This window comes from Psittacula echo, assembly GCF_963264785.1.
Source record: "Psittacula echo genome assembly, chromosome: 8".
Lineage (NCBI taxonomy): Eukaryota > Metazoa > Chordata > Aves > Psittaciformes > Psittacidae > Psittacula > Psittacula echo.
The window spans coordinates 8,135,072-8,206,882 of NC_137744.1; the positions used below are offsets into that span (position 1 = coordinate 8,135,072).

At 42.8% G+C, this 71,811-nt stretch overlaps 1 protein-coding gene across 1 annotated transcript; it reads left to right on the plus strand.

The window, feature by feature from the left end:
- Positions 1 to 6,974: 6,974 nt before the first annotated feature.
- On the plus strand, positions 6,975 to 49,341 carry ABCB7 (ATP binding cassette subfamily B member 7). The gene is made up of 16 exons (XM_080625011.1): positions 6,975 to 7,156; positions 13,883 to 13,960; positions 15,394 to 15,480; positions 21,110 to 21,229; positions 30,075 to 30,207; positions 30,647 to 30,915; positions 32,390 to 32,478; positions 32,562 to 32,649; positions 33,585 to 33,759; positions 35,122 to 35,279; positions 35,817 to 35,980; positions 36,144 to 36,273; positions 36,683 to 36,854; positions 41,145 to 41,248; positions 42,772 to 42,879; positions 45,238 to 49,341. The coding sequence occupies exons 1-16, from the start codon at positions 6,989 to 6,991 to the stop codon at positions 45,454 to 45,456; spliced, it is 2,262 nt and encodes a 753-aa protein (XP_080481137.1). The 5' UTR covers positions 6,975 to 6,988; the 3' UTR covers positions 45,457 to 49,341.
- Positions 49,342 to 71,811: the final 22,470 nt, after the last annotated feature.

Genomic DNA, 71,811 nt, shown 5'->3' on the forward strand with positions numbered 1-71,811 from the left:
AATGACACCACAGAGATTTGTGAATAGAATCTCAAGAAGTATTTAATCTGGACTTTTCCCACACCACCTCCCAAAGCACTGTCAAATACTATGGTGCCAATACTAAAATATGAAATGCTAAAAGACTGTGGCAAACTAATATTGTACCAATAGAGGGGTGCACTTGGGTGTACTCCAGAGTACAGCCACCAGTCCTTTGAAAGTTGTGTCAGCAGCAAACCAGGGCTTTATTACAAGGTGAGTGCACTGAGCAGTAGCTTAAGCTGTGTCAGGGGTGTTGCAGCACACCCAACAGCAAAATGAAGGTTAAAAATGAAGACACCCCTGACATATGGGGTGTTGGCAAATAAACTATTTTGCTCATGTTTTCTCAACACTTTGAAAACATCATCTGCCTAATGAAAGATAACGGAAATGGGCACTTTGATAGTTTTTTCCTGTAAGAACTCTACATCCAGGTGTAGTGCAGAAGCACAGAAATTCCAGTGTGGAGGTATTACATACCTCATAAAATCAAGGCATTTCAGAGGCAATAAATTGGAATTAATTTATTCTATTTATTTCAAAACAGATGAATGGGGGGAAATGTAGTCAGAATAGTCATAAAAAAATTACATTAGCAGATGGATGTGAACTGTGAAATGTGGGGCAGAATGAAAGAATGAACTGCTATAAACAAGAGGCTTTATAAAAAGCTATAAAACTGGTTTGAATGATTCCTGTAGGTATTTATAGGTATATAGGTATATGTAGGTATATATATTCAGGCCTTTGAAGCTTCAGTTTTTATCACAGAATCCTCAAACCTGAGGTTGATATCATTCCTTATAAACCGATTCTCACCCAGAATATTTCTGATTATGACTGCGTTTAATCCTGATCGAGAAATAGTAGCAAGCCAAGTGCTTATTTATAATCTACCAGAGAAGCAGAGCTAGAAACTTATATGCCTACATGAAACCAGCTTCACTGTGCAAAGAATGCATCCAAGTGGAGGGAGCACTGATAATTAATAGGTATATTAATATATTATCTCATGAATATTGCTAATAGGTCTGTGAATGCTTTCTGTTGAAGCACCAGAAGGACTATTAAGAAATCCCATTTATTGTATGGGCAGAAGATGTTTCCAACTCACTCCATCCAAGGAAAAAAGCATTTCTAAAGATAGGGTTGGGGTACACTAAATCTTTCAAGGTGAATGTTAAAATGAGTTGTGAATCCAAAGATACAAATCCCAGGAAATTCATGGAAGTGAAAGGTCTGAATGAAAAGATGGAGATGGTTTGGCTATGGATGTCCTAACTCTGGATGCCCTTTAATGAAAGCTTAATCCCAGACAAGGTTTTCCCTTCTGGATCTCAGCCACAAAATGACACCACCATCTGTCAGCTGGATAGCTGGAGAAAAACCTCAGAGCTGATAATTTCTTTCTTCATTTTTCCCTTCTCTCCATCTTGAATTAGGAATGATTTCAAAGTAAACACTAAGACAAGTCCCTGGTATGGGCATGATGTGATGGTCCTCAAGACTGTCTTATTGCTCTGTTTTACAGTGCCTGGTATGACTTCCAGTCTATATACAAGCAGCTAAAAAAACATGGGCATATCTCTACTAACTTCACAAACCACTTTTAGAGCTGGTAATATGTGCTGATGTGGACAGGATGTCTTTCTGTGGTTAAATCAGGTGGAAGCTCACTAACCCTCAGCGAGCCCAAGGGATCACCATAAGTTTGTACCTATTGAAACTGCAGAGGGTGTAACTACAACCAAGCTGTTCTAGTACTTGTGTCTAAGAAAGAACTGCACTAATAGCAAGTAGACTTTGTCTACACTATGTACTTGGACCTTCTTACTGTACTAAGAAATTACTTTCAGAGACGAAGGGCAATACCGAAGAAAATGTTAATAAGCTTTTTTTATTGTTGCATTTGTAGCAGAAATGGATTTGTCTTCCCCTCCTTTCATAGCTGTCCCCATCTCTGTGTTATCTTGCTTCCCTTCTCTTCAATATATTTTCTTGTCATCAAGGGACTGAAAGTATTAATTTTAAATATGAAGGAGACAGTTAAAGTCCGATATATGGATGTTCACTACTGGCCATGCAGCTAATCAACAGTTTGAACTCGGAGATAAGAGGCACTACTGAAGAGCTACTGAAGCCCTGTTTACATTCTGCTGAATTTCCTGTGTATATACATTTAAATCCTGCAGCTTCTGCAATATGAGGCATGCCCAGAAGCCCTGGCCTCAGCTGTAGCAACCAGGCAGCATTACAACTGAGCAGCAATGGCTTGGGAAAGTTTAAAGCCAATGGGGATCCTACAAGCAGAAGAAACACTTATTTCCTTCTACAGGAGAAAAGTCATGTGCCAGAGATCCTCATAAGCACGCATATGCAAACAGGATACAAAAAAGTAATTGAAGTTTGTGACTTACTGTCCAGTACTTAATGAAATACTTGGAGACTGTGGCAGCAATATACAAGCAATACAACAAAGAGTAGGCTAAGAAGAGTAGAAAGAATTTGTAGTTAGAAAATCCAATGCAGTTATTCACCCTAGAGAACAAAAACAAAGTTGCAATCAGGATACGTACAGCACACACTTGTAACACAATGAGGACTGCAATTTAGGGCGGTTGGTTATTAAAGCCTCTTATTCACACAACACAATCACGTCAATGAAGAGCTCCCCTTAGTGGTCAGTGTGAAACAGAACTGAAGTCTCCGCTTTCCACTTGCAGACTTCCTGCTGTGCCAGGGAAAAAGCAGAGTTTGTGTTCTGGAACTGCTCTCAAGTTGGTACCACCGGTAAACCTGTCACAGAGGCAGCTTCAGTTACTCACGGCTGTTTCTTGCCTGCAAAGTTAATCAGACCTGGGGGGTTTCTCTGTTACTTCATTCATCTGCAAAACTCAGCAGTCAGACTCCCCACTGCTGGTTTGCTCACACACAGAGCAACCAACCCCACGTCTGATTTCTGCTTCTCCATGCACAGAACAACCCTCCAAAAGAACAAGGGAATGCAGGAAGTAACAGCAGGTGTTTGTCTCAAAACCCGGATTTGAAAGACCCTCTACAATTCCGGATGATCAGGGAGGTTCAGGGGGGACAGGTTTGTGTTGCTTCTGATTTCTGAAATCTTCCTTCTCAAAGAAAAGAAAAGGAGAGGTTTAAGAAATCTAGTGGCAGGGATTCTCCAAAAGTATAGAGCTTAATTCACCCATGCACCGTTCTACACACGCTGTCTCTAAGCATGCACAGGCACCATTTCAGAAAAAAAAAAAAGCCCTTTGGCTTCCACGTTTGCTCAGACTTTACTACATTCCTGTTGGATAATCACGTATGTGCTTTACTTCAGAATTCTTTGGCTTGGAGACAGAAATGAACAGGGCAGAGCCTGTAATATGAACACAGGTTTCTGTTAAGTTTTGGAAGGAGCACAGTCTGCATTTAATCACCAAACAGGGCCCAGAAATCTGCCCACAGAATTGTCCTGCAGTCCTTACCTGGACTCCATTGCAAGTAAAAACAACTGCTGATTTTGTCATTCTATTCCTGTCACTAGATGCAGACAACATAAGTATGTTCCCCCCCACACCACAACAATCTGTCTCAAACCTCACTGCCATTACAAACACACCCACTTCTACCTGCACAGTAACATCTCCCATGAAAAGTGATAACCGAAACTGAAGGTCTCTACTCAGGAGACTCCAATGAGGTGAGGTGAAGGAAGGTTCTCAGGATTTGGCAACTTGTTAAATGCTTAGAGACCAATGACTCTATAACAATGTAAGTTAATAATCCTGGCTGTGCCCACATCTCCCAGAACAGAGATGGATGCATCTTGGTGGTTTTCCTACTCTTTTTCTTCAGGACTGTAGTTCATTAACTACAAGAAACACAGTGTCATTAATGTGCATCAACCACTGACTTTCCCATTACCACTGCTGTTTCCAATCAAAGAATCGTTTACGGAAAACAAGGGCAGAAGGAACAACACGCTTTGGCAGCTTTAAGATTATCTGCCTAAAGCTTTGTAAGTCTTACATTTCTGCATTAAAGTAGCATGAGATACTATCATATTTTTCATTATTATTTGTGGCACTAAATGCTGCAGCACACAGTGCCAGATGGCTAATATTCAGAGTAAAAATAATGCAAGGCCAAGCTTAGAAAGACTTAGTGAGAACGTAACAGCATGTATTCTACAACCAATACAACACTGAGCAAGAATGCAAAGCTCCAGAACAGACCAAGATGAAATAACCAAAATACAGCACAGATCATTTAAGGAGAAAAGAAGTCAAATGAAAAGTCCATTGAAAAAACAAAATTAAAATACACCCCACAACCCCTAAAACCAACGAACCAACCAAAACCTGAATGGCTTGTGTCCAAAATGGGAGAGGTTAAACAGCCTTTTCCAGTGGCTGCCATTCTAGTCAGGATTTTAGATAGTTCTGTAGCCCTGTGGTAGCTAACTGACAGGATATGTTTTAAATAACTTGTAAACCAGCTAGCGGTATGTACAACATGTAACCTGTTTTCCATACCAAGATGTAGGACAAGTCTTGCTTTGGGTAAAGGTGGACAAAACCATGGGGGTTTTTTAAGAAGAAAAATGCCATTTCTGTAACATTTTAAAATAATTTATGCCACTTACTTAATTGGCTACAAATAGAATCCACGCAGCTCTTCAAGCGTGTGTGTGGCTGCTCTGCTCTTAAATGTAACTCTGAGGATTAATAGTTCATATTTTCCTAGCAAACATTAACAAACTCCCTGCCTCCAGATCAGAACTGTGCCTTTAGGCATTTTAGAATGCTAGGGTCTTACTGGAAGTACATGAGAGCTTCTATTGCCGACACACTGTACAGGTATGTGTAACCTCTTCTCTCCCTGTGTAACGAAGGCAGGACTGTAGTAATGCACTCGTCTCAGAACAGTATTGTGAGGCTTAACACTATAAATGGATTTTGTAAATCTCCATTAGAGAGGCATGAGAGCTGTGTTAAATCCCGCCATACCACAGTTCGGGGCTCCTTTATCCACGCAAACGATATTCCACATAGCACATGGCCAAAGAGCTCAGTACAGTGGCAATACTGGATGTGAATCATACAGCTCAGAGCCTGTGTTGCAGGTCAGCTTGATCCAGGATGTGCTGCATCTGCATACATACAGTGTATGTATGAAGGCTATCTCAGGAACACATGTAGAAACATTGCAGACACGTTTAAAATCACTCAAAAGTGCTGGCCAGCCTGTCTGTCGAGGCTGTCCTAGCCAAACTGTCAGAATCACCACATTTTCCCTGGTCAGACTTCCGTGTGGAAAAGGGCATGCAGAAGGAAGTGGATGTATGGAAGCCATAAGCCTAGGATTTCTGTTTATCTTTCTGAGCAACGCCACAGGGCGGCACTGTTCAGACCAGGCTCCAGATGCAATTATGATGGAGAATTAGATTAGTGACAGAGAAATGTCGCCTCCGTCGCTTAAAGTGAATCCTGGTCAGAAGCAAAGTTGCATATCAAAGCACTGGCTGAAGAAAGCCAGCCTCATTAAAAACCAGCTTTAAGCCAATTGTCCTCTTCCTTTCTCTCTGTCTCTCTGTATTTCTTCCCTGCAAATGAGCTTACGGCTCTCCCTCAAGGCAAGAGCACCAGTAGTCAAGCTCTAGTAGCTTTGAAGAAATCTTTATGTGATTAAAAATGCCACACAGTTACAGCTTCCTCCTGGCTCTGCATGCCAATCAGACGGGAGCATACAGGCCATGGTAAATGTTATCCATGGCATATCTTTGTCCTAAATCAGTGTTTAATCAGGAACCACACTATTGCTGCATGATTCTGGCCTCAAAGGACCCATGGCTGAGCTGCGGGCTGTGGTAGCCAAAGGAGTTCTCCCAGGTAGCTCACAGCTTAATCCCGGGAAGGGTGTGGAACGCAGAATTAGGTCTGTGTGGAGACGTGTGGTGCCGTGTGCCGTCAGGATCACAACTTGTCCTCATGGCTCTGCGGGCTGAGGCCTGCCTGTGCCTGAGCCCTGGAAAGCCGCTGGAGCGGCCACTGTGTGAGTCCCCAAAACGTGCTGAGAGGGACATGTGCCAGGTTGGGAACCCCTTCTTGTCTTACAGCAGCATTGGTGTCTGGCTGTGTGTGGAGAAAGCGGCAGAAGGGTAGAAGCACCCTACTGAAGAACAGAGACTTTATAACATACCATTGTATTCACACAATTGTTAGGGTTGGAAGATCCACCTGGAGCAGGTTACACAGGAACACGTCCAGGCAGGTTTTCAATGTCTCCAGAGAGGGAGATACTTATCTGCATTAATGAGATCCCCTCTCAGTCTTCTCTAAATAGGCCCAACTCCCACAATCTCTCCTCCTAAGAGAGATGCTCCAGACCCCTGATCATCCTTGTGGCCTCTACTGGACCCTCTCCAGTTGTACTGAGGAGCCCAGCACTAGAAACAGTGCTCCAGATACAGCCTCACCAGGGATTAATGGAGCTGCTGACCCATACGAGCGATGCTTTGCTATTACGTGGTTTGGGCTTTAGAACGGCCGTGCTTCAACAGTCGGGTTTCTCAAAAGCAATGTCTTTATTTCTAGTCAGGGCAAAAACCCCTCTCGAGGAGGTGACGGCTGGGGATGGGCTTGCCAAAGGGCCCGTCCCCCTCAGGGCGCAATGGCGGAGCTGACGGCAGCCTCGGCGCGCTCCCGCCTCGCCCCTGCGCACCGGCAGACCGGGCGAGCCGCGCTGCCGCGGCCGCAGGAGGCTGCGGGGCCGGCGGCTTGAAGGCTTCCGAGGTCGGGAGCTTGGTCCCGGCGGGCGGCGGGCGCGGAGCCGGGCGCTGTCATGGCGACGAGCCCGCCCTCTCCTCAGCGCGACCCCGCCTTGCCGCGCCCCACGCCCCGGGCTCCTCTCAGCGAGTCCGCCGCCGTCCCACAATCCTCTCCTCCGCGCCGCGCCGAAGATGGCGCTGCTGGGGGCTCCGCGGAGCTTGGTGGCAGTTGCCTGCCGTAAGCGGCGGCTGCTCGCCCTCGCTCTGTTGCGGCCTCCGGCGGCGGCCGCCGCCTGCGCGCACGGGTGGCTGGCGGGGAACGGCCGGCAGCGGCCCCGGGCGGCCCCGCGGAGCGGCCAGGTGCGTACGGGCGCCGGGCCACGGCCGAGGGCGGGTGGCGGAGGGCGCCGGGGCGGGCGGTGAGGGGTGGCGGGGGCGCTGAGGGGCGGCCGCGGGCCCGCGGTTCTGCCCCCCCCCGAGCCCGGCGGGGCGGCCTGTGCTGTCCTTGCCCCGTTTCAGCGCCCGCTCTCCGGGGCGGCCGGTGCCGCTGCCTGGCTCCCGGCGGCGGACCCCTTTGCCGAGGGCCCGGGGGCTGGCGTGGGGCTCGGTGTGGGGCTCCGGTCTCGGTGTGTGTGGAGAGTGTTTTGGTCGAGACCGGTGAAGTCGTGGGCAAGTTCAGACAGCTGCAGGCTGAAACTTCCTTAGGTGGCCGCTCTGTCTCTGAACGGCGCGTCCAAGCGTCTAATCATCGTTGTGTGCATAAGGCTTAAAAAGAGTGCCCTTGGATGGATGCTAAACGTTTGTGTCGAGGATAACTTCTCCTGACAGCTAATTATGATGTTACGTAGGGAAGGGAAATGGGAATTGGAATTCTTTGTGTCAGCGGTGTAAGACTGTAACGTGTTCCAGTGAATGATTGCTATTGTTACAAGAATTGAGTGCGCGCGAGTCCAGCTTTCAATAATTCATGTGTAGCTTTCAAAGTGAGTGAAGGAAACGTGTCTCAAAGATCAAGAATGAACTTTCCATGGGCTCTCAGACACTATATCTGTTTCATAATAAGCTTTTTTCTTTCTTATTTTCTTCCCTTGGAGTACCACTGTTCATGAACAGCTTTTCCTTGTCCCCTGCCTTGATTAGTTGCCCTTGACAGGCAGAACTCTGTCATGGACTGCAGTCAAATTCATGTTACTTAATAGATGAGATATATATATGTATGAGGGCTGAAATAGTGATTTCGGGGGTTTTATTGTGAAACTTGTGCAAGACAAGAAGCTGAGAGTTGAAGTTTCTTTAACATTTTTTTCCCTAGTATTTGGATATGATGAAATGTATCTGGGTACTCGGTATTGCCCATATTTTGGATGTTAGTGAATAAGTAACAATGTTGTCATGGTAACGTGTAGAAGTTTTAATTATAATGCCATTTTCCTTTTGACTATCATTGTTTTCATGTGAGAAATGCAAATTCTTGCTGAAAAGTTTGAATTGCCACATGTTGCTGAATGTTGATTTGCACTAGGTTTTCTGAGCTAGAAAGTTAAGGCTCTGTCTATAATGTGTGTGTATATATGTGCAAGTCTTCATCTCTTTGGCCTTTTATTTTCTAGGCATTTGCATGTTAGAAAGTGGTCAATTACTCACTTTTAGGGTTTTTTTGACCCTAGTCTGCTGATTTTGAATTTACTTCTGCTTCAAGCTCCACATTATGACAAAGAGCACATTTTACGTAAACGTGTTGTTCAAATTGATTATTATCTAGCAGGAGGCTCAAACTCAGTGTTCTGGAGTTTTTTCTTATAATGCCTTTACAAATTTTGGGACTAGTTGACATTATTTCCTTAACATTTAACTAAGTTTGCTGACATTTAACTAAATTTGCTGACAGGAAAATGCTCTGTCCTATGACTTCAGTTTTCCTTCTCATTTTTCAGCTAGCTCAATAAATACTGTGCCTGCACCAACAGAAGTGACTGGCAGAAGCTGGTGGGGCACTTCAGCAGGTTGTATTTCAGAGAGATTAGCCATTGATTCTTATAAATTAGGTCATTCAGCATTTAAAACCTCTTCTGGGAGCAAGTATGTGCGTCCTATTTTAGCTTCAGTTATTTGGTTATTTTGCTATGGTTATACACTAGTGCGAGCTGTAAATATTTTTTAATGGGCTTATTCTGAAAGCTTTTCTATGTGTTAAAAATTGAAGAAACACACCTGGGTTTGCATTTAAAACCACTTAAATTTACTTGCCGGGGTCCTAAGCTTGTGTCCTGCACAGTCACCTGGGAATAAGGTTTAATGAAAGGAGTGTTTTATGGCATGTGTTCTGTGAAAGCCCCTAGGCTGCTGTGTGCTGACATGCCTTGATATACTTGAATGTGTGGGAAAGCTCTTATATTACCTTTATTGCTATATTCTAGGTATCAAATATAGGTTAGATTTTGCATTAGGTTGTTGCATATAACCAAGGGCAGTAAATGTGAAATAAATACCTGTGATCCAAGCCCTCCCATGACTTGGGATGGGAGACTGGCAGGACCCAACCACATGTGAAATCCAGACAGTGGCTTTAATGGCACATCTTCCCTGAATGATTCCTAAACAGGGCCTTCCTGGGAGAGCACACCTGATGTGACACGGTTATACTGGCAACATGGTGCTTTTCCTTGCTGTAGTGAAGTCACTTTTGTGAGTAAAATCGACTGTACAACCCCAGTTGTGCTTTTATGGATGTAACTACACAAATAGCAGAGGTTTGTGTCAGTTGGGTTGTGTTTTTACAGCTCAGAGTGGTAAACATGATAGCCGTAGCCTAACTTGTGAGGAAAAAATGTGGTTAAAGGAAGAATAACGCTCTGGTGAAATTATCCCAGTGGAGAGAATGGACATATTGGATGTGGCCTGCTTGGTAAGCTCTGGAAGGTGGTATTTCTTTATTAGGAAGCTTAGGGGTTTTTTTGTAGAACAGTTTTGCCCACATCCAGAATAAAAGCAATGGCAAGCTCTGTTTGATCTAAAACATCAGTGGAAGGAAAACAGCATTTGACTGAAAAGGTCCAGCAGCCTTTAAGGATAATTATTTTAGTAGGAATCTGTATAAGGCAATAAATACACTGAGGAGTTTCTTTCAGAGAGGACTTGAGGAGTTTCTTTCAGAGAGGACTTAAGCAGTTGTTAAAGTGTGGCTTTGTATGTTACTGCAAGCGTAACGGTAAAAAGTAGAAGATACTTCTTTTCCCCTTGCATTATCTTGCCCTCCCAGCTGCCACATGAGGTGATAAAATGTGTGTTCTTCTGCATACTTTAGTAATACCCCTTGCTCTGAAGTGGTTGTAGGAGAAGTTTGGAGTGTTTTCCTTACATTTCTTTACATTTAGCTTTTTTAGTTTACCTGAAGCCTGGTCTGTTCTGGGAAATTACACTGATGTTCATTGTCCAGCTGTCATTTCACATGTCTGTGTGCATTGCTAAATTCTTTTCTCTAGACATTGATGGTGCAGTTGAACAGCTTGATACATGGGAACTATTACTCAGCAGTTTCTTTACTGACATATATGTGCTTTCTGTGCTCCTTGAATTATCAAAATCCCTTTATAGAGGAAGGGGAAGTATTGCTGCTGAGCAGATCAGCAGTCTCATATGTCTGTCTAGAAGATGGATGTCTAATAATACTGAAAATTGTCATGAGGAAGGATATATAATGAAAAGGAACAGATGGGAATATAGGAACTTGATCTGAAAGTCGTTTGGGGAATACCAGGAGGGCACAGAGTGAGCAGCACTCCCTGTAGAAGAGGTGCTGTGGTGTACACTGGCGTGCCTACTATCATGCTGCATGGGTTTTCTGTTCTGCCATTGAGATGTGTTTTACCAAAACAAGCCAAATGTGAGGGTAGATTGGTAAAATGGGGGGGGGTGGGTGGGTATCATTTTGTTAACTTTCTTGGTGTCGTTTGCTCTAGGTATGTGTACAGAGCAAATGCATGTTGGCTGTTGTTAAACCTAACTCCAGTTAAGTTTATATTGTTCACAGTGGTGACAGTGCAGTCTACATTTATACCAGAATATTTTCACCTTTTCTCTCTTTTTCTGCTCTTTCGTATTCATCTTCTCTTTTTTTGCCTTCCAAACTCGGCAAAATTAGGTGGGACTTGAATTGTGCACAGGTGCTTGAATCCTACCTTCAGTTCTCTTTTCTGTTACAGTTAAAAAACCTCAAACATCCCCATTAGATTATGTCTGGAACAGCATGTAACATACTCCAGAGAGAAGCTTCTAAGTGTAAATTTGACCTTGTGCAAATGTGTTTAAACCCTGTTGTTTGTTTGCATTTATAGTATTTAAACTACTACCAACAGTCATGACATTTCAGCAATATGACTTTTATGTGCAATCAGTACTAGACATCTGTTTCATCCTTTAGAATCATATCCAAAAATACATTAAAAGAACATAATGGTGCAGAGTCAGGCATTCAAAAGTTAGGAAATGCCAGAATTAAAGTTCCCTGCATAATTTCTTAGATTTAGAAAGAAGCAGGACTTGCTCCTGCTTCTTTAAAGCAATAACCTGCTACTTTTATCTGTTGCTATAAGGTTCAGGTATGACTTTCCTTTGTAGTCTTAAATCTCTTGAGAATGAGTTGTAGTGAGGAATGTGTGGAGAGTGGTCCCACTCATTTGGGCAGCTTTACTAATACTACTATGATGGCCAGATACGTATCAGTGAAATAAATTATTCACCTTGTTTAATTCTTTATTTCTTTGCTGAGGCTTGGTTTTCAGGCAGGAGCTTGGGAGATTATTGAGATTATTCCAGTCTTCCATGCTGAAGACTGAAAGTAAGAACAAGATTTCCTGTGTACTTCATGCAGATCTTTTAATCTTTTTACTGTATTCATCTCTTAACCCCATGACAGTTTATAGTTCAATTAAGTAAGTAGGCTATCTACTCTAGTCATTGAGATTAGATCTGCTGGTGTTTCAATTGAAGTTGTTGCTGTGATGTTATTTATCGCATACATCAGTCAGAAGAGAACTTGAAGACTTTGGGGTCAAAGGATATGAATTATTAATAAAATATTTTTATGATGTCCTAGGAGTACACTCTAGAACAGTAATTAGCTTCTTTCTAATAGCTGTTGGAGCATCTGCTGTGTGCTCTTACGTGCTAGGAATAAAGAGTTAAATATCTGGATTTCAGTTCTTACAGTACTCAAGATTCTTTCTCTTATGAGGCCAAGCAGGAGAGAATGGTGCTGCTCTGGAGAGGTTGCAGATGTGTTGACTTAAGAGGAACCAAAGCACAGTTGTGAGCAGTGATTCATCAGCCCCTAAAGTCCTAACTTGTCTTAATGGTCTTTTATCAGCATCACGTTTGAGGACGTATAAATGCTGGTGTAAGGATGCTGGGGGTTTCAGTGTACCAACTGTGCTCTAGGTTGTAGGAGACAGGAACTCAGTCTCATTGGTGTGGAGGTAGGACTTGCTGGTATTAAGCCTCTTGCCCTGGATCATGTCTCCACTATAAATTCTAAATTGTCATAGTTTAACCCATTTGTCTGAATGGCCTCTGACTGGTGAAGCAGGTGGAGTTGTGTTGAGGTGACTGCTGAGTTACAAACACTGCTGCCTTTTGTGTTGGTTGTACAGCTTAGCTGGGTGTTGAATTCTAGTTACTGCCCAGATGCCATGGGAGAAGTGTCTCCTACTCCTCTTCCATGTTGGTGGGAACTTTTATCCCAAATAACCATGCCTTTGTAAGGATTGCGTGGGTTTGCATTAACTGGGGATGTGCTGAGGCATCTTGAAGTCCTTTTCTTTTTCCATTATGTTTTCTGTTGATGAAACCGTTGCTGTTCACATGGAGAATGTATTACTTAGATGGACACGAACCTATAAAATTATGAGTGTTTCTACAATGAAGTGCTTTATAGCTGCAGCTGCTGCATTTAACCCAGGTCTTGGAAGCATTTCTTTGTATGTAATGTCATATAATGGAAGTACTTGAAACAAGCACATCCCATGTGACGACTTGGGGGGGAGTAATCTTAATTTTCTTCAAAATGACTGACTAAATTGTAACTTATGGCACGTATCTTAGGACAGGAGCAGAGCAAAGGAATGGTTGTGACAGAGTATAAAATATGACAGTGCTGCTGCCTGACAAGGTTAAAAATACCCTTTTTATGATATTTGTCCTTTGCCTTGGGCTGATGAGCAGTTCTTCCACGATTTTGCTCTGTGGTAATGATTTTTATATAGCGTGAGGTGTGTGGTTAATATTGCAACAGAGCAGTAAAAGATTTAATATCGAATGTGTCAAAGATGATGTGGCACCATCATTGCCAACTGAAGGAGAGGCCCCTGTTTTGCCACTGGGGAAACACTTCCAGCTAATCCATGTGAGGAAAATTAATGGTCTTTTGAAACTCTTAGGGAAATGTAATTGTTTTCAGTGTAACATGTAAGCATCCTGCAGCTGGTGCCTAGCAGGGTATCTATTAAAGATGCATTGATGGATATGTGAATATTGGGTGTCTCATGTCCTGCCTACCTAAAGCCTGTAGTCAGGCATGCTCTAATCTCTGATAGTCCCAGTGCTTTCCAGTGAGGAGCTGCAGCTTTGATTAGCCTTGTGGTCTCTGAGACAAGCATGGCATGAGCCGAGCAAAGAGGAATTGGAAATGGCGGAACCTATAAGCATGAGAATAACAACTTATAATGAAAAACAGAACAAAAGAATAGTTGAAACAAATCAGAAGCCAACCTGGGAGGAAATTGAAATGAGAAGAAAGGGAGAACTTGGTGCTTTCATGGTACAAAAGAAACAAAGCCAGATGGGAGTGGGGATTCAGGGAAGAGGAAGGTTCATTGTCACTGGCATTTTTAATGGTTGAATGTAATTTATTTTACAGCTGCTCCCCACTAGTTTTCTTTTTCTGTGGTCACTTGTTAAGGAACAAAGCCATCTGCCCTGTTTTCATGTTCTGCTTGTTTACATAAGCTAGATGAATATTCTCTGAATGTGAAGTGCATGTTCTGCACGACTCCTTTTTCACTCTTTTTTTCTCCCCTTTTTGTTCTATAGGTTCCACCAATCTGCAAGCACAGATCATGGCGCAGTCTGGGGGGAGATTATTCGAGGCCATTATTAGAGGCTTCAGAGGTAGGTATAAATTGGTTTTCTTCCTGCTCGCAGGTCAGAGGAAACTCAAGCCCTTGGGGCCATTTTTCACTTTAGTTTGCTGGGTAGTTCATTTACTTCGCTATTTACAGTTTTGAAGTGCAGCAGTTTAAATGGCAAGTTGTGACTGCCTCTAGAAAAGGAGATAACTTTTGTTGGAGGCTTCAGTGTTGCAGTCTCCTCAGGAAGTCTCTTTGAATCTCTAGAAACTGATGATAACACAGTAACTTACAAAGAACAGTTCTTAAAAATGTAAGGTTTCTGTATTAATACTTAAATTCATGTTGTCAGGCATAGAAAGTACCAATGCACAGAAAGCTGTGTTTCCCTTCTAGGGCTTTATTACTTCACAATTCTGCTTAGAAACCCCACAACTGCTTAGGTTGTGGAATATCAAGAAACCATGGAAATGTAGTGTTATCGTTTCGAATGTTGGGATGTTAGGCTCTTATTCCTGGGAAGTCTGCTTGCTTTAACATCATGTAAACATAAGGAAGCTGCAAGTTTTACTGTTCATGGAACACTTATGACGTATTTCTCAGTAACACACTGCTTGAATGAAGCTGGGAAATGTTTGTCTTGGGTTTTGTTTTTTTTGGGTTTCTAATTTTAATAAATATCCACTCATCAAACTGTCTCAAGCAGCTAAAAATTATTTGAGGGTCATCGGGACTTCAAAGTGTGAAATCTACTTTGGTTTTTATAATGTTTTTCCTTAAAATATAGACAGGAAAATTCAGATTTGGGAAGCCCTGAGCTCTGCTGTCAAACCATCCACGTAAATGGAATGCTTAAAGAGCTTTTACATCACTTGAACCTGCAGACTGTAAACATGTAGCAAATCTCTTAAACAAAATGCAGACTCTTCTTGAAAAGCTTTAACACGTCCATTGTTTGTGACAGGCACTTTAAAATTGAACTTGGACAAATGCCTAGTGGTAGTTAGTTGTTATTATTTAATACATGTACATGCATTAATAAATTCAGAAGTTTCCTCTGTATTTATTTAGCAGGGAACCTTGTCACTCTTTATGTGCATTATTATTGCTTAAATGTATTCCACGTTAGTGTTTGAGAGTACAATTATCCTCCAAAACTTCACTTTCTTAATGTTTTTTAGTCCACTTTTCAGTTCTCAAATATTCTAGTTAAAAGGACACCTAAGCGCTGTCATCTTCACCTCCTGGCTGCTTGGAACATGGTCTTTACTATACTGCTGGATTTATAGTCCCTTTCTTACTATTGTTTCCTTAAGTAATGCAAGGCTTTTAGAGAGAGATAATATCTTTTATTAAAGCAAGTTAATACAGTTGACGGATAAGGGAGGCAAACCAGGCCTGTAGTTCTTCTTTCTGTTGGCTTTTACATGCCTATTTCCTGAGGTTCTTGCAAATTGACTTTTCATTTTCACACAGATCCTCCCGAGGTGGCAACTGATAGAAAAGAGAACATGTTGGCATGGTCATGCAGGTGGAGGGCTTCATACAGATCCAAAGGAAGGGGTAAAAACTTGCTTAATTTTCCTTAATTAGCATTGCTTTTTAAGTGAAAAATGTGATCAGCTTCTTCCCCCTCCCAAAAATAGCTGATGACCCCAAGCAACAGGTTGGTAAAAACTGTATTGGTAGATAAGTAAATGCTGCTTAATTGTTGATGTTGGTTTGCTAGCTCTTAAATCACTGAATGTTTGTAGTAACTGTTCAAGTGCTTCAGTTGTTTTACTGACAACACAATCTTCGTGTCACACGCTCCTTTGCTTTTGGCCTGCATTTTGTCAGTCTGTTTTTCATGGGAAGTATGTTCCATTGTAATTTATTGTGGTTTGTTGTTCTTGTTTGTGACTGATACATCCCTGTGACTTGACACTCAGGGTAGTAGAAATTAGCTTGTGGATACCAGTTAGTGCATCATTTGGTAGAATTGCATTTGAAGGGGGAGGAAAGTAATTAAACTGCATGTATTTTTACTTGGATTTGATGTTTATGCATCTGATGTGGTTTGGCTGTATTTATATTCAGGAAGTGCATGTTAAGTATGGTAGGTATGTAAGGAGCAGCAGTATCTTTTATTAGACTGAATGATTAAAGTGAGAAAATGAGGCAAGCTTTTGGTTAAAACAACACAATATAAACTTTGCATGATTAAAATTGCAAAATCAAAGCTCTTGGGTTTATGTAACTTTCATTTTCTCACTTCCTGTGCAAAGTTATTTCTGATGTGTCACACAGAATCATTCAGTGCGATGATTATAACTTGTTCAAACTCGTGTGGGATCTTCCTAAATCTAGTGAAGACCATGCTGATGACCAACTGAAATTTCAGTGCAGATTCAGGTCTTTCAGCGCAGGTTTGCTCATGCTTAACTGTTCTGATGATGTCTTTCCTACAGCCTCATTTGTAAAGAAACTGAAGAGTTAAACCTAGGATTTCCTCTTAATTTTGACCCAAGAGTTTTCCCTTCATTGAATTCAAACCTGTTTGTGCTGTAGGTAGAGGTCAGAAGAGATGCTACTAAAATTTATGCTTTGGTAGTAAGAGGGAATTTCATAACCTGAAGTGTAGCTGGCTTGGTTTAGCCAACATCTGTGGTCTTTTCTGCATAAGGCACAAAGGGAAACAGAATAATTGGTTATCTTCACCCAATAGTACTGCTGGCTCTGCATGTAACATTAATGTCAGGCTAATTTTAAGACCCTCCTTGCAACATGTATAGGCTCTTTAAAAGATCTAGGCAAAACAGACTGTAAAGCTAGTAGTGTCCTCTAATTATGTATGTTATGGAATAGAATTATTATGGATTGTAGTTGTCCTGTAAACGGGAGGAGAGTATTATCCCCTGTGTTGTTGCTTTGGTGATCACACATCTGTTGGGCTTAATTATTGGTTCTTTGGGGTTTATTTTCCTACTAGAATTTCTGATCACAGGGAGATGTTGATCAGCTGAATAATTCCCATTTGCTGTCAAAAAAACCCTTCATTTTTCAGAACGCCATCAAAAAGATTTTGTATATCCCTAGAACAAACTCGCCCTCATAGAATTCATCTGCAGATCCATTTCACAGACTCAGTTTCACAACTGACCTATCTTCAGAAATACCTCAAGGGGCTCTGTGTTCTTTTCTTTAAACAGCTATTCCTGAAATGCAGACATTTTTCAACCAAACCTAATATGTGATGGGCAACTTCCAGGACAGATCTATTTAATCATTATAGGAATTACATTTTTTCAGTTTCTACTTTTCAAAGGTCTGCAGCTTGGCATCATTCACAAATTTACATTTCAGGGTTTTCTTGCATTGGGAAGGAAATGAAAGGTTGTGTTTGCCAAAACACTAGTAACGTTAAGGAACAGTGGATGTTCCTTAGCATTAGAACTCAACTAGGAATATGTTAGCCAGAAATTTTGATGCCAGCTGATATGTTTTTTTTAGCCTGCTAGGCAGTGTAAATATTATAGAATCATAGAATAGTTTGGGTTGGAAAGGACCTTAAGATCATCCATTTCCAACCCCCTGCCATGGGCAGGGACACCTCACACTAAACCAGGTCACCCAAGGCTCTGTCTAACCTGGATTTGAACACTGCCAGGGATGGAGCATTTGCAACTTCCCTGGGCAACCCATTCCAGTGCCTCATCACCCTCACAGTAAAGAATTTCTTCCTTATATCCAGTCTAAATTTCCTCTGTTTAAGTTTGAACCCGTTGCCCCTTGTCCTGTCACTACAGTCCCTAATGAAGAGTCCCTCCCCAGCATCCTTATAGGCCCCCTTCAGATACTGGAAGGCTGCTCTGAGGTCTCCACGCAGCCTTCTCTTCTCCAGGCATTCTCCGTTCACCCATCGCTTGCAGCTATTCCTGTATAAGCCAATCTCCTAACTTTTTTATTCCAATAAATGGAGCTATAATGTAGTTAATAGAGGATGCTGTCAGTTAAGGCTGCTGTGTAACTAAAGAAGTATCAGCTGTTGTCCAGGAGAAAGCTGCAAGGGCTTGCTGTAGAAGGGGTGAAATGTGTGAAGAGTGGAAAAACTAAAGAGGAACATAGGGTGCAAAAGCCAAGAGGTCCTCAGCGAAAATGAAGGGAATGGAATCTTCAAGTAACTATGGGAGAAGCTGACACATCTGGTTTTTTACAACGCGATTTTTACTTTCAGCAGTGGCTGATGTGCTGAATGCTGAAACTGAAACCATTGCTGTTCTTTACCACCTTTGGGGTTTTTTGTGTGTTACTTTTATTCCTGTATGTTCTGTGTACAAAAAACTGTGGTGCCTGACTTGCTGCTAAGCAGACATATATTGCTTGCTTATGGAAAGACTGATAGTCATGATGGAACCCTGATAAATAGACTTCCCCTACCACCACCAGTTTATACAGTTGCTATTTAGTTTGCTAGTCATTGCTTGCCTTCTGTGGAGGGATCCATAGGATGAAGAAAAAAGACTCAGTATTTCTTCCCCAAAGTTTGGAAGGAAAATTCAGGCACTAGTTTGACATTTATTTGAGCTGATAAGGCAACTGAAAAAAAGAATCCTACCTCCTTCCTCAACTTGGTGTCTTGCTACATAGGTCACTGTATGGTCAGATAGTGAGCTAGTGTGATCTACCTGAAAAGTAACGTGTCCAGATGGTGGGAACACCCTCTCCCTTCCCAAAAAACATTGCTGCCAAGGGATGTAAAAGAAATGCACCCCTTAACTTTTTTATATAAGCAGAGAATTAAAAAAGACCCTGAGTCCATTAAACAGATTGCTCATTTTAATTCTTAATGTTGCCACTTGCACATTTAAACCATTTTCAATTCATGTTTCTGTGCAATGGTAACATTTATTTCCTGGTAAACTTTGATGTAATATGTGTGCATTTTGCATCTCCTTTGATATTTCTCCTTGTTCCTTTGCAAGGCCTTTGGCAAATGACTGGCTGCCTTCTAACTTCTTTTTCTGAATGGATTTACTTCTGTCACTGTTCAGACCCATGAAGGAAAGGAAATAGATTCCGTGTATGCAGCCCATGGATTTTGTTCTTTTTAATAGCTTTTCTGTGCAAAGTCTGACTAGCCAATAGCAACGTATAATTAGAACTGCTCTGGTTGCTCTAGTATCTTTTGTGTTAAAGTGATACCTCTTTTTAACTTCCTTTTAACCTGTAAGTGGTGATCAAAGGTATTTTCCAAATGTTTGAACTGCTATTTATTCATATCCTTGGCTCAGATGGAAAGATTTATGTATGTGCTGCAGCAGATACTCCATCTCCTGAATGGGTAGGATGCAACAGCAGTTTTGCGTTCTGTCTTCGCATACCGATCTTCCATATATCCATTTTTTAAAGGTCGTTTGAAATGTGCTTATACTGTGTAATGCTCCAATACATTTGCAGTTGCTGGCAAAATGCAGTACCTCTTACCCTTTGGTTTTCTGTGAAGCTATGACTAGAAACACTGAGATGAGTTTTCTGGTGCTATAAAAAGCTTACCTTTATAGGATTGGCTTCCCTGGCTGCCTTAGCGATCTTACCTTTTAACAGAGCACTCCTTTCTTGCTCATTCACACTGGACCTTAACATGGAATTTCTGTTCTGAATTGGTTTATTCTCAAAGTCAAGGAGGGAGCATTTAAAGCACGCATTAGAGTGAGGGAAACATTAAAACTGCCCCTTTTGACAAGCTTCTGTAATGATAAGTCATCTTTAAAAGGTGTGGACTAACATTTTGCCCCCCACCCCTGACTACAAAATATTGCCTGAAATTGAGAGATTAGCTGCTATTTGCTGCCCTCCTTTCAGCTTTAGATAACCTTCCTGTCTGTCAAGTTAACCTCAGGGTAATCAGCAGGGAAAAATGAGTTGTTGATACTTGTTCTGTATGTTACTGCATATGCTGTTCTTCTTGATTCGGTAGCATGGTCTAGGCTTCAGCTAGTTAATATATGTAGCTTGGGAGTTTAGTGGAGTGTATCTCACAAGTAAGTGATACAGACATCTGTCCATCGGTATTTGTGTAAAAAATACAACCAAAATCACCACCAAACCAAAATCATCCCACAACACAACCCCCCGATAAAAGCTCAAACCAAAACCCCGAATATTTCTCAAAAAGCCTTGTTAACTGAACTGTAGTCTTGTTTAGAGAAAAATTTGAGGTTTGGAGAAGAACCTGTTTGAATTCATTAAAAATAGGCATAATCAGTTAAGCTGACATGTGGCCATTTACATCATCTGCCTTATAAAGCCTGGTTGTCCACCTTCAGGGGCCAGTCTTAAATCAGGTGGTGATATTGAAAGCTGACTTAGGGCCACTAGAATAGTTTTCTTGCTGGTAGTTATAGCTTCATTGGGCACCCACTGAAGGACTGTGTGCCCTAGAAAACATGGGGCAGAATAAGAGTATTTCTCACTTCTCAGCAAAGATTATAAGATGACCAAAAAAACTGTGAAGGGAATTGCTGGAAATGCTTAAATTTGCAACCAAATAATCAGAGCTGAAATGCATATTCAGCTGAATTTATACTTTAGCATAACTTCTCTGTTTCAGATATTTGAGTTGCTAAAATGCTGGTGGTTTATACTGTATTCTGTTGTGACTCATGAATGTTCTTCAAACTACTAAGGTTTATTGTAGACCTTTCAGAGTTCTTTCATTCCTTGGTTTTTTGTTACTTCATTAACTTTACATTTTGCATTTCTTCCTCCCATTTTTTCTGTGCTATGTTAAAACAGCTTCCAAAGAAGAAATACCAAGCCATTTTGTACCAAATCTTGAGAAGATAAAAAAGAAGGAGCAGTTTATTTGTTCTGTGAAGTACTTAAACTATGGTGAATTGTGGCTTTCTCTGTATTCCACTTACAGCTAGCTACATTTGCACTCTTGAGGATGTGTGAATTAAGAGCAATTCATCTGTTTTAGCAGTGTGTCAAGGATTTATTATCTAAAACCTGACAACTTGAAATTTCATTCTGCAGTTCTAGTCTTAAACATGGTGAAGTGTCTGTTGCCTATCCAACAGAATACAGAAGTGATCCAAATGTATGAAATTAATTTTTATTTATAATTATTTATTTATTTATTCTTATTTATACTTACTTTGCTTCCTTGGGTCTCTTTATGATATAGTGCCTTTGTTCTTTCCAATAGCTGAAAGAGATAGATGCCAAAAAGATCATCAAAGCGATGTTGTCTTATGTGTGGCCCAAAGACAGACCAGACCTGCGAGCCAGAGTTGCCATATCCCTAGGGTTTTTAGCAAGTGCAAAGGTAAGTACAGATACTTCATTGTACTGTGATAGTTACTGTTCATCTGGAGTTTGTACAAGGAACAATTTTTCTATTATTACTTAAGGGGGGTTATAGTCTTAAGATGTTTGTTTCCTGTATGAGGAGCACATAGTATTGGAAATAATAGCTTGGGTATTTTAAGGGTGTGTGTGTGCATGTGATATAGAATCATAAAATAGTTTGGGTTGGAAAGGACCTTAAGATCATCCAGTTCCAACGCCCCTGCCATGGGCAGGGACACCTCACACTAAACCAGGTCACCCAAGGCTCTGTCCAACCTGGCCTTGAACACTGCCAGGGATGGAGCATTCACAACTTCCCTGGGCAACCCATTCCAGTGCCTCATCACCCTCACAGTAAAGAATTTCTTCCTTAGATCCAATCTAAACTTCCCCTGTTTAAGTTTGAACCCGTTACCCCTTGTCCTATCACTACAGTCCCTAATGAAGAGTCCCTCCGCAGCATCCTTATAGGCCCCCTTCAGATACTGGAAGGCTGCTCTGAGGTCTCCACGCAGCCTTCTCTTCTCCAGGCTGAACAGCCCCAACTTTCTCAGCCTGTCTTCATATGGGAGGTGCTCCAGTCCCCTGATCATCCTCATGGCCCTCCTCTGGACTTGTTCCAACAGTTCCATGTCCTTTTGATGTTGAGGACACCAGAACTGCACACAATACTGCAAGTGAGGTCTCATGAGAGCAGAGTAGAGGGGTAGGATCACCTCCTTTGACCTGCTGGTCACGCTTTTTCTGATGCAGCCCAGGACATGGTTGGCTTTCTGGGCTGCGAGCACACACTGAAGCCAGCTCATGTTCAGCTCCTCTTTAATCAACACCCCCAAGTCCTTCTTCGCAGGGCTTCTCTGCAGGGCTTATTCTCTGCCCAACCTGTAGCTGTGCCTGTGATTGCTCCGACCCAGGTGTAGGACCTTGCACTTGGCATGGTTAAACTTCATCAGGTTGGCATCAGCCCACCTCACAAGCGTGTTCAGGTCCCTCTGGATGGCATCCCTTCCCTCCGGCGTATCAAGCGAACCACACAGCTTGGTGTCATCGGCAAACTTGCTGAGGGCGCATTCAATCCCCCTGTCCATGTCACCGACAAAGATGTTGAACAAGACCGGTCCCAACACTGATCCCTGAGGGACACCACTCGTTACTGGTCTCCAGCCGGACATCGAGCCATTGACCACAACTCTTTGTGTGTGGCCATCCAGCCAGTTCTTTATCCACCGAGTGGTCCACCCATCAAATTGATGTCTCTCCAATTTAGAGCCAAGGATGTTGTGTGGGGCATTGTCGAACCCTTTGCACAAGTCCAAGTAGTATGCATGTGTGTGGTTAGGAAGATGATGACGACAACCACAATTTTAATTTCCATTGCTCACATTAGTTCAGGATTTTCCATTGCCATTTAGTAATTTACATCATAAGTTATGGGAGATGTGAGTTAGAGGTTGCTTACAGGTCTTTTCTTGCATGGTGCTGGATGTGTCAGACTGGATTTCCTCAAGGCTGTATGCTTGTTCTCTACTCTGAACTTGAGCAATCTGGTGGTATCTACTCATAACTCTTGCTGTGCTGTGGAAAAGGGGATTTGAGCTCCAGTCTTCTCTTGGTATTTCTCTGTGGGATGACAGTGTAATTTCTATTGTTTCAGGGACTCCTCTGATGTCCCAATGTGAAACAAGCTGTATAATTTATTTTTTATATTGAACCATGCTTTCATTCAAATTATTTTTCTTGCAGTCTTTTGATTATGAAATGGAGGGTTGCTTTTACCTTTACTTCGTTGTTTGAAAGGATCTCATACTCTTGCCTGCAACAAAATTAGTGTTTATTTGTTCATAGAAAGAAATAGGCATGCAGAAGCTTTCAGCAGGTTAATGGAGGATATTCAGATTTTACAGACCTTGTAGAAATAGTTTAGAAGAGCAAATGGTGAGGTTTTGCACAAAATCTTTTGCTCTGGAGGAAGAAAAATATGTGTTTGATTACAAAATTTACTCCAAATATTTTGCACATTTTATATGGCTCAAGAGGGTTGCTTTCTAATGGCAATTTTTACCAAACATAAAGCCAATATTAGTGTTTTACTGGAATAAGCTAAAGTAGGTACTACTTAATCAGTGAGTTTCAGCACTTAAGCTACTTGCGCTGGTAACTTACTAGCATTCAGTAACATTGCCATGTTATGAAAAGAGAGAAGAAATGAATTTCTGCTATGTAGGTATTGAAAGAAGAGAACTTGGAAGAGAAATGTGCTCGTTTATGTGAGCCAAAGAAGAAAGGCCAATCTTCTGGTCTGCAGCTCCTTCTCATGAGCAGTCTATCAGGTGCTAGCTGGTACTGCCTACAGTAGATATTTTGGGTTGTGCTGCTGTTCAGGACGTTACTGATAATGCAGGTGACAACATGCAGGATGTGGCATGTCTGTACATGGGAACTTCCACCCTTGTTTATGCCTGTGTGAAATAAAGCATTAATCACTGGGAAACTATCAGCTCAAAATGCAGCTGCAAGGAGCAGTTCACCTTGTGCACCGTGCAGTTGCCCTCACAATAATAGATAACTGATTATATGCTTGGCTAGTTGAGGTTTTGTGATGTGTATTTACCAGATGGATATGAAAATTCTTCTAACTCACTTTCTTTTTAAAGCCTCGTATTGTAATGTTAATAATAATAATCTGAAGGCAATTTTGAAATAAGTTGGAAGTATTTTACTTCTTTTTCTCTTCCCCTGCTTTCCTAATTTGTAGGTTATATGAGCATGATGGAGGATGTGAGTCCAGAATCTGGTCCTGCATGTGGCAGCCTTGTACCTTGCTTTTAGAAAATCTGTTAATGTTACAAGCAGCTTTCTGGGGTGTAATGAAAACCAAATTGATGGCCAGCATGCCTGACTCTTGGAAATAGCTCTGCATTTGGTATAATGCAGAGCTATTGTGTTTCTGCTGGGATGGAGAGTGATGTTCCCCCCCGTCAGAAAACCATGCACTTAATTGCTCTTTGGGGAAGTAACTGGATGTTTGGATCTCTCTTAAGTGTTCTTTTAAATTCCTACTTCAGGTTCTGTATAAGGCAGCCTGGGAGCCCTGATATCCAGAGCAGATTCACAGGAGCAGAGCAGAAAACCTGCTGAGCTTTGCCCAGGTTTTAGAAGGTGCCTGTTAAAGCGCAGGTCTTTTGTAAGAATGTTTTGGATGTGGTTGGGAAAACACAGAGCAAGCTCTCTGCAGGTTGTATGTTATAACTGGCTGGAGTGAAAAAATGCAGGGATGTCTTCTAGCTCTCCTTTGATAAAGTTCTTTGTTTTGTTCTGTTCCAGTCATGAAAAGCCTTGTTAGAGCTCAAACATTTTTGAGTAACTGCAGTCTAAGAAGTTACCCCTCATCACCCGAGCTATCCCCACTCTGCCTTTGGGGATTAAATTTTCTTCAGCTACTTCATGCTTACACGTTAAGTGTATGTGCAGTTACTGTGGCATAACTGACATGCAATAGTTTGTTGCAGAGCTATAGTTTTTCTGTCATAGCTTTGAGCCCTGAACATCTCGTTTTCTTCCAGAGCAAACTACAGGTCACTTTGTCCTAGAGAAAATTCAGTTAGTTTACCTGTGGCTTGTCTGGACCATGTATAATCCTGTGCAGCTTCCTCATTATCCCTTTTAGGAGCCCTTTTGTTCCAACTGCTTGGGAGGTGAATTACAATGTACTTGATAGACCACACAAAAAACCTTATGTTTGTGAAAGTTTCTCTGCTATATACATGTGTCAGCACCTGAATGCCAGCGTATCTTTCTCCTCACTGCAGTCCTGACCCAGTTTCTTTGCTCACTATGAACTTGCGTGTGTCTGAAGGATTTAAGTCCTCGTTATGGATTTTGTCTAAAAGCTGCTTGTTCATAGGGGTTTTGCATAGAGAACTATGTGATGCCTGGTACGAGTCACCTTCTCCAATAAGCAATGCTTTTATAAGCCTTTTGGACAATTTCCTCCAAGTTTGGGGAGGTTTTATACCTATGTATTTATAAAGTTAAGTTTCCAGTTAGGATAAAAGATCCAAGCGGTGACTCTCTGAGACAGGTTCTGTAGGGAGGCTTCAGTGTTACTGAGGAAAACTCCAGAGGAATCACAGAGGAGAGGTAGGTTAGGAAATCCTCAGTCATAGGAAAAACATGAGGAGTTAATCACACCCAGTTTGATTGGGCTTACCCACTAAACATACAAATGCTGGAGATTAGACCTCCTGGTCTGCTGCTTGAGAAGATATTTGTCTCTAAATCTTCCTGTTAGTAAAGTTCAGTTTCAAAACAGAAGCTGGTTTGTGTGCAGCTACTGAAGAGCCTGCAGTTACAATCTGTCTTGACTCCTTTTGTGGGGTCCAGTTGCCTGTCATTGAGCAAATTATTGTGATTTTTGGTGCCTTTTTGTCTACACATAACCACTGGTAGTATTGTTAGCCTTCAAAGTGAGCTGTTCGTATGGCTTTTTATGACTGGTTGCTGACAGGATGGAGTCTGCTCTAGGGCTAGTAAGGTCTTTTATTCCTTGGACGATTCATTCTGTTATGACACACTTTAAATTTTTACCTTAAATGTTTATAGCCTATCTAGACCTGTGTGATCAGAAAGATGCAGCAGCAAGGCAGGTGAGAGGAGTACATAAGGCATCATTGGTGTGTTCACAGCCTGCTCAGGTCCTACATAGCTGGTTTTTTTCTCCACATTCCCTCTCGCAGCTTTTGTCTTCTCTACTGCTGTGTGTATGGTAAATGCTGCTTTACTTTTCTGTTTCTTCTTTTTTCCTTCTGTGGCACAAGAAGAAAAAGTGCTTGGGCTTCTGAGAAGCTGGATTAAACACATGAATATGACAAAATCACTTGTCACCTCTGTCAGCCTGTAATGATTTTTTGGCCTCTTGGTCACGGACCATGCATGTGTTATTCATGAGCCAGAGAAATCTTTCAGACTCTGCATTTCTACTGACTGCTAATCCTCTAAGTTTTAGGAGAAGAAATTGGTTGGCAAGGGAGGCAAGACACAAGGGTTGTGTTGCAAATTTAGCCTGTGTGCAAAGATAACGATATCTATCTGATCAGTTAAGAACATCTTGGAGTTTGAGCCCTTTTTATGGGCTCAGATGGAGTTAGATAATTACAATAAACCTTTAGAAACTGCTAGTGGGAAAAGTACATTTCAGGTCATCATTAAATGTGGAGAAGGCATGAAGCTAGATGCTTCTTCCCTCTTCTGGACCACATTTTGTCCTTTAGCAGTTTTACCTCTGCCAGTGGTGGAGCTTTCTGCTTATGTTTTCACAAATGGAGTTGTTGAATGTGTACATTTATATTGGTCCAGAGATAAAGTCAGTCATCTTCATGTCAACGTTTCTCATTGAATTATTGGCAGAAGAAGAGCTCAGTGTAGACCAATTTTATCTTGTTGGGGCTCAGCCTGTCACAAATCCATCATCTTTATTATCAACAAGAAATACTGGGAAGAGCACAGTGAAAGATAAGACTGTTTGCCATAAACATAGTGTAGTCCCACAAGGGAATAGAGATGATGCATTGTCAGCTTAAAACAGTGCAGTCGTTTGAAAAAATGTTTAAACTCATTTAAGCATGATGCATTATAGTATAACATGCTGTTAAATGTGGGCAATTGACTTGGGATGACTTCTTGGGTGCGTATTTGCTTTCCAATAAATTCAGGCAAGGATAAGCTGTTAATTCACTATTATAAATAGAAAATGTACAAATTTATGTTTAAAGGGTCTTTTTAATGGCAAGTATCAAGCTTTTGGGCATTGGGAAGAGGAGGGCAACCTATATATTGCATAAGACAATTGTTTTGCATGGTGGCTTTTTGTAGTGTACTTAGGTGTGCTTAGAGCTTTTTGTTCTCTGACAGCAAATCCAAGCTGCTACAGAGGTAGCTGTAAGTTTATGTAAAAGGCTGCGATTTTGTTTCCATTCATGTGAATGTGATCTCATTGACTTAACAAATGGAGTAGCAAAGGCCTGTTTCTAATAATGGCTTCTCATCTCTCTGGCTATAAACTTTGTAAGATTAACTTCTTCTTTTTGTTAATATTAAATTACTGGAAAGCAGATTGATAATGAAATGCAATATTGTGCTGCCTTGTTCTTATTCAAGCTTTACCCTCCAGGAGTTGGAACAACTATAACCTGAGACCAGGCTTTAAATTTCATTTTAAACTCTATTGGGTAGAATTATATTGATGTAAAAGAAGACATTTCTGCAGAATTGTAGACTGTTACTGGTTAAATTAATTGCAAGTGGAGAGCTGCATCTTAAAGAATACATCTCTCTTCTTTAAATGGACTTCAAAATCTATCTGTAGTTCTATTTCTGAACTACCTGTAGTGTAGCATGGTCTGCTGAGGAGTAAAATCCCTGCAGGGATTTGTGAGAATCTGCAGCAAATCAAGACAATCTGCATGACAATACTCTGATTTTCTACTGAGTAGTGTCTCCCAGGAAAAGCTGCACTGTGTCATGTTGGTCACCAGCCTAACACACGTGCTAATGCATTTGTCTTTATTAAGAACAAAATGCCACCCAAAAATTGAATTTCAGTAACTCTGAAGGGAAAGCAGAGGGGCTTTGATTGTACTGGGGATGGAAGGGAGTTGAATTTTGCTATTGTAAAGATTCAGAATCTCTGTTAATGCATCCTCAGTTCCTTGCGGGGCTTTACGCTTAAGGTTTAAGCGTGTAATGGCAGTAACCTGTTTGTCTGCTGTGTATAATTGAAGTTATCAAACATTATTGTATACTGCTGCTTTGATGGTGTTTGTTGGCTTTCTGCAGATAATGCTAACTGCAGGTCTTTTTTAATTAATGGAGATTTCCACAGTTCCAATCTATTAAAAGGGAGCTGTTGCTGAACGGCTCAGGCTTGCACTGGAGAAATTTCAGAAGGATGTATTTGAAGTAGGACCTGATCTTTCAGCTGTTCTCCTTTTTTCAGTCACAAACCAGTAATAATCTTGCCTGGATGCTCTCAGATCTCATCTGGCTCTTCTCGGGAGCTGTCTAGATTATGCTGTGTTGAAAATTTGGTAGTATTTGGTTGGGGTTTTTTCCTGCTTAGTTATTTCACAGGGGAGATGGTGAAAGGAAGAGGAGAAACTTGATTGCTTCGTCATTCGTATTTAAAACTTTTGCCTAAAACTGTTTAAGTAAAACATTTAAAATAATTTTAATTATAATTATATATTAATTATTTAACTGAAGTTCAAAGATGTATTGTCAAAGCCCCAGTTTCCCCTGTTGGTGAATGAAGTCTTCCACTACTTACGGTAATTTGTAACACTGGGAATATCTGATACTGGTATAGTTGTTATACTTACTAAAAGCCTGTCTTCCAGCTTGAATTTGGACTGAAATTATGAAAGACTTTACACGCTTCTTGCTTGAGACCTAGTTTTATCCCATTAATTTGCAGTTCTTTCACTGGGCTTTCAGCTCTGACAGATGTCCCTAAATACAATCAGGATCTAAGTGGGTATACAAAACATTTGGGGGAGAGAGCTGAAATATCTGTGTCAATCTGTTTTGGTTTTTTGTTTCTTCTCATGTGAAATAATTTGCCATCTACCCATAATTTTTTCCCCAAATACTGAAAAAAACCGTCAACTTTAAGCAAAGTGAGCTCACTGTGAAGTATTTTAACATCTGCCATGATACAGGATTGTAGGTCTTAACGTACTTGTTCAGCTGCTAAAAACCTTCAATACTCTATGTTGAAATCTTCACTGTTAGAAGCTGTTTGAATTAATTCTATTAATTAGATAACATTTGATGTTAATTCTTTTTCTTGTTGGTACAAATGACAGATATAACAATGGAACATCAACAAGACTCAAGAATTGTGTTTTCTGTAAGGTTTTTAGTATTTTCTCATGCTGCAATTGTGCACGTCCTAAAGTTGGTCTATTTACACCTCTAGTCAGATGAGTTTTTTGCATCTAGGTGAGACATCACCGTTAGAGGAGATGCATTTGGGTTTTGGTGCTCTTCAAAATCATCCAGTGATGTAAGATATGTCCAGGTTGTGGATAGGACTTTGGTGTTTTGTTTGAAGGCTCATGTTGAAGTGGTCTCTAGTGTCTTGTTGACTATATGGTCTGCATGGAAAGTCATCTGCTGCTCTGCCAAATGCTAGCGTTACTATAGATATTAAGTTAATATTTATAGTGATGTTGCAAATGGAAAGCATTATTGAAATATGAAGGTAATATTAGCAGTCAGAAGAGACAAAGGATAGGTTAACTTCTTTTCTTGGGCTTCACTAGAGCTTTGGTTTAATACATCCATTAATACATATTTGGTTTACGTAATCTCGGTTGACCCAGTGTTAGCAATATGAGGGTGAGTTATTTCTTTTGTAGTAGTAGTTCTTCATAGTGAATATTGTCAGCGTTGCCAAGAGCAAACAACCTGTAATGGCAATGTAATTTAGGAGCATGGTGTGTGTGTCTGCTGTTTGCTTCATTTCTAGTCTTGCCATTGCTGTACTGAGTGCTCAGCCTCAGTTTAAGTGCCTGTGCAGTGTACGATTTCTTTAGGGTAAAAATTGATATTTAAAGGAACCCATGAGAGAGACAAACTAACCCTGCAGTCCCAGGAGTAAAGACTTAATAGGAGAGCATTGTGCTTGAAATCAAGAGCCACCTCACCTGCACTAAGTATTTAAGAACTAAATATAATAGTAGAGCAATTTCAGGAAAAACAGTCATGTTCCATAGATAGATGCTTTAATGCATATGGACTAATTGGTGTTCTTATGCTTTTAGGCCATGAATATATTGGTTCCCTTCATGTTTAAGTATGCAGTAGACAGCCTTAACCAGATATCTGGAAACATCCTCAACCTCAGTGATGCACCAAGTACAGTGGCAACTGTGGCAACTGCTGTTCTCATTGGCTGTAAGTGGTATTCCCAAATCCATTAACAAGTGTTAACGTTCTTCATTAAGGGAATGGGACAGCAGAGCTTTTGGCCTGTGCACTGCTAAGCATCTGGGATGGTTATTTCATAGTTACTCCATGTGTTGCTGTCCATTTCCAATGTTCTGTGACCTTGCTTCTGGTATTCTAATTAAAATATGAAATAATGCTTATAGAAATGATTCTTGATTATAAATCCTGCCCTTTCATTTAACCAGCTGCAAAAGAAGCTGATTCAAAATCTGTGCAATGGTTTATAAATGAAAAATAGCATAAAGGTTTGGACCAGTTAAGTATAAATTACCTTTGAACTAAAAACGTTGAAAATATGTAAAGAATGAGCGTAATGTAATTTCATGCATGAAGGGAGCTTGGAAATATAACTATTTTAATTTCATAAACTTTTCATCTTTTTTAGATGGTATCTCAAGAGCTGGGGCAGCGCTATTTAATGAAGCTAGAAATGCAGTATTTGGGAAGGTAGCTCAGAATTCAATCAGGAGGATAGCAAAGAATGTGTTTCTGCACCTTCATAACCTGGATTTGGCATTCCATCTAAGTAGGCAAACTGGAGCTCTGTCAAAAACCATCGACAGAGGAACAAGAGGCATCAGTTTTGTTCTTAGTGCTTTAGTATTTAATCTGGGACCTACAATGTTTGAAGTGGCACTAGTCAGTGGAATTCTGGTAAGTGTTGTTTATTCCTGACTTGGAATTGTCTCATTTAGGAATAATACATGGATTTATTTTTTTTTTTTTACCAAAGCCTACTGAGCATTAACAATTGTTTTTACAAGGTGGTTGTGAAAGCAACTGCTGTAAAGGAGAACAATCTGTAATTTTCAAATACTAGTTACTTTAAATCTGAGGAAGCAGAATTTAATTGTCCAGGAATCATAGAATCATAGAATAATTAGGGTTGGAAAGGACCTTAAGATCATCCAGTTCCAGCCTCCTGCCATGGGCAGGGACACCTCACACTAAACCAGGTCACCCAAGGCTCTGTCCAGCCTGGCCTTGAACACCGCCAGGGATGGAGCATTCACAGCTTCCCTGGGCAACCCATTCCAGTGCCTCACCACCCTTACAGTAAAGAACTTCCTTCCTTAAATGCTATCTAAACTTCCCCTGTTTAAGTTTGAACCCGTTACCCCTTGTCCTATCACTACAGTCCCTAATGAAGAGTCCATCCCCAGCATCCTTGTAGGCCCCCTTCAGATACTGGAAGGCTGCTCTGAGGTCTCCACGCAGCCTTCTCTTCTCCAGGCTGAACAGCCCCAACTTTCTCAGCCTTATCTTCATATGGAATTTTGTGTCTTAGTGTTTTGAGGATGGAGGAAGGAGTGATCATTGGCTCTCTTTTGAATACTGCTCTTCCCTTATCCAGAACTTAAAAGTGAAAATTTTCTTTTGGAAAATAGGCTGCTTCTCACAGATTTTAAGCTCAATAAGCTCAATTTTAACCTTTTCTTTTGTAAATCGCACTTACTGTCTTTGAAATCAGGATCTTTGGGTACTTACAGGGTAAAATATAAATATGTAGCTGAGACTAAATTAAAAGCAAGAATCTTGTTTTGTTTATCCCCGTGCTTTTTAGAAGGACTTAATCAAATTTGAATGTAACAAGGTGAGTTAAAACCCCTGTTGGTATTGAGTTAAATTTTATAACCTTTGGAAGTTACAACTCGAGCTGGCTGTGAGCCAACCTGCAGTGGTGCTTTAATTCTTCTTATGGCCTTTCTCTCCTGATGTACCCTGAAGTAGAGAAAATACTTCATCAGTTGTTTTGCAAGGCCATTTATTTCTTTCCCAGTCTTCAGCTTGCTTTCAAAATCCACCCAAAAAGCATGGAAACAAATACTATTTGTGATAACAACACAAAGATCAGCAACATTTATGCTTTATAATGGCAAAAATAACTTTCAAGTGTCCTAACACGTTAGCTCTTGGTTGTTTCCTCCAACCTTTTTATCTATACCCTTCTCCTTGCTGCTTTCCTTTTGAGTTTATACCTGTATTTATTTTAAGCTGTTCAGGGCAGGGAGTGTGTTGGGAGGGACCTTCAGAGTCCACGTCTTGGGTTAAGCTATTAGAGTTTTGAGACAACAGTGAAGTTTGAAAATGAATATAACTGTTTGTTTGTTTCTTTTACTTGTTCCAGTATTACAAATGTGGTGCAGAGTTCGCTTTAGTGACTCTGGGGACGCTAGGAGCCTACGCAGCATTCACGATAGGGATTACTCAGTGGAGGTAAGGCCTGCCCTCAGATTCATCAGGGTACTTGGTGTTGCCTCAGCCTGAACTCTTCACTGTATTAAGCCTTCATTTTACAGGACTAAGTTTCGAATAGAAATGAACAAAGCAGATAATGACGCCGGTAATGCTGCGATTGACTCGCTACTGAATTATGAGACTGTGAAGGTAAGACCAGTCTTTACTGTCAGGCTCTTTGGCTTTCTTCTGTCAGCCTAAGGAAAGTGAGCCATAAGATTCATCTTTTGTAGGGCTACATACTGGGAGCAATAGCATCTTGTGAAAAACATTATTCATTGGAAGAGCACTACATGATATTGACTGGGTAGTGTGGTAGTCATTAGTGGGGGTTGAAAAAACCTATTTGCTTGTAAGAGTGAGAAGTTTCTTTCATGACTGAATCACCTTGACCATCGGTTTCTGCAAGAGTCTTCACTTGCAAAGTTGTCTTCTGAATGTCAGCTTGCAACATACTGTCTTCTCAAATGCCTGTGTACTGTTTTCATTACCTGTTGTGGTTTGCAGCACTCCATTGCAATGTTCACATTAAAGAGCAGGTCTATTAGTTATTGTACTGCTACTGTTAAAAAATCCTGTAGGCTGCTTTGAAGTTGTCCTGGGTAATACTTATTTTATGCTACTTTTAATTGGAGAGCTAGAACTGGGAAGATAAACAGTGGCGTCAGCTGTGAAGAGAAACTCAGAAGTAGCTGTTGTGTGAGAAGTACTGTTCTAGACAAAGTAACAAGGATATTCTAGCACAGAGGCAGTAACTTTCTCTTCTTTTTAGTATCTAATGACAGCTGGTGTTTGGCTTTGACATTAATAAGGTAGAAGTTCTGCAAGACAGACACCCAGTGTTAACAGAATGAGTATAGTAGGGATCTGTGTCTCCTTTCCCAGTGCAGAAAGTGCTGGGGTTTGCTCATGTGTTTTTTCACCTGCTAATCTTCTATCTCTTTTTCCCTTTAGCTATTAGAAGTCTTGAAGAGGGGTTGTGTGTATATCTGTGCATGTAGTATGTTTATACTGAAGCGTATAACGAAATATACAGTCTGGTATATTTGAGACTGTCACAGTTGTTATTTTTGTGTATATCATAGTATTTCAATAATGAAAAATACGAAGCCCAACGGTATGATGAGTTCTTGAAGAGATATGAGAATGCCTCCTTGAAGACTACCTCTACTTTGGCTCTCCTCAACTTTGGACAGAGTGCTATATTTAGCATTGGCTTGACAGCCATCATGGTGCTTGCCAGCCAGGGCATTGTTGCAGGTAACTCATCTGTCTGTAAGCTAAAAATGACTCTCTTTTACCTTTAATTCATTCATGATAGAGGTGTTAATTAAAATTAACATATAGTTGATGTGATAGTTCATTTTGAGAGGTTTTGCTTGAGAGTTTTGGGTGTTTCTGCTGTTTGTCATAAAATTTTGGGAAGTTTCTGTTGAAGGGTTCTGAAAGACACTTATATAAATACAAATACTGCTGTGGACCTTCTGTAAAGATCCTTTCTTTTTACCCTCCTTCTTTCCCATGTTGGCAAGAATCAGAGCTTTTCCTCAATGTGTAATGCATATACCCATGTGCTTTGTCTCTAGTAGTTTTATTACTGGTGTCCTTCACTTTCCTCAGAATAATAAGGTCACATTATTAAAACAATTGTTTCTATGTTAGTGTTGCATCTGTACTTGTCTAATTTACTACATGAAGTAAAGCCTGCTTGTTTAGCAAGACATAGTACAAGCTTCAAATCCAGTAGATGAATGCAGCATTGGGATGAGGCTCAGCTAAAGCAAGGTGATTTTAGAGTAAAAATAATGATGCTTTGAACACTGTTAGCATCCAGATCTGTTTGAAGGGTAGACCTTTATATCATGTTGCCTTTCTTGCATCTGCTTTGCTCTTTTAAGAGATGCCAGGACGGGGAAGAGTTACGCTGTGAATGGATAAGTCAGTAGGTGCAGTTTATGGCTGTCCTTAATAAAATTTAGAATAGCCTTCAAGCAGGATGGTAGAAATACAGCTTTAAATCATCCTTCAGGACCTGTTTCAGCTGAACTGACCCTGCACTTACCTTTAGCCAGTGTGTCATCCTGAGTTTTCCCTTCATCAGTGTATTTCATTTTAAGCTGCCTGGAGGTTCTCACTATATGTTTTAGCAGCTTTGTTGTGTGTAGTATGAAAAGTGCTCTTTCTTGATCATGACAAATTCTGTCGTTTGGATTTGTCTGTAATTGTACTTCAGATTCTTCCCCCGTTCTTGCTGTCATGTAGCAGTTCCTCCTCTTCTCACTTATTTAGGCCCCTTTATGTTTCTCTGTGGAATTGACAACTTTCCAGTCTGATATTTTCCATGAATTTCCTGCTATGCTGCTTGTCTAATTTTCCAGATGCTGTTACATCTTTTAAGTGAAATCCACACAAACATTGCCTGTCATTTTAGGCACCTTTCTATGTAAAATCTGATCTTCTGGGAATGCATTTGGTTTCATATTTAAACATCTGAGTTTAGAAGTGGGATGAAAGAAACTAGACTTGATTGACTTGATTGTATTGTTTTTTTAGTCTTTTGGTGCTTCCTAACAAGACAACCCTTTAAGTCTCCTTATTCTCTCACATCCGTTTTGTCTTAAGGCAGCCTTTCTGTTGGAGATCTAGTAATGGTGAATGGATTGCTGTTCCAGCTTTCTCTTCCCCTAAACTTCCTGGGAACAGTATACAGAGAGACAAGACAAGCACTTATAGATATGAATACCTTGTTTACACTTCTCAGTGTAGATACCAAAATTAAAGTAAGTAGTAGCTTATTTTCCTAAAGTATCTGGGTTTTTAATAGGGCTGTTTTCTGGCAATGCCATCGTTTCACCCTGCTTCTTACTTTCCAGGTTTAATTTCTATTCAAGCTGTTGTGTAAGGATGCTGTTCTGCCTCCTCTTTAAGTGCTGTTAGTGCAATAGCAGCTGCTTTTTTCTTGCAGAGCCTTCTAGTGACAGCAAAAGTTGCTTCACAAAAGCTGTGTTTGTATTGAGATCTTTTATCTAAGTGTTCATGGCTGGTGCTAGATGATTTATTTATAATTAATGATGCTGAGTTTATTACTGCAAAAGAAGTTATGAAGCAGAGCGTTTAAGCAGAAATTTTTATCTCCTTTGGGGCAAAGGAGGAACAAACCCATTTCACTCATGTGGTGGATTGTAATTATTTTCAGCCTATCCAAGCTGGAGTGTCTGTTTGCCTTTCTTCTGAGCTAGGAAATGTACTGTTCGGCTTGTTGAACTGCTTGAGATACCTTCTGGGCAGCACATAAAGTGGCATTCTTCTTTTCATAGGACAAAGAGCTGGCTCCACCCCTGCAGATCACACCACAGACTGCTGCCATCACCTTTGATAATGTGCATTTTGAATACCTTGAGGGACAGAAAGTCCTTGCTGGAGTGTCCTTTGAAGTCCCTGCAGGAAAGAAAGTGGCCATTGTAGGAGGTAGTGGGTCAGGGTGGGTAAATGGACTAAATATGCCAATCAATGCAGCGTTTTGTTTTTCAATGTGTTTCTTCTTGTGTTTTGCTTTTTGATATGTTTATGACATCAGTTCTGATTGGAGATAGTAAATGACTAATGAGGAGTGTAACATAAGCTTCAATTCTTTTCAATTTCAGGAAAAGCACAATTGTGAGATTATTGTTTCGTTTCTATGAACCTCAGAAAGGAAATATTTATGTTGCTGGACAGAACATACAAGATATCAGTTTGGAAAGTCTGAGAAAGGCAATAGGAGTCGTACCTCAGGTATACCATGATTCATTCTCCCCAGATAGTCCATTGAAGTAGTAAATCTCAGTATTCTGACACTGTGGTTCAGTGAAGGCCAAGTCAATGCAATGGTAGTGTCTAGTTCCTTTGAAAGTCATCATGCTTCATGGGAAACTGCCTCCAGCTTTAAGTGATCTAGCTTTATAGTAGGTTACCATCTATAATGAGTTTGCAAAGTGGTAAAATTGTGCAGAACATGTATATATTTAGGACACAAAATGTATTAATCCCATTATTGGGAAAAGAAATTTCCCCAAATACTTTCACCTTCATACTTTTTGCAGAAATCTGAGCTATTCTGTATTGTGTTCTTTCATGGATTGAGGATAGTTTTTAACCTGTTGTTCATGGTTTCTTGTTTACAATATCATTTCCATATATGTAGGATGCTGTTCTCTTCCATAATACTATCTACTACAATTTGCTCTATGGCAATATCGGTGCAACACCAGAAGAAGTGTATGCAGCAGCAAAGCTGGCAGGAATCCACGATGCAATTCTTCGAATGCCAAATGGTTACAACACTCAGGTTGGGGAACGAGGACTCAAGCTCTCAGGTAAGCTCTTCAGTGCACAAGGTCTGTGTATCCCTTTTGCAAATACCTCAAAGTTCAATCCATACTTTACTCCTCAGTCATGGAATCATAGAACCAGTCAGGTTGGGAAAGGCCTTTAAGATCAAGTCCAAGCATTACCCCAGGACTGCCAAGTCCACCACTAAGCTATGTCACTAAGCGACAATCAGACTTACTTTTAGCTTATTTACATTATAACGTAGTTGCAAGGCTAAATATTAATACAAAGATTTGTAGTTTAAGGCAACTGTAGTCTACAAGATATTTAAAGGGATGTATTTTCAAGAGGTAGCATTAAATGAGTGGATGTGTGAGCACACCTCTAAGTAAAAATGATCTCTCTTGTAAACTGCTTGGGTAATGGAATGCATGTGACTAGAATTGGGAACTTTCTGTATGTGTGCTTTGCATGTAGGATGCCATAAGCCGTCTCCTGTTGTCTTGTTTTGAAAAAGCAAAACATGTTACAGTTTTACTTAAAATTGCTAGCCCATACATGCAGCGGTGGGGCACAGGTTTTGATATTGGTTTGGTATCTTTTTCTAATACAGTCTTAAAGGTGTTTAGGTAAGTGAATTTTGACAAGGTAGGTAGCATAATGCTGAGTATGCAAAGAGTAGCAGGAGAAACAGCAGTACGTATGCAATTTGAACTACTGCTCTGCAGTTGCTTTCTAAACTCGTGAATACAAGGCCTTACTGTCTGGCAAACTCTAAATATGCGTGGCAGAGCGTAATGTTCTTCCACTCTGACTCTGTGTACAAGACACCATTTATTGATAGACCAAAGAACAGTTCAGCTATTTTTGTTTGCATGTAGGGTGGAGCGGCGGAGGGCAGACTGCTCTATTCCACTGGGAATGAGCTGTGGCCCTACAGGAGGGAGAAACTTAACCTCAGTGAGTCTGGAAACTTCATGGTACTGAGGTTGCCTCAGAATGGTGCTGAGGTGTGCAGATCTTCAGGGCATGTGAGGCCGGTGGGGGTCCAGAGGCACAGGAATGCAGCATGTTCAGGCAGAGATGCTGCCTGTTGCAGGCAGCAAGCTGTGTGTGGTGTTTCTTGCTGTGAAGATGCTGAAGTCCTAGGTCCTGGTCTCTTTGAAACAGAGGATCAGAGATTACATTCTGCATCCAGAATGTATGTGGAGGGGAAAGCATGCACGTTTGCAAAAGGAGAATACAGAGAGGGTTGAAAGGGAGATAAAATATGCGAAGCACAAATCTGGGTGAGTGAGTAGAAGATTCAAGATAGGTACTGGCAGAACTGTAGAGAACTGTGATAATGATGAAAGATTTCTCTTGTGCTGCCTGTCTCCCCAGACTAGTAATTTCTAGAAAGAGGATTTGACTAACAATAGGTTTGAAATGTTTTGGCATTTATATAGAAGCACAGAATGATTTGGGTTGGAAGGGAGCTTCTAAAGATCATCTAGACCAACCTTCCTGCTGTTAGCAGAGGCATCTTTCACTAGACCAGGTTACTGAAAGCCTTAGTCTTATGTTGAGGTTTAGATTTGATTTTAGGAAAAATTTCTTCACTAAAAGGCTTATCAAGCATTGGAAAAGGCTGCCCAGAGAGGTGGTGGAGACACCATCCCTGGCAGTATTTAAAACATGTAGATGTGGCACCTGGGGACATGGTTTAGTGGTGGACTTGGCAGTGCTGGGTTGATGATTGGACTCAATCTTAAAGGTCCTTTCCAATCTAAATCATTCCATGGTTCTATGTCCAATTCTGAATCTGGAGAAGTATGTTCAGGCGTGTTGGTGTTTCCTTCTGACCTTGAGCCTCCTTTAACAAACCCTTTACTGAAACTGGGGTATGCCTTTATTCCATCCTTCGTTTTGTGCTACCACTGTGATGGTCAGAAGCACCCGTCTAACAGTGCTTTAACAGAAGTGGCATTTAGAAAGTTAAGTGGGTTCTTCTCATCTTTTTTATTTAAATAAAAAGAGTCTGTAAAATCTTTCTTAGGAGAAAGACACTGGATTTGTGAGGTGATAAAAAAAGAGCTCAGAGTGGGCGTCTGCCATTGAAGTAGCAGCTTCAGTTCCCTATTTTCAACGAATTATACGAGTATTGGCAAACAATAGTAATAAACAAGCTTCAGTGATCTTTACAGGCAGGGGACAGGAATCATGAGCTAATGCTCTCAGAAATGTCTGCTCATCCCTGACTTGATCTTAAATCCAGCTGCGTGCTCGGCTCTTAGGGAGTTTGATTCTGTGCTCCTGCTTGCGGGTGCCAGTGTGTGGCTTTGGGTTGGAATGTGGAGCCAGTGTGTCCACTGTATCCTATGTGCTTTTGTTTAATCAGCATTTTCATTGATAAGAGAGTTGTAATGGCCAGAAGTGGCTTGGTTATTTCATGGGTTGGAAATGTCAGAGGCATATTGTTGAGTTCCTTCAGTAGCTCTGTAAAAATACAGTATCTGTTACTTGGAATCTCTGAATAATGGAATGGCTTCCTAAATTGTTCTAAAGGTGTAGATTAGATTAATTTCTGAATCTGTTTAAGATTTAAGTTGGGTGAGGCTTCTTGTACCTCCTCTCTAAGAAAAAGACGAAGTCCTGATTTGCTTTGTCTAGTTTAGATAATATTTTGTGGGAGAGGCAGGGGGATGGAGAGCTCTGTGAATTTAAGTGGCCCTCTTTAAAATCCAGGCATTTTACATGTGTGGTGGGGGGAAAAAAGAGGTTTTGGGGACCACTACCATGGGTGTCTGTGTGAAAGGCGCCGTTGCAGTTAATGTGGTTCTCGGATGTGTTAACAGTGGTAGTGATGTGTAGGGCCAATAAGGGCTGCAGTCTTAATCTGGGCCCCTAGTTCTGTGAACAGGTAAATCTGTTGGGTGCAGCAAGTGAGGGTCTTAATAAGTAAATTGGATTCTGCCTGTATGCAAGAATTTGGTATGTTATGGATTCCTTTCCTCCAGTAAATTAACAGTTTACCTCTGTGAGGATTGACATTGGGAAACTGTGTTAGAAGTGCTGTCTTCGTACTTTAAAAGTGCTGGATTTGTTTTTCTAGTTGGCAAGAACCTTAATGCAAACAAGACTCCCTCATGGCAGTACAGCAGCATGGATAACAGGCTCAGTATCTCAGTTTCTGTCCCCTAGTGTGGTTTCTCATGCTTGCATGGTACAAAAATAGGCATAAAGAAGCCTTAGTTGCAATGAGAACTCTTATCAATTTAAATGGTGAAGTGAGCATTTAATGCAGTTCTTATTGGTCTCAGTGACTGATTCGTCAACAGTAAATAAGGAAATCCAAGTTGTTTTGTCTTTTTCAAGTAGAATCCATTTCAGTGGTTTGTAATACAGAGCTGTAGCAGCCCCAACCCCTGACTGTGTAAATGGAAGGGTTAACATGCTGCTGTCCTGAACATGAGCAGGAAAGAACATGAAACAAATCAATATGCTACAAGTATAAGGAAAGACCTTGGATTTAGTTACTGTAATATGTCTTTCAAACATAGGTATTGTCAAACTGAGTTTTGAACATGTTTTAAAGGCGAGAAAGGGAGAGTATATTAAAATAGACTGAGTAAATTGTACAATTATAATTGCTACTGTGTTCTGCCAAAGACAGTTTAAAATTTGAACTGCAGCATTATCATCAGCCTTTTAAATGGTTTATTAAAGCATGTTCTCTCCTGATAGGAATGGAACATTAACAAGAATATAATGGTATTAAATGGTATGTTTTGAAGTCTTGAATAAAACAAAGGAGGACAAGAGCACCAATGTGAAATGTTTGCATTGCATACCAAATGGTTAGCAGATTTTAAGTTCTCAAATGCACATTTTCCTGACTGTAAAAGTTGTCCGAAGTTATTCTTGAGTAGATGTTGGCTGTGAGAATTTTGAAGGAAGGAAACTAGTCTGAAACTTGGTCACATCAGAAACCAACAAGCATAATGAAGGTGGTTTTCAGCACCATTTTAATTGTGTTCTTTGATTAAGTTTGCTGGTTAAAGCTGTTGGGGATGCTTTGAATCTGGGCCATTATGGAGTGGAAAGTTAGATGAATTTCAAGGAGAAACCTTGAAAGGATCTCTAAAAGGATAAGCAATCTTGAGTCACTTTGGATTTACCAGAGAGCAGGAACTTGAGTGGTATCTCATGTAACATGTAGAGACCTTTATCAGTAGCAACTATGATGTATATTTAAATAAAAAAAGAACCACCCCAAAACCAGTCCTGTCTGCTGATGAATGGAGAATATCATGGTTGTAACTATCTTTTTTTTCCCTTTTCCCCCCATTCAGGAGGAGAAAAGCAAAGAGTTGCAATTGCTCGAGCAATGTTAAAGGAGCCATTTATTCTTCTCTATGATGAAGCCACATCATCTTTAGATTCAATTACAGAAGAGGTAAATGGGGATATAAAAATACGAAACTTAAGTGGTGTAATGATGGCTGATTCGGATGCTTTTTCCTTGTTCTTTTTCTCCCAGAAAGAAATCTCTTTTTGCCACATTGCTATCATGTGTTTTCCTAGTATTATTATTAAGAGATTCTATGTCTAAGCCGGTTTCCTAAAGGCTAGAGCAGAGACACTGAGTCTGTCTATCTTAAGACATAATGAAGAATATCAACCCTGGGTATATTTTCTGCTGTACTCTCTTGAGGCCCCAGTCACTCTTAAACAATTATCTTTTGAAGCTGTTGCAAGTACTTCATGAAGTGTGAAGCTCTGCAGTCCACTGCTGGATGTTTAGGTGACATCTAGCAGTCATTAAAAATGTCTTACAAATAATCATGACATAATGCAGAAGAGAAAGCCTCTTGTTTGTTGTGCAGCATCTTTCTGAGCTGTAAATCAGGTAGGTGGGACCTGCAGTGCTGGTATTAATTTGTATTCCTTTCACAGGAAGGGCTGTGAAACAGCAGAGCGTTGTGACACAGGTGTCGTGACACGACCGCAGTAACTGCATCAGGCTTCATAACTACATCTGTGCTTAAGCACAAAAGCTCTCAGCACCAGCAGTAATTTCACAAACTAATGTCATGAAAAACTAGAGCTAGAGCTATGTTTGTGTTCACTTATGCAGATTATTGAGCAAACTTATTGACCTGTAATCACTAAATTACCTTCATTTTCCAGATACAAAACAATCAGGGTACAAACCGTACATCTGTATAATGCAGCACTCAAACATAGTACAGCTTCCTCATTGGGCCCGAAACGTTCATAACACAATCCTACAGAAAGCTGCTTGGATTATTCCTCTTGTTTTGCTGTATTTATTGCAAGAACCACAAGCAAAGCTGAAACTTTCACAGCAGAACTGAGCTTTAAAGACAGCAAATGAAAGGAGTCCTTCCCACAAAAGTATGTCTGGTAACGGGAACGTTTTCAGGCAAAGGCAAGTGTTCTTCAGGAAGAATGAAGTGGACAGTTACTGTAGTGAGGGCACAAATTCCCAACTAGTGCTGCTTGCATCTGAATGCAGTTGAGGAAGGTGGAAGCTGTGGATAGATAATTCTCAGGATTGCTTTAACTACGTGCTCCATATTGACATGATATTGAGAGGGAGTTTTTTTCTTTAACTTTTATTGATTTGAAAGTATTTATAATTGTCATTTGCTTTTACTGCTGTTTATGTTGCTTTTGAGCATGGCTGCATAGGGAAGTTTTTCCTGCAGTCAAGTAACATTTCCTTTGTCCCTTGGCATAGGTGTGTTTTTCTGTCAATACTCAGAGCCACAGGTAGTTCATGCTTGGGGCTCTCGTGTAGGCACTCGTAGCTGTTTCTTACTGTGAAGCTGTAGCAGCACTGGAGATGTTTCTCAAAACTTACTTACAGCAACTTGTGTATTTCCAGACAAGGTTTTGTTTCTCTTTGTACCACCCAGGAATGTGTCAGAGTTTGTCTCTGTTTGAATCTTGCAGAATATTCTCAGTGCCATGAGGGACATGGTGAAGCACCGGACGTCAGTTTTCATTGCTCACAGGTTGTCAACGGTAGTTGATGCAGATGAAATCATTGTGCTGGATCAGGTGAGGTGATCACCCTGGGATCTGTTGTTTTCACGTAACGGCAGTGTTTGGTTTAGAGAGTCTGTGTGTCCATTTTGAAACGTTATACTCCCACCAAGCCCCAAAGTTCGTTCTTTGGGAATGAACCATATCAGAGAATTCTAAAAGCCCAAGCTTTGCTTTTTATATGTTTACAACCAAAGTTTATCAGTTGGATGTGTGATTCTTGTATGTTTTATTTTCACTTCATTTGCATAGTGCATTTAATTACATGTTCTTTGGATGGGTGATTACAAATTCCACTTGATGTTCTGGGACTGGCTTAATGTTGCATACTTTGAATCTCATTTATTACATGCTTCTCTCAGATTAGGTTCCCTGATGTGTTCCCCCAGTTTACACTTTATTCTCAGGACTCGTTGAGTGTCTATTTTTCACATACATCCATTGGGTTTTTTTCTTTCAATGGAAGGAGAGAGGACTACATGTTCTGTTTCCATGCAGATAAAACTGTTGTTCAGTCTAATGATGTTATAAATCTGATCATCATTCTCTATTGCACCTGTAGAAAAGTGTGGTTATTCCCTTTCTGTATGCTTCTCTTGTAAGGAAAACAAGAGGTTTCAACATTTGATTTACTAATATCACTGTTCAGCTGTTATCTCATAGTCAGCTTGTCCTAAATCCATTTTGTTCTCTTACCCATATCTGGCTATAGATTTAAAATAAACACATGTCTTTATTCTAACTTCATAGTTACTCTTTTAACTGATAATGCTGAAAATACAGTGCTCTAATCTGCTGATAATGGATGTTAAATATATCTCTGCATTCACTTTTTTCAGGTGCTATTTATATGCTTGTGATCATAGGTGTATTTAGTGACTAAAATATACATCTCTAAAAGAAAATAAATTATTCCTACACTGCATTAAATGATTTCATGGGGAATTGGAACAAAGTCTTATGAAATGGTGGCGTTCGTGACTATCTTTGCCATACAAATCTCAGCTTCCTGTGACTCTCGAAGTAGTAGAATAAATCACTTGTACTGCTCTGTGGAGTTTTTATTTCCTTTTGATCCCATTTCCCAAGGTGTATCCTTTATGGAACTGCATGTTAAAGCATCTTGCAAATGTTTTTTAACATGTTATGAGGCAATCTGCGGCTTTTTGTTTTCGAGGCAAGTTTTCACAGCTTACTATGAGTGTGTTTTGTGTTAGAATGTAACTGTTACATTAAAAATAAAAGCACAACCTCAAACTGTAAACCAGTTAGGGTGCTCCCTTTCCTGACTGGTGTTAGTATAATGAAGATTGTGAATGAGTCAGGCAGTGTGGTGCATCGCTTGTGGTGCCCGACTGCTTCAGGTGGCATCTTCAGATGTTTGCTCAGCAGAAAGTTGCCTCTTGTCATCCCAGCTTGATTGATGAGTGCTGTGTTAACAACCAGATAAATGAGGCTCAGCAGTGGAGATGAGACAAGATGATTGTGGCTGGTTTTGCTTAGCAATGGAAATAGGGCATCATCATTTCAGCACCTTTTGCCTAGGTAAAATGAGGATAATTCTTGAGTGAGTAAACATTGTATTAATGGTCTTTTATATGATTGTTCAAGACTCATTGAAGAAAAAAGAAGCCATAATTCAAAGCCTAGACTCTACTACAGTGAACTCTGGAAATGAACCACTGAAAGTTTAAAATACGTTTTGCAGTTAGGCTGGTCAAGTGTGTGGTTGCTCAGATTCCACCAGCATGGCTAGGAATAGAAGTGACAAGACCCAGTTTTTTTCCCAGCGTGTTCATCAGCAGCTGTCACAAGGAAGTAGATTTAATTGTAGATCCGAATTTAGTTCTAATATAAAACCCATGTAGCTGTCTGTATAATGCTGTCTTTTCCCAAAAGAAATAATAGCTGGAGAAGGAGTACACTGTTTTAATTTGAAGTTGCTGAATGTAAATGTGTATCTCACAGTAAAAAGATGAGTCTGTTTTTTTGAAGAGTGGTGTTTTGCTGTCTGTAGGATCTGAGTTCTCCTCTCCAACTCTTCCTTCCCATCTCCACAGCTATAGGCAATAAATCATCTTTGCTCTTGAGAATAGCACAGATGAACCGAGCTGCTCACTCAATTTTCATAATGGCAGTGACACAAGTTATTGAGCACCCATCTAAAAACACAATTTACACTAATGGTTTTTAGGGTTTGATTTTAAATGTGTTTTGCTTATCTAGTACAAATCCCTCCGTCTGCTCTTTTAGCTTCTTAGTGTGTATTTGTTATCAAGCAAAGACAAATACATGTTTGGTTTGGGTGACAAGCATTTACATTCCTAGGGATCTGTTAATACTGATTGCTGACTTATTCCTCTTCTTTTACAGGGTAAAGTTGTGGAACGTGGCAGACACACAGACCTCCTTGCAAGTCCTAACAATCTCTACTATGAAATGTGGCACACACAGAGCAGCAAAGTACTCAATAGTCATAACCAGCCAAACTGGGAAGAGAGGAATAATCGTATGTCCAAAGAGGAGGAAAGGAAGAAACTAGAAGAAGAGATCACCAATAGTGTGAAAGGCTGTGGAAACTGTTCATGCTAAGTATGATCTCGGCTTAATCTTGTCTAAGAGGTTAAGGATGGCACAAGATGACAGTGAAGCTCTTGTTTTTAAGTCAGCGTTCAAAAACTTCCTGGGTTTTGCAGTTTTTGGGTTTTTACAGTTTCTCAGAGGGACGTAATTTCAACCAAAGGAGTTCTATTTTTTCATCCTTAGGAATCTCTCATATTCAGTGGCATCTGCAGGAGGTGAGCTGCTTCAAGAACTTCAGACTTCTCAGCTAAGAGTGTAATTTATGGCAGGCTTTAGGCATTGGTAAATTCTCCTGGCAGGTGCTTGAGGTGGATTATTAAACTGTAAACAGATTTGTCCTCAATTTACTTTATTTCTCATCATTAATGGTTGATAAATGTCACAATTTTAATTGAGCTAATTTGAACTCATTTGCTACAGAGGAAGATGCAATAGAAATTTTCAGTGGTATTTGGGTTTAAAATGTTCTTCCTTGTAAAGAATAAGAAAAGCCTCCACAAAATACCAGAGGCTTCTAGTAGCAATAAATACTGGAATTAGCCATCTCACCCTCCAAAAACACCTTTCATACTGGGCTATCAGACCATGCATTGATATGACTCTAGAAGAGAACTAACAGAGCTGGCAAGAATCTGGAATTGACAGAATATTGTGTGACTTCACAGAAAACCACCACAATGTTGTATGTGAATATGAAGAATTGGAAGTTGCTCTTAAATTAAAGAATCTGAACTCAAAGATTCTGTACCCTCAGCATCTGCTGTAGCCAGTCAAAGCAGAATTCAGTCCCTTTTTCTATTACAGTCGTGGTCCTGAGGTGCAATTAAGATTCAATAAAGACTTCCATAAATTTCTATTATGTCATTAATGTATGAGAAAATGACCTGCATAATGGTAAAAGCACTGCTATAATAATCTCCTCATGTCAATAGTCAAAACCTCTTCAGTGGCAAGAAACCTTAGTCTTTGTGATTTGCAGGACACTGCAGGTGTATTGGGTTTGCGTTGCAAGGTTTTGATAGCTGGGAGCCTATAGGGGTGGCTTCTGTGAGAAGCTGCCATAAGCTTTCCCTTGTCTGATGGAGCCAGTGCCAGATAGCTCCAAGGTGGCCATGGCTGAGCCCATCAGGAACAATGGTAGCACCTCTGGGGTAACGTATTTAGGAAGGCGGAGGGGGAAGACTTGTGCAACAGCAGCAGCAGCCAGAAGAGAGGAGTGAGACTATGTGAGAGAAAGAGCCCTGCAGACCTCAAGGTCAGTGCAGGAGGTGCTCCAGGTGCCAGAGCAGTGATTCCCCTGCAGCCTGTGGTAAAGCCCATGGTGAGGCAGGCTGTGTCCCTGCAGCCCATGGAGGTGCACAGTGGAGCAGATCTCCCCCTGCAGCCCATGGAGGAGCCCACGCTGGAGCAGGGGGATGCCTGAAGGAGGCTGTGTCCCCATGGGAAGTCTGTGCTGGAGCAGGTTTGCTGCAGGACTTGTCACCCAGCAGGGGATTCACACTGGAGACATCTGATCCTGAAGGATGTGCCCTGTGGAAGGGACCCACACTGGAGCAGCTTGTGAAGAACTGCAGCTTGTGAGAAGGATTCACATTGGAGAAGTTCCTGAACTGTATCCCATGGGAAAGACCCCATGCTGGAGCCAGGGGAAGAGTGTGAGGAGGAAGGAGCAGCACAGACAACGTGTGATGAACTGACCTCAACTCCCATGCTCTGTCCCCCTGTGCCACTCAAGGAGGAGGTAGAGAAACTGGGAGTGAGGTGGAGCCCTGGAGGCAGGGGAGGGGTGGGGAAAAGGTGTTTTAAGATTTGGGTTTATTTCTTATTATCCTACTCTGATTGACAATAAATTAAACTAATTTCCCAAAACAGAGTCCATTTTGCTGTGACAGTAACGAGTGAGTGATCTCCCTGTCCTGATCTCAACCCAGGAGCCTTTTATTGTATTTTCTCTCCCATGTCCAGCTGAGGAGGGCACTGATGGAGAGGCTTGAGGGGCACCTGAGATCCAGCCAAGAGCAACCTCAGCCCACCACAACAGGCTGTGTTTTCAGGCCTTAGCTCTTCAGGGAAATTCCCCCTATTTGTCACTGGTTATTCTGGTATAATTCTTCATGTTGAATTTAAACATAAAGATACTTCTCTATGTTGAAAAATAACTTTTTTCCCTGGGGAGTTACACCAGTATGATTACACTGATAGATAGAGTTACGTTTGTAAATCAGCTGCAGGATTTCTCAGTGTGAGCACCAGCAAAGCCCTGAATCTGGTGCTTCTGGAAATGTAGTTGCAAATAGTGTTTATTTTCCTTGTGTTACACCCTCACACTGCAACTAAAGACAGGAACAGTACCTTAGTGGGGCTGAAACCTTTGCTATGTTTTCTGCTAGTTACTCACTTGGGTAAAATGATGGGTGAAAAAAGCCCATCTCCAGTTAACAAATGATCTTAAAAGTATATGGAATGCAAGGACTTTTATTTTCATCCTTGGAGTGCAGAAGCGAAGTGAAGCCTTGTTCATGTAGCAGCAGTTCAGGATTCAAGCTTACAATCTTCCTTTTCTTTTCACTAATTGTCTCCTTTTTTAGTTCCTGACAGCGCTAAGGTTGTCTGTAAAGGTGCAGTTATCTCTGAACTGCTAGAAATGGTTAGCAAAGGTTTGTTAAAAAGTCGTTTTTTAGGAGGCATCTCCCTTTCCTATGTTGTGGATAATAAAAAACCAAACAACGTGTTGTTCCTGCCCACCCCTACGAGCCACTTTGTGGGATGGAGTATTTGTCCACTGTTGTATGCAGCAGATAATGTGCAAAGGCTGTAAATTGTAATATTGCAATCCTAGCAATTCTTACTTTCCTTTGGCACCAGTATTAGGAATGTCACTGGTCTGAAAGGTGGAGAAGTGCTGGGGTTTTTCCTCAATGATCAGGTTTCCATGTTGTAGGGCTTGGACATCCTAGTAATTGCCAACAGAGAGCACAGAAGCTGGTGTTCTCGGTATCTGCAACCAAAAGCCATTTTAATGCTCAATTTGATTGTGAAGGGAAGTTCTCATCTGAGAGCTGGTGCATTTCATCACTGGGGATGGACTTTGCAGGTATTAGACAACATGGTGAGTGTTAATATTTGGCTTGTGAGTGGCACCTCAGAGCAATACTTGGTGACTTCTTGTCTGCTAGAAAGTAAAGCTTTTGCTCTCTTTGGTTTTAGGTTTTGTTTTCATATACTGTGACTCGAGCATCACCATTAGAAGCAGATGTTTAAAACACTTAATGGGAGGGTTATGGCTTTGGAGAGCCTCTCGCTGTAGTACTCTGACTCTGAAGACAGTAGATATGGCATCTCTTTATGAAGCTGTGCAGTTTCTTACAGAACACGGATTTATTTGGGAGCTCTTTCATGGCCTCTGTGGATCTGGGTAATTCTGCTCTTCTCTAAGCTGAAGCATCACTTTTCCAAACAGCAGCTTTCCGTAATCTGGACTTTTAGCTGGTTGGTTTTCAAAGTTCAAGTCATTATTACCATTATAAAAATCTGTCTGCAATTTTAGAGTAGAAAAAGCCATTTATTCCTTCCCCCCCCCTTCCCATTCTCTGTTGTTAAAAGATCCATGCTTGTGAAAAATGGGTGTTAAAAAGGGGCTGCTTCTTGCAGTGTCTATTCATGTATTAACTATGAGCTTAGAGAATTGAATTCCCATGTAAAAAACTTATTAGGCACAAGATTTGAAGACACAACACAGGAAATTCTAACCTCCAAGTTCGAAAACTGAATCGCTGGTTGGTGGGGAGGTCATTTTGCTCCTTACAGATGGATATTAATAATATGCTACTTGGAGATGATCCCTGTGTCTCCTCAGCAGTTCTGTTACATGGATTAGGCGTTACCTACATCTCTTACCACTGAGGTTTTAAGTTATGTTCAGGTTTCTTTTCAGAATGGAAATGTAAAAATGACATTGTACAGTGAGATGATGTTCAAGAACAGCCAAAAAGGCCAGGTTAAGATCCCAGTGTGTAAGTATTCTGCTGGAAGACTTCTTACCCTGACTCCTGTTGTTCAGCTGTGTATAGAGAGTTATTACGAAATAAAGGATTTATCTTTGTGAATAGAAATGGGTGTCCTGTCAAAATGGCTCTTCCAGCTTTGCAGCAGTTTCTAGAGGAAACAGTGGTGTGGAATATGAATAGCAGTGATTTTAATAACAGCTATGGAATCATGGCTTTTCCCCTCCAAAAGGGAAGCTCTGAATTGGCTTTCTCAGTAAAAGCATTTGTTTGCAGTGCTTGGTGACAGGAGTGAAGCAGAGAACAGCTGATGGGGATGTGAGTTAGCATGAGGCATCCGAATTCCAGATGATCCATCAGAAAGGGGAGTTCATGTACTGCACCTGAGTTCTGTTCCCACTCAGCTTCTATATCTCCTTAATTTTCTGTGTTTGGAGCTGCAAAATCACATGAAGAGCACTTGTGAGACTCATCTTGCTGATGAGAATGCAAATCCTTGTTAAAAGCTTGACTGTTTCTTACTTTAAAACACTGTATTTTTATAAATGTAAACTCTTTAACTTACGAACAATAGAAGTAGATCTGGTTTAAGTATTTCCTTGAGCCCTTGACATGACATTGTGTGTAATTACTGCCTGGATTTTGGTTTTGTGCAGCTGTAACTGTAGATTCTCATTATCAAATGAGAAAGCAGGGAATTGTTTTTATTTACACTTAGTTCTACTGTATAAACCAGAGCAGTGATAGCCACTGTTCCTGTTGTCACCGCCCCACAACAACCAAGCTCCGCATGTGGAGTGCATGGTATGTTTGAGACAAAGGGATGGGAGATCCTGGAGCAGGCTGGGTGTGTTCAAGTGCAGTGGGGTGAACTTCCTGCAGTTGTTCCTAAAGCTTCATTTAATCTGTCTTTAAATCTTGTAATGATGCTGTGCAGGAGTGTGCCGTGTGTATGTCCAGCCTGGCCTTGAACACTGCCAGGGATGGGGCCGCCACAGCTTCTCTGGGCACCCTGTGCCAGCGCCTCAGCACCCTCACTGCACACTTCTGCCTAAGAGCTCATCTCAGTCTCCCCTCTGTCAGGTTAAAGCCATTCCCCTTGTCCTGTCTCTACAAGTCCTTGTAAAAAATCCATCTCCATATTTTAGTGGTGTCCTGCAGGTGCTAAAGGAAAGAGCCTCCAACCTGGGATACTGCGTGTTGAATCTGGTTGGTGGATATGGTGGGTTTCTGGGCTGCAAGCGCACACTGCTAGGTTATGGTGAGCTTTACTGCAGCATTAGCAAGAGAATGTAATAGTATAAACACCCTCAGCATTAACAAGAGAAGGATTTTTGGCAGACTTTAGACTTCTTAATGGTTGAATCCAGACTTTAGTGCATGCAGAAAGTGCGTGTACAATACAGAATCACAGAATAGTTAGGGTTGGAAAGGACCTTAAAATCATCCAGTTCCAACCCCCCCGCCATGGGCAGGGACACCTCACACTAAACCATGTCACCCAAGGCTCTGTCCAGCCTGGTCTTGAACACTGCCAGGGATGGAGCATTCACAACTTCCTTCGGCAACCCAATCCAGCACCTCACCACCCTCACAGTGAAGAACTTCTTCCGTATATCTAACCTGAACTTCCCTTGTTTAAGTTTGAACCCATTACCCTACTACACTGCAGCCCCTAATGAAGAGTCCCTCCGCAGCATCCTTGTAGGCCACCTTCAGATACTGGAAGGCTGCTCTGAGGTCTAATAATATAGACTAAGAATATAGCTGAGAATTGAAGTGGAGACTGGGGATGTGACAAGATTAGTAACCTGAAAGATTGCATCATGGAACACCTGAAGTTTATCTTTGAGGGTGTGGAGGGAATAGAGTGATGTGCAGTGTTGTGTGGTGCGTCTAGACCATGGAGTGACTATAAAGGATGCTCCTGAAATGTCATTTGCCTGAGCAAACTGTTTCCTATGTTCAGTGCAGTGACTTTTTTCAACAGTATTTTTACAGTGTTTAAATATGAATGTCAGAGGAAGAGAAATCCATGAGAGGTGAATGTGGGTTAGAGGGGAAGGAAAGTTTTCTAAATTCAGTCCCTTAACTGCAAGCTTTGAATGCTAATCCTGGCTTTGTGTAACAGTGGCTGCTTGCAGTTTTTCTTGCAGCTTTGCATGCAAGCTGATTGCTTCTCCTTGAACATCACCTTACTTTGCTCTGTTCCCTGTTCTTCCTCCCATCTCCCCATATCTGGGCTGTAACTCTCCCTAAATCCTGTCTATAAACTTGAGGAAACAATGGCTTCTGTCCCTCGCGTGCTGGGGAGGAGTGCTGCCTTCTGAAGGACCTCACCAGGTCACCTTGGTGGGGTGGGATGCTGCACAATGAAGGTCCTTGTGCTACCTTTGGACCTCTCCTGCCACAGCTGTCTTGTGGGGAGAGGTTTGCTTTGTGAAACACTGCCTGGGGAGCTTTGCCACAGCATCTGGTTTTCCAGTTTGGGCAGGGAAGTAGCCTGAAATACGAGGCAGCTGACAACAACAGCCTGCTCAGTGCTGGCTTTTGTCCACTCTGGCTTCTGTATTGAGTTCTACAGGCATCTAATTTTCAGGAGCATCTCTGTGTGGCAGTGCTTCCAAAACAGTTGGAGGTAGTGTTTCAGAGAGTGGTACATGCACACAGCTCTCTCAGTGTGGAGAGAATGATTCTGAATGTCAGGTCCACTGAAAATAAGTGTTTACCAGAACCCTTTATCTCTGCTTAGTGCTGCTGCAAATTGCATCCCTGTCTGTTGAAACTGGTGTTTGGGTGCTGTGTAGCTGTAACACGGAGAGGTGACTGAATTCAGTCCCATTAGCCTTATGCTTTCTTATTAATCCCCTAGGACTTTTGATGTTGGAGATCTCTAGCTGACCACAGAAACCTTCCTTCACCAATTGTAGAACTCCACACTGAAATGTTACCTCCTGAATCTCAGCATGGACAAGATTTACCTGTCCCCAGACAAGAGGTTTCCTGTACATGCTAGCAGTACATGGACCATCAGGATGGGGTTTAAAAGCAGTTGCTGGTGCCTGAGCTACTGGATTTCCAAATTTCACCAAAACTGGTGTCTGGAATTTCCATTGGGTGTTGGATTCTCAAGTCACAAAATACTCTGTACCAGAAAGTGGTTCTAAGACTTCCTTTGTGCATTTTGTGTCACAGGTTTGTACATCAGGTGCTGTAATTCTGTCAGGCTTAGCTGGATGCTTCCATCATGCAGCAGCTCTTAGCCACAATCTGCAAAGTACTTACCCACACACCAGCCTGTAACTCACACCTTGAGTACAACACACACCAGAGTGGGGTGTTTAGAACATTTGGTATGGTCTTGTAGGAGATGTGTATGTAATTCACAAGAGAGTAATTCTCAGCTCCCGTTTTGCACAGATAAGGCCATCATGTCACACCACCAAGCCCTGGGTACATATGTATATCCTAAATATAAGCACAGAGACCACAGGAGGAACAGGAAACAACCAAGGGTGGACTGTGATACTGAGATTATCTGATTTAGTCAGCATAGGAGTAGCTGACAGTCAAATGCTTGTGAAAACAGAAGGGGAATACAGAAAACTACTTTGCAATGTATGATCAGCCCCAGAAGCTGACAAAAAAATGCTTCCTGTTGGGCGTTTTGCTTTATTTTAAGGCCCAAAACTTTCTAGCTGTTATTTAATCTACTGGAAAGTAGTGAAGTTCTAGCAAATAAATGTCCAAGTGATTTTAATAGGTGTCTAGAAAAACAAATCCTACAATGACTGTTGTTTTAGACTTGGACATTAAAGGCTCTGTGGTAATTCATTCAGTGAGAATATAAGCTCATGTCTAATGGCAGGCTCTGCCTTTGAGCAAAGATGCTTTACTGACATTGAGCTGTTCTATGGAGACCTTGCTCCAGCTAGAAAACTGCACAGATTTTCACAGGCCCTAAATTCCACTGAATGCATTTCTTAAGTCCTTTGCTCAAAGGAATTTGAAGCTCTTTACCCAAGTCTGCAAATTATAGCTATTTGACAACTCTGAGTTTGCAGTCTGACAGCTCACGTCATCAGTCGGAACACGATGAGCAGAGCAAGAGGCTGCATTGCTGGCTGGTGACTTACAGGAATCATGTACTAACAATCAACTAGAAAACGTTGGAAAGCTGTGACAATCTGGAAACTGTTCATGACATCTGTTAAAGACGGTTGCTTTTATTCCTGTTGACTGGAGTGAGATGCAAGTGATATTTCATGGAAATGAAGTGGTTGTGTTCCAGAGTGGGACCCAGAAGTCTTCCTCAAGGACCCATGTTGTCATTCAGGTGAATTTCTACATAAATGACCATGCAACATTCCTAACACTTGATCCAGATGAAAAAGAAGTTACTCAACAGATTATTTCTCTCTGACTGCAGGAGATAATGAAGTGAAAATAGTTAGCCTATGAACTTTGCAGGGAACAGAAGAGGAGGTGAGAGGAACCTCCTTGTTCTTTGGAACCTCCTTGGTCCTTGCTGTGGAGTGCTGTGACGTGCCCAGTGTTGTCTGCATGAGAAGCGAGCACAGGCTAATGGCTTTATGGTTCAAAGCAACTCGGTGACCATGTAAAATGAAATGGACAGTGTTAGAGGAGATGTCAGCACAGAGGCGTGTGTCACTGACGTGTAGAAGGCCTTGAATGTGCAAGATGTGTATGTGTGACCCATCAAATAGAAGAGCTGTGTCTCTCTACAAGAAAAGATTGTTTCCTAGATTACTTTGTTACGCCCTGAGGATGAAGTATATGGTTTGCTGCAGTGGAACAAAGTTTTCTCTGTGATATATTTCATAGGCAGCATCTACTTGGTTTAATACACACCTGTCCTAAAGTGCTCGTTACTGAGCCTTTTGTGGTTCTTTCCAAGGGTCCTGTACCTTCTCGCCAATCTTGGGTCAGGTTGGAGCAGAGCATCTCTGATCCTACCTGTGTGCCACCTTGAAGGTGCTCCCCTGTGCAGACTGGGAAGTGATCTTTGTGGATCAGCCTGCAGCATATGATACTGTTTGGTGGTTGGGTTTGGAAAGTGTCAGAAATACTACTCTAAGGATTAGCTGAAATGTCTTAGAAGTCCACTAGAGTGGAGCCCAATGTGCTGCCAAGGTACAAGAACAACATAACAAACAGTAAACTGACAGAGGGGAGATTGTAGTGAGATATTAGGAAGAAGTTCTTCCTTGTGCGAATGGTGAGGCACTGGAACAGGTCACCAAAACAAGTAATGCTCCATCCCTGACAGTGTTCAAGGACGAGTTGAACAGAGCCTTGGGCAACGTGGTCTACAGTGAGGTGTCCCTGCCCATGGTAGGGGGGATGGAACTAGATGATTTAAATTTTCTATGATTCTATGATTTAACAATAACATACAAACTATAACGAGAGAAAGGTTTGGTGTGAGCATGGTGTGGTTACCTCAACCCCAGCATTTTCATCAGCCAAAACCTGAATGTTCTATGCATGGGAAGTGCATCTGTGACTCTCTTCAATGTGACTGACCCTTTGTGCCAGAGCTGCCTCCAGTGCAAAGTCAACATCTGTGGTCAGGCTCATCGGTCATACACATCTTGACACTGTCCTCTGGAAGAGAAGCAGGAACAATGTAAGAAAATGATTGCCGAACTGAGAATACATATTTTTCCCATAAGAAAGATCTCTAAAACCTTCCCAGTGTCTAGACTTTAGTCTAGATTAATGTCTGTAGATCTCAAAATCTTGGGGCAATCATCACAAAAGGCACTATAAAAATGTTGGGAATTGAGACCTTGCAGTATATCCCATAGATAATGGCCTGACTCCCCCATGCCAGATGAGGTTCAGTAACTTCACGCAGGCAATGCAATTACTGTACAAATGGAAAATGAAATCACATCTTTGCATGTGATTGCCAAGAAGACACCCAAACTGCAGGCTATCTGGCAGGACTGCTGTGCTCCTCTTTGGAAGAAAAGCCTTACCTGATTCTGTCTGGAAATAATAGATTTGAAGATGTTTATCTCTTTAAAAGTGGCCTTTCCAGGTGTCCTGTGAACCATGATGATCTGCAAAGTGTTTACACTGGTTTCTGCAGCTTTCAATTGAACAGATAGAGAAATCTCATCACCTGAGACCTCCTAGGGCTTTAGTGTAAAGCTAAAATTCAGGCTGAGTTTAAACGGAGACCAAACTGACAGGAGAGACCGGGCTTAAATACAGGTTATGTGATGCACTAGAGAATGAATTGAATGGTCCTGTACTGCCAGAGTGGACTTAGTGTGGGTTTTCTTTTTTCCTTTTTTAGCTATTCTCATTCAAATTAGGGGCAAGAAGGGAAAAAATGTAGGCATAGAAGTGCTGTACTTCCTAGAGGGGGAATGTAGAGGATATAGTGAGACAGAGGAGGAGGTCATCTGCCACCATCCGAGGCAGATGAACGACGCATCTGTCAACATGTCTTCTGGAAGGTAAAAAAACCCACTATAAAATTCACTGAGAGATGATGAATTACAAATTATATAAGAAAACAACTTATTGTAATCACTCACTGTAGAAAAATGTTCTTTGATTTCAATTTAGTCTTAATTTGGGGGGTGATGGCAAGAGGTGCAGGAAGTACATTTCCCCTGCGCTTACCCTCGTGTTTCTTTGTGTTTCTGAAAGGGAACATTTTGCCTAAAGAAAGAAACTAAATTGGTTTGCACAGGTGTAAAGCTTTCCTTTTATTAATATTTAAGTAAATGAGGGACCGTCACTGAACTGCAGTTTAGTATGGTTTTAATCAGCCTTTGTTGGATGGGGAAGCAGCTATTCTGTCAGGCTATTAAAAACCCCAAAGATTTATCCTGAAAATAAATTAATAAAACTCTCTAGTGAAAAATGCTGAAACTCAATGGAATGTTTCCAGCAAAATCAAGCATTATTATGATTTTTTTTAAGTGTGTGTAAAATAATCCTGTCTTCCAAAAAGATGCTTGAAGTTGTTTGGATGGGGTTGGCATCTGCCAGATTAGAGTCACACATAAGATAACATGATTGACCATTTTTGGCATAGGATGGTCTAAATTGGCTCATCTGTTGGCTGTCAGTCTCTTCTGAATTAGCTCCAACTCTTTGTAGGCACGTTTCCATCTGGTTAAGTTTAGGACTCAAGCTGTTTATATATTTAAAAGAATATATATTTTGTACCAATAACAGGCTCTGGAAAAAGGGGTCTGCTGAAGGTCTTAATGCATTTTGAAATTATTTGGTTTTCTCTACTGGTCAAAATAACCTTCTAAAGAGTGAAAGAAGATGTGCCCATGTATTATGTGAAGACCCTTGAAACATGCAAATAAATATAAAGAAATTAACTTTTTTATATGTACATATGTAAACATACGTATATATGCATGTATATAATTCTATAGTATGTTAGTCTTCTAAATTGGAAACCCAGTTTTTAGGTCTGCTAATATTTTAACTGCGTGCAGTAGGAAAGTAGGCTGAAGACATGCTGTTAGGTTCTCATTGAGCCTTTCTAAGCTTGGCCTTGCATTATTTTTACTCTGAATATTAGCCATCTGGCACTGTGTGCTGCAGCATTTAGTGCCACAAATAATAATGAAAAATATGGTAATAGCTTGTGATACTTTAACATAAAAATATAAGACAGAGGGTACAAAGCTTTAGGCAGATAATCTTAAAGCTGCCAAAGCGTGTTGTTCCCTCTGCCCTTGTTTTCCATAAATGATTCTTTGATTGGAGACAGCAGTGGTAATGGGAAAGTCAGTGGTTGATGCACATTAATGAAACTGTGTTTCTTGTAGTTAATGAACTACAGTCCTGAAGAAAAATGGGTAGGAAACTCGCCAAGATTTATAGCTTTCTGTTCAGGTAGGTGTGGGCATAGCCAAGACGCACGAGGAGAATGGATTTGACTTCAGATATACCACAGAGGGCTCTTGTCTCTTCCACAATAGCCAAGCCTCATAGAAATGCTTGAACTTTAACCAAAATAGCCTTTTCCTTCTGTCTCCCTGCATCGAAATATGCTGCCGAGACTGTTGCATATTCAGCAAAACTGTTGTTCTCGCTGTAGTTAAGTTGCATAATTAGATGGGGCTAAAAGAGGTGAGAGCTCAACTTTGGTGACTCTGTGGGCTGGCGCAGAGGTGAACTGCAAGCCAGCTAAGAGCTCACCAAGCTGTCAGTGCTTCAGGAAAATAGCTTAAGGATGTTTAGGTTCATTGGAAGTGAGCATTTTCATGAGCATTCCTTTTAGAGAACCCTTTTGCTGGCAAAGATGAATTTACCTTTATGTATTTCTCTAAGATTGAATTTATTTGTGAAGACTGACCAAGCAGCACTTGGGATGGCAAAACCTATGTGGCCACATGATGCTGCTGCCCTGTCTGCGCTAACCCCAACCATTTTCATCACCTCCGCTCACTACTGGAGCATCCTCTATACTTGAAGCAGGAGCATAAAGCAGAAGGTGCTTCCAGCCATAAGGAGTTTAATGTTTCCTAAAGAAATTAAATCATGTATTAGAAAGCAACTTGTAACAACTCCATCGGCAATAAACAGGACTTAACGTCCTTCCATTCTCTTGCAGCCCACCCCAAACAGAGAGCAACATAATATGAGAGGTAGGAATGCTAAACAAAATCTGAGTTTTCACCTGTTAGCAGAGTCCTCTTTCGACTCTGTCTTCATCCAGGAGTTTTCAATGCCCACCAGCTTGGCCAAAGCAGTAACTAGGTTTGGACTGAAGGGTATCCAGAAGCATCTTCTGCATCTCTGTATTTGGTTAGTCCAGTGCAGATAGCAGAGGTGTCCATCCTCATCTGGTCACTGGATTTACTGCTGTGAGTGGATCTATAATGAATCCAGGGCAGGTCTGAGTTTTTCCAGGGATGTGCTGGACCAAGGATTGACGCTTGAGCAGTAAATGGGGTGCACAGGCTGCGTGGCCCTCAGTGCACAACTCCAGAGTTCTGTACAGAAATGCAGGAACCTTCAACCAAGGGAGTGAACACCATCTATGGTGGTGGGACATTTAAAATCCAGCTGGACAGGGTGCTGGGACATCTAGTCTAGGTCATGCTTTGCCAAGGAAGGTTGTACCAGAGGATCCTTGAGGTCCCTTTCACCTTGGTCTATCTGCTCTATTTCATACTCATCCTTCTGACTCCATGGGGCACAGGATGCAGGGGTGCAGAAGGGGCTCTGGGCCCCTGATGGTGATAAAGCACCGGGAGTTTCATCTTGAAGGGTGTCAGGAGCCAAACAGCGCTGCTGCTGCTGCAGTTGGCTGTGCTGTCTCAGAAGCTGTCGTTCAGCAGAGCAGCCCCTCTTCCCTTCACCTCAGCTTTCCACTCTAACATATCCTGACCCTTTTGCTGTCTCCAGGTTTTGTTCTAACCCGTGCTCTGGCTCACTGCAACCTCACCAGACCATTCTGGAGCCTTTTGTTGTTGTTGCTGGTTGGTTTTGCTTGGTTTTTGCTTGTTCTTTTTTTTCCCTTCCCCCCTGCTAATGTAGTAGGCTCCCCTGAAGTGGCCAAGGTTGTTAGTCCTGCCAAGGAAATGAGAGAACACAGAGCCTTCTGTCCGCAAAGCATTTGTCTTGGCCAAGGCACAAATATAAGCTTTTATTTCCTCCTGTTCAGAAGCCACCAATAATGAGGGGTTTGGCTGTGGAAACGTGGTAAGACAAATGCACAATTTACACAAAGATTTAAAGTTGAAATGTTGGGAGGAAGGTGAAGGAAAATGGAGAAATAGATGGGGACTTATGTGGGGGATCAGAGCCTATCAGCAGCAAAATTTGAATGTTGTATTGGGCCATGGAAGCCTCAGAGGCTACTAACCTACTGGAGCTTTCTGACTTGAATGAGGTTTTTAGCCTTGTGAAGGAGTTACAGGGGAGAGTTGGGGCTTTTTTGAGGTGGAGGGGATTGACCAGTGGAGCAAGAGGCATATCAAGGAATGGAGCAGCCTGGAAATCTGCTCTGGGACCCTCCTTACCTCCTTCCTCCTATAGCTTGGTCAGGCACATTGGAAATTTGTCTTGCCCAGAGAGGTCACTGACGGCTTTGAGTTTCTACATCACTCATCAGGGCAAAGAGAACGTATAGACTAGACAGCAGCACTCTTTTTCCAGCTCCTCTCAGACAGCACGCTGGAAGGAGGACACAAAGAGACACGAGTGTTGTGGGAGCCTTTCTGCAACTGGTGGGGTTCATAATGAACAACTGTCTTGGGAAGGGGTTTGATGTTTTTCTGACAAAGCTCTAAGGCTTGCCAGGTGTGACAGGCAGGGAAGGAGAAATTCAGTATGTGACAGTTGATGATTCCAGCTCTGTTTCTTCTTCAGGAATTGCTTCAGCTTCAGTAAGAATGAAATGCTGTTTGCAGGCTCAGCATTATTTCCTGCAGCATACAGCCAGTTCTGAATTGCACATCTGGACCTGGGGAGGAAGGAAGGAGGAGGGAGGGCGAGTCCCTCACCCACCTGAATCAAAGCTCCCCCTGCATGGGGTGCCTCCTGTTCTGCCAGCAGTCTGGATTACACTGTTCGTGTTCAAAAGCTGATCCTGAAAGTCTGACAAATCTGCAGGGAGAAATCCTCTCCAGCTTTTTTGTGGTGGGGTGGGACAGGAGGGTGAGGTTTCCTGCTACTCTGCTGCCTTCTGCTCTGGCTTTTTAAAGTTCATAACATCTGGGCAGCTTCCTGCTTGAACTGGGTTTTACAGGCTTGCTCAAGAGCATAGGATTTGAGATCTTTGAAAATCACATTCATGTTGTACTTGGGCCACGGGCAAACTAGAATCTTCTGTGAACCTCTGCCTTTCTCTCTAGTACTGTTTAGCAGAGGGGCTGCATATAGCAGAAACCACAGAATGGTTTGGGTTGTAAGGGACCCTAAAGCTCATCCAGTTCCAACCCCCTGCCATGCGCAGGGACACCTTCCACTAGAGCAGGTTGCTCCAAGTCGCATCAAACCTGGCCTTGGACACTGCCAGGGATGGGGCATGAGTGAGTAGTGCCAAATGAAGGATTTAACCCTCAGGAAAATTAGGCATCAGAGTAAGAAGGAACAATCAGGAAATAGGTGCTTGGAGAACTGCAGAGCACCATGGCATTGGCCTATTTCCATAACTCAGGTTCTGCTACTTTAGATTCTGACTCCTCCTTCCACGTGTGTCTGTGCTTGAGCACACGGATTTTGTGTGGACAGCCAGAAGGATGGGACAGATGTAAATGTCTGATGTGGTCTGTCTCACAGGTTGTAGTGACTGATGCCAGCGCCTTAGGGGGAGGTCAGGGGAGCAGAGGGTGTGCAGCAGGGCAAAGCAAGGCATCGCGGCTGCTCCTCATTCTGGGGCTTGTTGATCTCTTCTTAGCACCTTGCTCTCACACCTGTGAGTCTCTTCATTTGACAGCCTGGAAAATCACTACCCAGGTGAGGTGTGGAGCTGCACTTCCATCATGTCAGCGCACTTCTTGCGTCTGTTTGTGGCAGTACATAAAAAGATCACAGTGCACAGACTGTTAATTTTTCAGATTGCCCAAGATGCTGTGCAGGATTTTATGCTGCTGATTGATTAATATTGTGGTAGTTCTGTAACTGAAGTGCCTTAAATGAGTAGCGTGTGGGTAAATGTAACTAAAGGCATTATATTCTACCCCAGCTACAAGGATAATCTTTGAGCTTTATGTTTGTATTCTCTTTGAAAGACAGCATTTAAATACTTGGGTTGTCGTCTTCTAAACTGGATCCAGGTGCAGTGCTTATTTAATGGAATGTGGCTTTTCATCTCCACGATGGTGCTCCTCACACATCTCATCTGATCTGTGTGGCTGTGTTCTGCAGCTGGCTGTAGCTGCCAGGCTCTCTGCACCCAGCACAGCCACTGCCTCCCTTCCGAAGGCACCCAGAGGAGTCTGTGTCCTGGTGCTTCCAGGCATGTAGTTCCAACCCAAACCATTCCATGATTCCATGTTTATTTTATCAAGCATTGCCAGGCGACTGTCACCATCTCACCTGACCTTGATTAATTCAGCACTGTGACCACACATATGCAAAGAGAGTGAAGTGTGCGACTTCCACAGCAACATGGTGATGCTGGTGAGGAAAACTGTAACTCAGGACAGGGCTGGGAGGTGTCACTACTGTGACAGTGACTGTGTGGCCTTAGTCCAATTGCTTGCTGCTCACCTCTGTCTCTACAGGAGGGTGCGTGCCCTGCTGCAGTGGGAATGAATTGTTTATTTGCATGTCATCTGTGGCATATCCTGGCTGTTAACGTAGAACAAATGAGATCAGTTGCTTATTTTGCAGTGCTGAAAGTTGGTGTATGAGGTGCTCTGAATTCAGAGAGCATTGCATATGTTGCTATATGCTATTCCTGTTTTATTGCATGTATTTTATTCCGATGCTGTGAGAACAAGGACTACAGTGCTTGATAATTTTAGTCATGGTATTACCTAAATCAACTTTTTACTGTTCAGGATGAAAGGCAGCAGAACTTTGCATAAGCCTAAGTACTAACTTAAGAATGGGAACATCACAGTGAATTTAATTAAACCAATAATCCTCATCTTGCTTCTCTCCAGTTGCAGTTAAAATACTCGTGTCTAGTTTGCTTTCTATTCGGTAAGCAAGATGTTATAATAACAAAACTCTCCTGTAGTCCTTAGTGCAGTAACTCAGTAAGCCTGAGGCTGGCAGCGCTGGGGGTGTCACGGAGCAGAGACGGGGCTGCAATACCAAAAGCTGTTGTGGGGTCCTGCAGCAGGGATGCATTTGATGAGCTCTCGGGTTCGGTGCCTGTTTCTCTTGCCCTTCTGCTCTGCAAAAGCAGCGTCTGGCGCGTCCCTGCCTTCCCCTGGCATGTGGCAAGTCCTGAGCAAGCTGGAGGGGAGGCAGCCTCTTCCTTTGAATGAACATCTGAAGGCAAAGCAGAATTTTAGAAGCTGTTACGCATTAATAACGCGAAAATGAAAATAAACCAGCAGAGCTGTTGCCACCCCTCACCCTGCTTCCCGTCCCTTTCCCAGTGTTCACTTCTGGCATCTATTGCGCTTTAGGGGATTAATCCGGATTGACAGACGTGCTCGGGGACCACGTTCAGCCCCGCGGCCGCACGCAGGGGGGAGCTCGGCCGGCTCCATTGTAAACCACGGCCCGGTGCAGCCCGGCCGGGCCTTCCCTTCTCTCGCCTCGCCCTCCTCCCGGCGCCCATCTCCCCTGTCCGTGCCCTACCCGCGCCGCCGCTCCGGCCCGGTCTCGCTGCTCTTCCTCCTTCCCCTCCCGGTGCAGCGGCACCTGCCCCGGGCCCAGCGGCAGGTGAGGCCGCCCCGCCCCGCGCCGCCGGGTCCGGGACCGCGGACACGCGCCCTTTATGCCCGGTGGCGACGCGGTGCGCGCTCCCGCCGAGCGGCGGGGCCTGAGGGGGTGAATGCGGGGGGGGGGGGGGGGCGTCCCGTGGCTGAGGGAAACAATGGCAGCGGCGGCGCTGCCCGGCACCTCCTGAATGGGCACGGGCGGACAGGGAGGAGGCGGCGGCGGGGCGAGGCGGGAGCCGCCCCCTCCCCGTAGGGAGCGCGGTGCCGGGCGCGCCGCGGGGGTCCCGGCCGTGATCCGCCGGTCGGTCGCTGTGTACCGGTAGCGCTGGCTCCGCCGAGGGCCCTGAGGCGGCGGCGGCGGCGGCGGGGGTGGGTGGGTGGGGGGGGAGGGGCGGGGGCCGGCGCGCGCGGGGGGGAGGGGCGGGCGCGTCCACCTGCGCGCGCCGGGGCCCCGGGCGCATGGAGCAGCGCTGAGGCGCCGCAGCCGACACCGCCTGGCGGGCGGGGGGACCCCCGGCCCCGCGCCGCCGCCGCCTCCCGCACGGGCCCGGCGCTGAGGTGAGTCCCGCCGCGGCGGCGCTTCCCCCCCACTCACACACACACCGTGGGGAGGAGGAGGCGGGGGGGGCATGCTGATGGCAGCGCCGGCCTGCGCGGCGGTGCGGGGCGCGGAGGCCTGCGGGGAAGTTGCGCTGTGGCGGCGGCCGGTTCTGTGGTGTCTGTGTGTGTGGTGTGAGGCGGGGACGGGGGGGGGGGGGGGGGGGCGGTGAAGCGGCCGCGCCGCGCAAGTTGTGGCCGCGTCCGGGCGTGTGTGTGTCCCCCCCACCCTGCCCCGGGGCAGGTGCCGCGGTGGGCGGGGGGCGCCGCCCCACAGCGCCCCGGGGATGCGCGGCACCCCCCCGGGCCGCGGCTGGTGTGAGGCGGGCGGGGGGGTGCGCGCAGTGAACAAAAAATAACGGAGAAGGGGGGGGGGGGGATGGGATTTAAACCACAAAATACAAAATAAGCCGCAGCGCTAAAGTAGCTGTCATTGCGCGTGTTGGACTGGAGAGCCGGCTGGTCGCGGGGAACCGGCTCATTGTCTGAAACTCTATCCCAGCGCAAAATGCGGCTGTGAATATAATTAACCATCTGTCTGGCGAGCGGCGGAGAATTGGGTCCGTGCGGTTTTCATTCCGGTGCCTCTGTCACCGCTGAGCCGCCCGTGCGGTGCTCGCCGAGCGCGGTGTGACCTGTGTGTGCGTGGAGATGCTGGAACGGGGAAAGGGGGGGGGATGGATAATGAAACCCTCGTCTCCCAAACGAGCTGCTGCGATGCGGTTGGTGATATATTAACCCAAACAAGCTGTAGCGGGACCGGCGATGGAAGCGGCGGCTCCGCGTTTCCTCGCGGCGGCACAACGCAGGATGGGTGCGTGTTTTGGGGGGTCGGCGGCTGGGTGGATGCGTGAGGCCGGAGGGGAGCGATGCGCCTGTGCGAGCCGGGGCCTCAGTGAGCCTCCTGCGTGAAAACAAAACGGCTCCGTGGCTCTGAAGCCTTCCCTGAGGTTTCCCCCCCGCTTCCGCTCGGCGGTTTGCTCGTCCCTTCGCCCGAAACCCCTCCGTGCAGCCAGCAACATCCTGGTATTCGGATGTGCCACCCCGGTGCTGGAGGTACCTGCTGTTAGCGCTGGAGCAGCGTGGTAATGCGGTAACCGCGGTGCCCACAGCAAAGAGTCGGCTGGGAAGTGGATCCTGTGTGTGTGTGCCTGTACACACGCCGTGCTGCTCGGTTTCCCTTAGTTTAGGGAAGGGGAGAATACAGAAACAGAAAATAACAGCGGTGCTCGAGCAGGTAGGATGCAATTTAAAGTCACTTCAGCTAATACCCTGTGCAAGACCACATTTGTTAAGGTAATGTGCACCGTAAGGCAGCAGCCTTTAGTGAATCACTTTCTTAAAAACAATTACTTGACAAAAGAACCAGACCTGCTAAATGGATAACAATTATGTAAGCCCATAGTAGGTTTTGATGTATGTCAAGTCTTTTAAATAAATCAACCTGTTCAGTGAATAAATCTGCTCTGCACCAACACTTTATTTATATTTTTGATGAGAATAAACCTGGCTGTGTGTTTGAGATGGTCCCACTGAGCATGTGAACCTCCCAGCCAAGCCCTGTAGCTGCCAGTGGCACAAGACAGATCCATGGGGAGGAGGGTGCAGGAGCAGGGGAGGGAGGGGGCACGCCGAGTAATAAGAGGGATATTAAAAACACACAAAGATGTGCGTAAGGATTCCTAGTGATAAAATTCTCACTGATCCATGGCTTGATGGAGTATTTGCTTTGCAGTGGCAATGGCCCATACAAAGCTACATTGATTTAGCTTTCTCTGTTCACGATGGCAGTTCTGGTGAATAATTATTTTTCTCCCAAAAGCCCTAACGGAGGGAAGAAAGAGAGTCCCTGCTTGGCCTACACAGTAGTACAGTATCTTTGAAAGCGTGTATCCGGCTGCAAATAAAGAGAGCCAGTTCAAGTGTTACTACACTCAGCAGAAATAAAAGGGAGGCAGAAAAGGGGAGCGACTGGCTGGCTTCCCCATGTGCCTCATCCCCCTTTCCCCCTCTGCACCTTTGGGGGGTGCAAAGGGGGGGATTTTTGTGGGTTTGTTTTTCCCTTTTCATGTTTGCTGTTGCCTTTTGGAGGCGAGGTTCTGTTAAACGTTGAGTCTGAGCCATGGGGAGTCTGGTTCGGGTATAGGAAAAAGGGGAAAAGATTGCGCCAGTGGGTTTTAACTTGCGTAGCTGGGACAGGGACAGGGAGTGTGTCTGCGTGGGGCAGTGCTTTGGTGATGCCCTCCCTCCTTGCCTGAGATGGTGCCTCATGGATGTTTTTGTGTTCGATCACGTGCACATCTTTTTCCTGTTTTGGAAAGAAACAGATGAAAAGGCTTAAATGTGCTTGCAGGAGCTCGAAGGGCCCAGGTGAGGCTTGGGGAGAAAGTGTTCCCAAGCAGTGGGGTCTTACACAGGTTGGCATCCCGGCTGTAGGGACACAACCATCCATACACAGTGCAGCAGCACTTCTTGGATAATGAGGCATTTCCATCATAAAAACAAACCAACCATGCTGATTTCCTCAAGCACAACAGCAGACCATCCCCTCAAAGTTTATGCCCCATCACAAACATAAAGCAATGTTGGGAAATAACCTTTTCCTTGTGTGGAATCCAGGGAGGGGAGCTGTGGATACTCCAGACCTTGCCCTGCTCCTCACTTGAGGGCTGTGCAGATGCTGCTGTTTGTGTTTGGCCATGGGAGAAGTGTGTAGTCTGAATGTTAAACAGGGTGAAATGACGAGTGCTTCTCAGTAAGCACAATTTTGGGCCTGTGAGGGAATTTAAAAACAATATTTTGAGGATTGGGAGTGAAATGATTTTTCTCTAATCCACCCGTTCCATTCTAAGTCATGCGTTTTCACCTGGGAGACGATTGCACTTTTTTGGGTTTATGCTAGATCTTTGTGTACTTTTAGCCCCGCTTGAGTTGGCTTTATAATCATTACCTATGTATGCAGTCAGGTGCTTGAGAGCCTGATTTTGTGGAAGCTGCCAGCAGTGAGTAAATGAGGCATGTAGCATAAAACCGAGCAAGCCATGCTTTGTTGGTACCTTGCTCTTTCCTTCTTCCTTTGAGTTGGTCGTGGTGTCACCTCTGCAGGGGTCTGGGCTTTTCTGATTTAGGGACCCGCCTAATTTGTAATGTGTATGTTCTGTGAGAGGCTTGGTGGGACCTCACTCGTTTGATTTTAGGGCCATTACAATGAAACATTGAATAATTACCATGTGTTACGTTGTTGTGTGGAAAGCGCTGATGTTACAGATTTAGGCATCCAGGTGATGGGCCTGGGTTTTGCCTGAAGGACACATCAACTGAGGATAAGCTGTCCTGCTGTCAGTGCCAAAGTGCTGGTACCATCCGTTCCCTGTAAGGGAAAATTGGGAGGCTTTGGTAAAGCTGAGCTGGGGTGAAGTTTGCAGGAGGAGCTGTCAGTCCTGCAGATCAGTGTTGAGCCGGCTGTGAGCCTTATCCTTCACAAAGTCATCTTAGGAACAGCAAGAGGAGGTGGCTTTAGTTCAGTTGTGGCTGGACGGTGAGGGCGTAGTGCTGGGTAGATTTGTTTGCAGTTCAGGGGAGTAGCATGTAATCTGTGTAATACTGCTTTTGTGTGCCTCTCTTGCAAATTGATGTCTGGGGAATGACATGTAGCAAAGGCTCTAGACCAGCAGGTCTCTGATATTTTTGTAGCAATGTCTTTTTATTCAAAGCAGGTGTCATGGAGATCTTTCATCCCAGGATTTCTTTCATCCCTGGCGTTTGTTAGCTTGTGTTAAAACTTTAAATCTCGAGAATTTCTTCTGTACAGAAGGTGTTCTCATACTGCTTTTGCATGGGCTGAACTGGATGATTATGCAGGCTCCAAACAGTGATATGTATGAGCTGGATCTGTGTCTGCATTGCTACGTCAGCTCTGTGAATAAACCAGGGCTGCACCCCAGCACCCTCTGCTTGCAGGAAAGGTCTATGCTGGGGGACACCAGGGAGACCCGGAGTGGGCAGCAGTGGGACTGTTGTCCCTGGGCAAAGTTTTGTTCAGACCCTTAAGCATTCAGAAGGTGGTGTGTGCCTAGTGATGTGTGAGCTAGTATTTGCAGTCTTGTTTGGTTTTAACAGAGCTCTGGAAATGTTTTTTACTACAAAATGCCTGATTTGCTTAATTTATCCAAGCTCTTGTCTTGATAGTCTCCCGTGATAGAAAATTCTGCTGGCTAATTGTTCCCTTTCACTGATCCCGTAGTTCTTTTTCTTGTTTGTGCTGTATCTTTAGAATAGGGTGGATGTGTCACTAGAAGTTTCTGATCAATCTTCTCGTTTGGATTTACCGCTGTTGCTGCCTGGGAAGATGGGAGCACCAAAAGGGCTGGCATTGCTTCTGCTTGGACTGCAGCTGATTGATTTCTGAGGATGGCGAGGCACTGGCACAGGGTGCCCAGAGAAGCTGTGGCTGCCACATCCCTGGCAGTGTTCAAGGCCAGGTTGGACACAGGGGCTTGGAGCAACCTGCTCCAGTGGAAGGTGTCCCTGCCCATGGCAGGGGGTTGGAGCTGGATGAGCTTTAAGGTCCCTTCCAACCCAAACCATCCTGTGATTCTATGAATTTACCAAATCAGTTGTAAAGCTTCTTGAATTTTCCTTGTCATTCCTGTGATCATTGTCTCTGCAAGTAGCTGTTAGCCCAAGGCATGAGGCCAAGAGCATCTTAAGAGTCTGGAAGAGCTTGAGCTTGGACTTGTGGATGTCACCTTGCACAGCGTTGCAATGCCAGTCTTAAGTGTGTCATTGAAACTGGCAGGAACAGCAGAGGTTGCACACTTGGCCTTAGGCATTGGTTGGGTTTTTTGCCAATTTCTCAGCTTTCTCACCTTGCCTCGTGTAAGAGCCTCTGTTATGCAAGGTAGCTTCTTATGCACTGGTTGGCAGTTTGTGTTGTGGAGGTCATCCTTACTGCTTTTTTGTGCTCACTGGTGTTGTCTGAAGCTGTTACACACTTCTCCAGTAAGCCAGTTGGAGAGGGGAGTGTCAGGATTTCTACAGTAAAAGCAAATAGTTGAGGCTGTTCCTGCCTCACCTCTCTGTTGGGGTAAGGAGCTTCTCATGTACTAAAACCCAAGCATTGTCACTGTACTTTCCCTGGCATGCCGAAACTGGTAAGAAGGTGGCTGATACTATAAGACCATTGCATTTTTGAGGGGATTCATATTCCCAAATGGAGCTTACCAAAAAAGTCAGCTCTTGTGAGCTGTGCAGGACATGGATAGACTTTCAGGAGTGCCAGCATGTGGCTTGGTGGACTGTAGGGTACCATTCAACACTGAGCACTCCAGAGGAACTGCCTGGTCATTTCATTGCCTACATGAGACCTGGGCTCTTTGGAGGGCTCCTGCACAAACTCCAGCTCTTTCTCAGTCCCATTCTAGGTAAGGTCTCTGCCATGCTTGGGAGTTGTCTGTGGACCTGTCTGCTTAGGAGAGAGTCAAATTCCTTTCCTTGCACTTGGAAGGCTTTTGATTGTGAATTATAGTGCAGAAGACCCAATTGTAGAAAAGACATGCTCTGTAGCTGGATTTTGTTTCCTGTACAATGTCCCAATGAATGACTTGAGTCTTTGATGGAGAAGAGAAGCTGAAGCCTTACGAAGGGCCTGTTTATTTGCATTAATTATTTTTTATTAGTTACAGCATCCATCGTCCGTTGGCAGTAGAAGAGCCCAAAGTAAGAATATTAAATCTTCAGAAGTTTTTCAAAGCTTGCATTTTTCATAAGGAGCTTGTGAAGCTTCAAATCTAAAACTTGCAAAGCCTTTTTTTTTCATTCTTCAGAAGTGCCACTGAAGCTCTTTTTTTAATTTGTAGTATTTTAGCAGAAACTATAAGTTTTATACATTAAAGTAGTTCTTTACCATCCGTTGCTTTGGCCTCGATTTTCATGTCTCTCCTTGGGCCAGCCAGATCCTCCACAAGCATCGACTGTACTCTGCAGACCAGGTGTGTGTAGCCTTTGCTACCAATTCACTATCACTTTTCTCCTCTGATGAGGGTTTTACTCAGTGGCTGGTAACAGGCTGCAGCGCATGAAGACATGAAAGGTGCGTTTGTTTGCAACCAGCCAGTTAGGACAATACTTGACCTTCACAGTTGTTGAATAACTTCAGAGTAATACGAGTAATACTTAACTGCTTCATGGAAACAAGGGTTATGGGTGGGAGTTTAGCAAGTACAAAGTGAATCTGTTTGGTGTCTGTTGGGCCAGCCAGCAGCACTTTCCCCCTGGAGCCTGCAAGGTCATGTTTTAATAGCCTGAATATGAATTTAAGGTTCGTGTCTGTATTTTGGTGGCCATACAGGTGGATGCCTGGTTTTACTGCTTCAGGGAATGGAGCAATTGGTACTCTTGCCTCTCTCTGAACCTCGAGGTAAAAATGAACATTGCTTTTATTCAAAGTGTTGCTGTTCTCATTTGTGTGCAGAAAACTGTTGGGGTGTGGATTATTTTAGTTGTGATAGGTTGGGGTGTTTTTTAATGCTTTAATTACGTTACATGGACAGTTTTACTCCATCAATAGGTGTGCTTTTAACGTGAAAGGATGGGTGGAGTTTTCAGGAAGATCAGAAGGGAAAGTGTGCTGCTGACCACAATTTTTCAGGTCATATTAGAGCAAACAAATCAACTCCTCTCTTCTTGACACTGCTCGCTCTGTAGGGAGCAACAATTTCCCATGGTTTGTTTATGTCTGTATCGAAGGAAATCCACTATATCAAAATCACCTGTCCATGTAGAGCCTTGTCTTAGATTCTCTGTGTGTGTGATATATTCATTTTGAAGTACATGGAGCAGACATTGCCAGTTTGTGCGGAAAGACAGCAGATCATGATACAAGCAGCATGGCTAATGTAGAATAGGGGAATTTAGGACCATTACTAGCCCACGGTGCCTATAAGTTTATCTGAAGCAGAGCGGCCATGTGGTGTTAACCCAGCCAGGCACAGCAAATGTGGAGAAACCCATCAGCTGAAACCTCTGCAGAAAAATTAATGTGTCCTAACCCAGTAACCTTCACTGGCTTACTTGTCTTATTAGTCTGGTTAGCTTATCATTTGATGGAGAGTTTGTGCTGCAGTAAAACCAGCTTCATTTATTGTGCCTGGTTCTTTCATTAATTTGTGCTAATTCCCTAATCCCTTTCTTTCTGGGTTTGAACTGGTCAGTCCACTGCATTGCCAAGAAGTCTGAAAGGGTGGATTTTTGATTGGCGTGATGCCTCAGTCACAAAATTTATTGCGATATTGGGTAGCACAGTGTTTTGGGGCTTACCTTCAAATTATACTTTTTGTCCATATACAATGTCAAGTGAGAGCCACATGCTACGTACAGTTCCCCCTTCTTCTGCAGAGGGTTGTTTAAGACCTGGTGCTTAATCATCAACAGTATATAGTGCTGGTTTTACCCTTCTGAAGTGTTTCTGGGTTTGGGGGAAAGATGGGTGTTGGTTATGTTGCAGTACTGAATGTAGAGTTAGATTGTGACTGATCCATTGGCTGTTAGATGATTTCTGGTGTATGGAATTACTGGTTCTGATTTATGTGTTAAGCAAACCCTGGTATCCCAATTCCTCTCTCAGTTTTTTTCCTATTAATTACATCCTCTTTTCCTCCCTTGTTTATGATGTTTATAGCTCTGCATGCGCAGTCTGCCAGTGTGCTCGCTGGATTCTCTCACCGCAAATACCAGGCTAAGTTTAAGACTTCTTAAAGGTTAGTTCAGGATGAGTTCAGAAGTACCTTGGATTAACTTTGCAACTACTGCAGGTAGTCTGTCAGTGGTTTGGAGTGGTTCTGCAACACAAATGCCTTGAGACTGTCAGCAAAAGCTGCAGTGCAGGCTTTGCCTTGGGGCATTAAACCCCAACCTTCTCGATGCCAATGGAAGAGTAGAAATGGTGGAAGATGGGCCCTACGGAGGGGTAGTGCTGGTGCAGCATATTAAGTGTGACATTTCAGTGTCAATGATGGGAGAAGAAGAAAATGCTGCTTAAATTGTGCTTTAAAGCTGTTCATGGTATGGAAAAGTCTTCATCTGCATTGCAGTCAATAAGCTTGTGCATGGTAGAGTCCAAACACTGTGGTCAGAAATGCTTAATGATTGCATGGTGCCTTAAACTTCATGTAAAAGCCTAGGGGTTATTTTCCCCATTACAATCTGTAATAAATATAAAATACATAAGATCTGCAGCTGACAACATCATCTATGAATTCTTGCCCTGCATTCTGTGGGCTGATGTTGAAGCAAAAGGGGGTTTAAGGATACACAGTATTATATTCTGCTGTTCAGTTAGGGCTGGGCATTTGCTGAAGGGGCTGTTAAATCACACCTAAATTTGTAAGTGTCAGTAAGTGAAGAGT

Bases quoted from the DNA above. Each gene is read 5' to 3' on its own strand.
- ABCB7 (XM_080625011.1), top strand. From the start codon at position 6,989: ATGGCGCTGCTGGGGGCTCCGCGGAGCTTGGTGGCAGTTGCCTGCCGT. The intron at 21,230-30,074 runs GTAAGTACAGAT...TTATGCTTTTAG, and splicing joins GGTTTTTAGCAAGTGCAAAG to GCCATGAATATATTGGTTCC. The intron at 32,650-33,584 runs GTAAGACCAGTC...TGTATATCATAG, and splicing joins TGAATTATGAGACTGTGAAG to TATTTCAATAATGAAAAATA.